Source organism: Lepus europaeus, chromosome 11, assembly GCF_033115175.1.
Source record: "Lepus europaeus isolate LE1 chromosome 11, mLepTim1.pri, whole genome shotgun sequence".
Lineage (NCBI taxonomy): Eukaryota > Metazoa > Chordata > Mammalia > Lagomorpha > Leporidae > Lepus > Lepus europaeus.
The window spans coordinates 13,248,677-13,320,765 of record NC_084837.1 but is presented as its reverse complement, the minus strand read 5'-3'; the positions used below and the strand labels follow the sequence as shown (position 1 = coordinate 13,320,765).

At 41.9% G+C, this 72,089-nt stretch overlaps 2 protein-coding genes and 1 pseudogene across 2 annotated transcripts; 2 read left to right on the top strand and 1 right to left on the bottom strand.

Annotated features, from left to right (window-relative positions):
• The first annotated feature begins 24,186 nt into the window (after positions 1 to 24,186).
• On the top strand, positions 24,187 to 27,738 carry MAGEL2 (MAGE family member L2). Its single transcript, XM_062206567.1, has one exon. The coding sequence runs from the start codon at positions 24,187 to 24,189 to the stop codon at positions 27,736 to 27,738; it is 3,552 nt and encodes a 1,183-aa protein (XP_062062551.1).
• A 1,526-nt stretch (positions 27,739 to 29,264) lies between these two features.
• LOC133770429 (CD302 antigen-like) lies at positions 29,265 to 49,999 on the top strand (annotated as a pseudogene).
• An 18,886-nt stretch (positions 50,000 to 68,885) lies between these two features.
• MKRN3 (makorin ring finger protein 3) lies at positions 68,886 to 71,523 on the bottom strand. The gene has a single exon (XM_062204560.1). It carries the CDS (start codon positions 71,431 to 71,433, stop codon positions 69,886 to 69,888), a length of 1,548 nt encoding a protein of 515 aa, XP_062060544.1. The 5' UTR covers positions 71,434 to 71,523; the 3' UTR covers positions 68,886 to 69,885.
• Positions 71,524 to 72,089: the final 566 nt, after the last annotated feature.

The window sequence follows — 72,089 nt, the reverse complement described above, 5'->3', positions numbered from 1 at the left end:
CATACCCAGTTTTCGCTCCCTGTCAGGGATGGGTGATACAGCCCAATGAATGAGAGGGGGAACAAGACAACTCGAGGAAGGTGTGTGCCTGATGGAGGCATTGTCCATATGTGAGGCGTGAGTAGGGATGGGGGGACGAGGGTTTTAATCGCTTTGTTAGCTGTTGGTGGCGGAGCTGGTCCTGTGGGCCTCCGCCATCAGAGATATGCACGGGTGCCGTAGTGCGCCAGCACGCCCACTGTCCAGGCGTACCAACACAGGGGGCTGAGAGGTAGGGGGATGAATGGACTACCTGTGGCAAATGGTCAGGACTAGAGGACCTGCGAGTACTTTGTAACTGGGTGGCATAGTACGACTGACCGCCAGAAGTGCATTGGAAGTATGAGGAATCGCAAGAGCTGTGCATGGATTCTTGAAAGGTCAAGCAAGGACAGGAGTGGTTTTTGCTATGGGGATCAGAAACGCGGGGTTTGGGCACACATATGTAGCCGCGTGGTAGGCCGGGGATCCCCTGGAGGGGCAGATATGCAGTTTTGTCCCCACAATCAGCTGTGGCGATGTGAGTACGCTGCAGTACGGTGTTGCTGGTCCCCCCCTTGCAGTCGCAAGGGTTGCCTACGTTCTGCAGTAAAGCAGTGGGGTTGGAGTTAAAGCCCGCATAAGAGCCAGGGAGCAAAGCCGCTGCCAGTATGAAGAAGCGGAAGGGGTGCATCTCACGTCTCGTTGTTTTGTTGCAATTTGTCGTCCTGTGAGAGCGTGGTAATCTCGGTTATCTCGGGGGAGATGTCGTCCGTAGGTGATAGAGGTGTATCTTGTGGCGGCGGGGCTGTTTTTCTGACCAATCTTTCCGGTATCCAGAGAGGTTCTCTTCCAGATTCCTGTGGGAAGACACAGACCGCGCCTCGGTTCCAGCATAATACCGGATCCGGGCCGTACCACTTTCCCGTGAGGACATCTTTCCAACGGACATAGCCTCGTGAAGATGGCTCCTTTAACATGTGTCTCTCAGCGGGGGACATAGAATGATCTGTCAAATTCAAAAAGTTTATAGTAAACAGTGCAAGGGAGAGGCGCATTCGAGGGGTTTTGCCCGTGGCAATTCCCTCCTTTTGTTTTAAGAGAAAAGCCTTGAGGGTTCGATGAGCCCTTTCAATTATGGCCTGTCCCTGAGGGTTATAAGGGATTCCAGTTTTATGTTGTACCTGCATACGGGTGCAGAAATCTTGGAATGATTTACTTGTGTATGCAGGACCATTATCTGTTTTTAAAGTTTTTGGTTTGCCCCAGGCTGCCCATGCAGCAAGGCAGTGATTAATGACATGGGTGGTACGCTCACCCGTCTCCAGAGAAGCAAAAATTACTTGGGAACAGGTGTCAACTGACACATGAACATACTTTAAGGTCCCAAACTCGGATATGTGGGTGACATCCATCTGCCAGATATGTCCTGGTAGTAATCCTCGGGGATTAACCCCCACCGAAGGCACAGGGGTTAAAGTAGGGCATGCGGCACAATGGCGAACAATATCGCGAGCGGCAGCACGAGAAAGACCGAATTTGGCGGCAAGGGTTTTTGCGTTTACATGGAACTCTGAATGAAACTGGATAGCCTGCTCTTCTGGGGAAGAAAATTGGAGTATCCAAATGGGGCGTGTGGCTTGATCAGCTATAGCATTGCCTGTGGTCATGGGTCCAGGTAAGGAAGAATGAGCTCTAATATGAGTAATAAAGAAAGGAGCAGACCGATTCCAAATAGATTTTTGCAGGGTGAGGAAAACTGTCGCTACGGAGGATGAAGAATTGACTAGTCCTGCGGCCTCAAGGATAGACACAGAATTAACCACATAGCGTGAATCAGACACAATATTGACAGGTCCGGGGAAATCAGAGAAGACTTGGTTAACTATAAGAAGTTCAGTTACCTGGGGGGAGTTAGTAGCGAATTGGAATGTTTTTGGCACAGATCCTGAAACAACATATGCACCGACTCCTGTTTTAGAACCGTCGGTATACACTACTGGGGCTCCCTGTAAGGGCTTTTGGGATGTGGACTTTGGAAAAATAACTGGGTGAGACTGAACAAAGGTTAGCAAAGGATCAGAGGGTGTTCTGTTTGTAATAGTTGCGGAAGTGGAGCAGACTAAAACCGCCCAAGCATCAGTACAAGCGATTAGCACACGTACCTGTTCCATGGAATAGGGGACAACAATGGTGGATGGTTCGCGTCCAAAATGTTGGATAGCCCTCTGAATGGCTAGGAGAGTTATCTCCGCCACTGCCACGGGATAGTAACTAATAGATCTAGTAGATGACATTGAGGGATGGATCCAGAGGAGAGGCCCATCCTGCCATAGGACCGCGGTGGGCTGTTTAAGGGTGTCGAGGACCCAAAGAGTAAGGTCTCCCGCAGGGTCCCAACGTTTTAGGGCAGCTTTACTAAGGGCATCGTTGACAATTGACAGTGCTTGTTTGGCCTCAGAGGTGAAGGTTCGGGGGGAAGCAAGATCCGGGTCTCCTTTAAGTATATTAAAGAGGGGCTGCAATGCAGCATTAGGAATGTTAAGGTAGTGCCTAATCCAATTGATATCCCCTAAAAGTTTTTGTAAGTCATTTAGAGTGGAGATAGCATTGATTTTTATTTGAATTTTTTGAGGTCTAATTTGAGTAGGGGCGACTATAGCCCCAAGATAAGAAACTACAGACGACAATTGCACCTTATTAGGTGCAATATGCAGCCCTGCCCCTTCCAGCACTTGTTGGAGTGTACTGTATAAGGCCAGGAGCCTCTCTGCTGTGGGGGCTGCACACAGTAGGTCGTCCATATAATGTAGGCACCTGCAGTCGGAATATCGGTCTCTAAGAGGTTTTAGTACTTGGGCTACATAGACTTGACACATGGTGGGGCTATTAGTCATACCCTGAGGCAAGACTGTCCACTCCCAACGCTTGTCCGGTTGTTCCTGGTTCTGGGTGGGGACAGTAAAAGCAAAACGTGGGGTATCCTTTTTGTCCAATGGAATGGAAAAGAAACAATCCTTAAGATCTATTACAATAACAGGCCATTGGTTGGGAAGTGCCGAAAGCAGAGGAAGACCACGTTGCACAGGGCCCATAGGCTGCATCTGTGCGTTGACTGCCCTAAGATCATGTAAGAGTCTCCATTGACCTAATTTTTTGCGGATGGCAAAAATAGGCGTATTCCATGGAGAGGTGGATGGGATCAAATGACCAGCGTTGACCTGCTCCAAGACCAGAGTGTTGACTGCCTCCAGTTTCTCCTGAGATAGGGGCCACTGTGGAACCCAGACGGGTACGTCCGTTAGCCACGAGATGGGTAAAGGCTCCACTGGTTTAGGAGGCGAAACAGTGACCCCTAGGAAAAACCCAGGCCAACTTTACTTGGTCTTTGTTTTGGTTCAATGGGGGAAGGGTGGCCCTGGAGCTGGACACCGAGTCCCTTGCCTGGGACGTAACCCATATTTTGTAGCATAGATCGTACTGCAGGGGAAGTGGTGACCAAAGCAACATCCATTTCGGCCAGGACGTCTCTCCCCCAAAGGGAAATGGGTAGAGGTAAAATGAATGGAGAAAACTGTCCTCTATGACCCTCGCTATCCTGCCATGACAACAAGGCTGCACTGATTTTTGGGAAATGAGCAAAACCAAGTCCTTGCAAGGTTTGTTCCGCCACATTTGTAGGCCATGTACTAGGCCAGTCCTTTGTTGCTATAATGGATTTGTCGGCTCCTGTGTCTAAAAGTCCCTTAATGTCCTTGCCATTAATCTGCAACACTAAAGTGGGACGTTCATTTAAAAGCATATGTAAGCCGGTAAAATTAATGCCAGAGGACCCAAAGTTACCAGCGCCGCGAACGTGGTTTTTAGCTGGGATTAAAGAGTGAAGACTGGGCAGTAATAACATTTGTGCGATACGGTCTCCAGGATTGATTACTAAAGGTCCCTGAGGGGCCTGAACCATGATCTTTACTTTACCAGTGAAATCAGAGTCAACTACCCCGGGGATCACAGCTAGCCCTCGGAGGGCGGCGGAGGACCGACCCAACACTAATCCAACCGAATCCGGGGGCAGAGGACCGGAGCAGTCGCTCTCCACTAATTGTACCCCCATCTCCGGAGTTAAGAGGAGAGGGGAGGTGGCGCGGAGGTCCAGGCCTGCGGACCCGTGAGTGGCACGGGCTGAGGGTGCACTGGGTGTAGCGCAGACACGGGAGGTGGAACCTGAGAGTAGATTTGATTTTGGGGGCTCCTCGCTGGGTTGGGGAGCCCCCTCTGGCCGTTTTTTGGCCCCTGGGCGCTACCTGTAAGTGGGTTGCCATCGATATCGAAAGCAGAACGGCATACCTCTGCCCTATGAGGGCCCTTGCGGCAACGGCGACAAGGCTCTATGCCTGAAGGCTGTGCCGTGGAATACCCATGGCTGAGATTGGGGCAATCGCGTTTTCTGTGACCCGGTTGATGACATTGGAAGCAAAGTCCTGAAGATATGGGGGGTCGGGTCGATTTAGATTTTGGACTGTTTTCTTTGACTTTTGCCAGCATCGCAGCTAGGCCCGCATTAGTAAGTGGCCCACCGGTATCTCTGCAGTATTTTAACCAGGAGTCCAGAGATTTATGTCTATATTGTCGAAGAATGTTTTTGCACTCTTTATTAGCCTGCTCAAAAATAATTTGTTTGACCAGTGGCTGAACGTCAACCTCGGAAGGGAAAATACGCGACGCAGCCTCAAGTATGCGAGCGACAAAATCAGCGAAGGGTTCGGCCGTGCCCTGAACGATCTTGGTGAGGTGGCTAGCTGAGTCACTTGGATTGGACGCCTGCCTCCACGCACGTTGGGCACAGTTGGAAATTTGCCTGTATACTTGTCTAGGGAATTGGGTCTGGTCAGCCTGATAAGGTCCACGCCCTAAAAGCATATCAGCATTCCACGTAGGGTGGCCGTCCTCAGCATTTTCATCTGCCTGGTCATGACAGCACTCTGTATTCATAGATTGCCACAAAAGAAAGCCGCCTGGACTTAAACAGGCCCGAGCCAATTGGGTCCAGTCGCTAGGTGTTAAAATGGACTGGCCGACTGATTCAAGGAGTGACAATGTGAATGGGGCTGTGGGTCCATAGTCATGGACCGCAGCCTTAAGTTGTTTTAATACTGTCATGTCCAATGGTTCGTGCCGGGCCTCTCGCGTGCCCAAAGCCAAAACAGGGTAAGCCTGAGCGGGGGCAGCGGGAGCGCCAGTTCGCAACTGTTTCCAGGCTTGTTGATGAAACTGTCTGCCTGAAAAAGGTGGCACATTTGGGACGTTTAATGGCCATGGCGGCACGGGTGTTAGATGGGGCTGAGGCACGCCTACATGACCGCCAGTAGGAGGCGCTGCGTCTTTAATCTGATGGGCGGGCACGACATCGATAGGAGGAGCCGTAGGCACTAGAGGGCGTAAACAGGCATCTTTTAACTTTTGCCGCAGCTGCGCATACGTAGGAGGCGGGGATTTAGGATCGCCGTCCCCTTCCCCCTCAGACTCAGAGGAGGCGGAGCCACATTCGGAGCCTGAGGCCAGTGAGGAAGTCTGGCATCCCGTGTCCTTAAATTGTATGAGGTCCCGGGCGCCGTCCGAGCTCTGAGAACGAACTTCCTCGAGAGCCTCGCGAACCGCCGTAAGAGTCGGGCGGTCCGCTCCCACCGACCTCTCCTCTTGGAGGCACGCCCGCAGTAGTTCCCATAAGGGGAGAACAACGGGGTCGATATCGGGTTCCTGGGGATCGTTAACTGTGCGCCGGAGATCCTTTCCTAATTTCTCCCAAGACTCAAGAGTTATTTGGCCCTCGTGGGTGAGCCACGGCGCAAAGAAATCAACACTTCCAAGGAACCTGACAAGTGTGGTCTTAGAAACCTTAATCCCTTTGCTACGCAATAATGCTTTTAACGGATTAAGCAACATTGAATGGCTAGATGAATTTCCCATTTTCAGTTTAAAGCGGGAAGACACGTCCGCTATCTTATTTTCAGTTTAAAGCGGGGGAACAAGTCTGCTATTCTTTCAGTTTAAAGCGGGGAAACACGTCCGCTATCTTAGGGTGCGTCCACCCTCCAACCACGAGATATACCTCACTCGCGGGGCCCAGACGGTAAGACTGACCTCGCTTACCTTCTACTTACCGGGCAACGTAGAGGAAGCTCCCCGTACGGGCCACCAGCTGCTCGGCGCCGTCCTCGTCCAGCAAGAGACAGAGACCGAACACTTTGCACGGGGTTCCTTTATTGCTCGGCAAGCAGGAGATCCAGCTTCGATCTCTTCTGGGCAGGAACTTCCCTTACACCCGCGTAGCAAGGGTTTATATGCACAATACACGTCACAAATCAGGTGATAGGCTAGAAGCGCGGGGATAGGACAATCTCGTGGCAAGGCGGGAAGGAGCGAGCTAGAGCGGGAAATCTAAGGCGGGAAGGAGCGAGCAAGAGCGGGAACTCCCTGAGATGAGGAAGAACCCGGAAGCAGGGAGTCGGCGCCATCTTAGGGGCACGGTTCCTCCGGTCTGGTTCCCTACAGTACAGTGTCTTGTGGGACACATTAGAATTCTGGAAAGTTTGAACAAGTCTAAATCCACCTGTCATGTCTCTCCTTTGGGACCTTAACTAACTACATGGGATAGCACATCAACGAGTGAGAACAGAGCTAAAAGATGAACACTTATGGACTCTTCCCTGAGTCTGGTGATGGTCAGGGAAAGTCTGGTATGGGACAGGAGAGCTGAGAAAGATCCCATAGAGTGTAAGAGAGATCCTTTGTGAGTACAAAGCAGCAGCCTGCAAAGACTGCAGGGAAAAAGAAAACTGTCAGCAATACCCCCTCAGGTTCACAACAGCTTCACAGAGCATGCTGCAGCTGTTTGACAAAGACTAGAGGCAGGGAGTCAGGAAGAAGAGCCTTCCCCAGAGACTTGTAGATCGAGGGTCAGAGAAGGAGAGTAAAGAACATGCTCAACTGAACCAAAACCTGGCAGAAGGTTTAAAGAAATGAGAGAAGGAAGACAAGGCAAAGAAGAGAGGAAGCAGGCAGGAAGATTTTCCCAATTTATAAAACAAACTACTGGGTCTAATGTATAGCAAGATAAAGTCCTTTGGTCTTGGATTTGAAGCTCTGTTTAAAAGAGCACACACTCAAAATATATGGAGCCATCATCATCTACCTGAATCTCAGTACAGTTGTAAAAAATTCTAGATCTAAGCCGGCGCCGCGGCTCACTTGGCTAATCCTCTGCCTTGCGGCGCTGGCACACCGGGTTCTAGTCCCGGTTGGGGTGCCGGATTCTGTCCCGGTTGCCCCTCTTCCAGGCCAGCTCTCTGCTGTGGCCCAGGAAGGCAGTGGAGGATGGCCCAAGTCCTAGGGCCCTGTACCCGCATGGGAGACCAGGAGAAGCACCTGGCTCCTGCCATCGGATCAGCGCGGTGCGCCAGCCGCAGCGCGTCAGCCGCGGTGGCCATTGGAGGGTGAACCAACGGCAAAAAGGAAGACCTTTCTCTCTGTCTCTCTCTCTCACTATCCACTCTGCCTGTCAAAAAAAAAAATTCTAGATCTACAGAACCACATTTTGGATTGAGTCTCATATTAGTAGTCTGACAGAAGAAGTGCTCCTTTTTATGGTAGTAAATATCATTACTTCTGTCTCTATATTTTTGCAATCATTATTTCCCCTACAATTTTAATATAGCAAACATAAAAGAAGCAGAAACATTTTACCCATGTACAAGCAAAGAAAAAACTACCAAAAGAAGACTTAGACATAATCTACATGTTTGAATAAGGAAAGACTTAACATAACTATAATCAACATGCTTACATATATGGTGGAAGGGGTGAATAAGATACATTAAAAATGAGTAATTTCAACAAAAATGAAGTTACCAAATGAAGACATGGAAATGTAATAATGGAAAAATACAATATCAAAATGAATAATTCATTAAATGGGCCTAATAGCTGGCTGGAGACAGCAGAACAAAGGGTCAGTGAACATGAGGTAGATCAGTGAAAATTATCTAAACTGAAACACAACAAGAGAAAAACAGGGGCAGGGTTAAAGAACATTCAAAATCCATGAGTCAATTTTAAAAAATATATGCATAGTATATGAGTATGTGCAAGTAGAGACACAGGATAATAGGAAAGAGATTGAGACCAGTGAATTATTTGAAGAGATAATGGCCAAAAATTTAGTAAAGGTGGTGAAATGTATTAACCTCCGTATGCAATAAGCTCGGTGAATCACAATCGGGATAAATACAAAGAATCCCACACAATGCTTTATTATCAGCAAATTGCTAAAAAACAGAGATAAAAAAATCTTAAAAGTAGCTGAGTAGAAAACAGAATTATCTACAGCAGGACAACAGTAAGAAGAATGTCTTATTGCCAGAAGACAGATGAATAATATATTTCAAGCTCTGAAAAGAAAATAAAATTGTTTCTTATTCAATATATAGCAAATTATCTTTCAAAAATGAAGGTGAAATAAAGTCATGGTCAGATACACAAAAGCTGAGCTCTGTGTCTTGCAGATCTGCACTATGAGAATGCTAAAGAAAGACTTTCAGGCTGAATGGAATTATAACTCGCTGTAAGTCTGTATATGTAGGAAGGGCTGAAGTGAACTAGGAAAATGTTTAATATATATGTTTAATATATATGTTTAAACATATATATTCACATATGTATGCATGTATGACCCCTTTTGTATGAATTTTGTAAGGAGTTTAAATGAAATTGTATGGTTGCAAAGTTCTTATTCATAAAGTGGCTAGTAGGCAGTACCTAATTAAATATGCACACTAAAAATACACATAGAACTATTAGAAAACAAAGAAGGTACATCAAAAGCCAATATAGGCAATATATTGTAATATAAAATAATTGATTAATCCTAAATTTCAAAAATGACAATATACCAAAAACAAACAAGGAAAACACAATATATCCCATGTACACCCCACACTATTAGTAATTACAGTAAATATTAATCAACTACCTATTGAAAAGGTCACAATCACTAGAATGGATAAAAAACAACAACCTGAGTGTGATAATTAATTTTATTGGAAAAAATTTCTGAAAGATTTATTTTATTTATTTGAAAGGTAGAAATACAAAAAGAGTGAGAGAGAGAAAGAGGAGAGAGAGAGATCTTCCATCTGTTGATTCACTTCCCAAATGGTCACAGCAGCCAGGGCTGTGTCAGACGGAAGCCAGGAGTCAGGATCTTCTTCCAGGTTCCACGTGGATACAGGGTCCAGAGGACTTGGGCCATCCTCTGCATTAGCAGGAAGCTTGTTTGGAAGCAGAGCAGCCAGGACTCAAACTGACATCTGTATGGTATGCCGGCATTGCAGTCAGCAGCTTAACCCATTTTGCCACAATACCGACCCCTTTTGTATGAATTTGACTGGGCCACGAATGCCCAGATATTTAATTCTAAGTTATCCTGTGAATATGTTTTTGATGAGATCAGCATTTAAATTGGTAGACTGATTTATTTTACTTTTTATCTCTGTGTAGTATTCCATAGTGTATATATACCATAATTTCTTTATCCATTCTTCAGCTGATAGATTTCTGGGTTAATCCAGTATCTTAGATATTGTAAACTGAGCTGCAATAAACATGGGTGAACAAATCACTCTTTCACATGCCGATTTCTTTAAGTTTGGGTAAATTCCCAGGAGTGGATTGACTGGGTCATATGGTAGCTCTATATTTAGATTTCTGAGGTGTTCCCATACTATTTTCCACAGTGCCTGCACCAGTTTACATTCCCAGCAGCAAGGCAGATGCAACTGGAAATCATTATACTTAGTGAAATAAGCCATTCCCAAAAAGACAAATACCATATGTTCTCACTGACTGATCTGTGGTAATGAATAGAATAACTAAAAGGTAATCTATAGAAATAAAATTGATACTTAGAGATGTGATGATTCTGAACAGTCCTTGACTCAAATATTAAGGAACAGTGTTTTTTTTTTAATTCTTCATACTATTTGTTTACTCTTTACTTAGTGTAGGATTAACTTTATGAGTATGAAGTTAACTGAAAACAGATCTTTCTAAAAAGGGAGCGAGGAAAGGATGAAAAGAATCACTATCTTCCTAAATTTGTATATAGGAAATACATGAAGTCTGTATTCTTTAAATAAAATTTTTAAAAGATGAATTCCTAAAAAAAAAAAAAAGTTGATAGACTGAGTAACCTAAATTTCCTTCAATAAAAGTGGTAGACCTCATTCACCCAGAGGAAGGCATTTCCATCCTATTCAGAATGAAAAGGGCAACCTTCCTTCCAGTTAGAGAGAATTCCTTCTGCCTATTGATCTCTGAGACTTCACCTGTTTCCCTGCCTTTGGACTTGAACTGAGCAATCAGCTCTCACTGTGTCTTGAGCTTACCACCCTTTAACCTGGAACTCTAACCATCAGAGTTTCAGATATTTTAGGTCTTTTGACTCATAATAGAACTAAACACTGGGCTGTCTTGGGTTTCCAGTTTTCAACATTCCCTTTGTACCCTCCATAACCACACAAAATATTTCCTTATAGTAAATATGTCTCTGACACTGTTTCTCTCCTCTCTCTTGTAGGTGAGTGTATGTGTCTGTGTATAAATGATCCTCATCTTATGATGGAATTACAACCTGATAAACACATTGAAAAGTGAAAATACAATAAATTCAAAACGTATTTTAGATACGTCTAACCTACTGAACATCATAGCCTAGCCTATCCTACCTTAAATGTGCTAATAACACTTGACAAAGCCTACAGGGGCCGGCGCTGTGGCTTAGTGGGTAAAGCCTCACCTGCAGTCCCGGCATCTCTCTCTCTGTCTGTCTGTCTGTCTCTCTCTCTCTCCCTTTCCTTCTCTCTCTGTATAACTCTGACTTTCAAATAAAATAAATAAATATTTAAAAAAAACAAAGCCTACAGTTGGGCAAAATCATCTGAAGTAAGCCCGTTTATAATTAAGTGTTGAATATAGCATATACACACACAAGTGGGTGTTTTGTAGACATGATATGCAAAAAACAAAGCATAGTATCTACAACTACACCAATACATTTCTATACTGTAGAGCAGCATCCAAGAATGATGCTAACAGAGCACACTGTATGGTGTCCGTTGTTTCTCCTGTGATCCTGGGGCTGACTGAAAGCTGAGGCTGCTGCTGCTGCCGCTGCCCAGCATTACAAGAGAAGATCATACAGCTCGTTACAAAACTGGAAAATGATTTCAATTCAAAGTACAGTTTCTACAGAAAGTGCATCACTAATGTAACATTATGAAGCCAAAATTACAATCACTATGATAATGAAAAAACACCTATATATGTAAATGATTTGGGCAGTTTGAATAATGCAAGGATACAAGCAAACAGAGTATATAATCACCAAGCTTAAGAAAGCTGGTATGGTTCTGTTATTAGTAGATAGAATAGACTTTGAAACAAGGAGTATTGACAAACCTAAGGAGGATATTTCATCAAAATTAAGGTTATATCATTAAAAAAACATAGTCATACACAAAATATGTGCAATCTTATAAAAGAGTCAATAATATATTAAGTTAAATACCCAAACTATGAGAAGAAATAGACAAATCCACAACCATATTTATAGATTTTAACATTTTTTCTGAAGAACAAATAAAATAATCACATTAAAACTCCTGAAGGATATTTAAGACATGAACAATATGTTCAACCATTTAGGCACAAGTGACAATTATAAAACAATATCTCACAAAAATAGAATACATTATCTTTTCAAGCTTGCATATAATGATTTTCAAAATAGAACCAATGCTGGGCACTAGACCAAGACTTAACATATTTAAATGACTCAGGTCATATTGAGCAAATCTTTGATCATAATGGAATTAAATTAGTGATTAATACTATTAAAATTTGTGTAAAATATACAAATGTTTTATAGTTAAAAAACAAAATTAAAAATAATTCATGAGTCAGAGGAGAAAGCATGAAGAAATTTATAAAACATTCTGAAATAAACAATAAAAATTTAACAAACTAAATTTATCAGATGATGCTCTAGTGGAGCTTAAAGAAAAATTTATAGTTTTATATACTAGAAAACAGACATATTTAAAATAAATGACTTAATATTGCACATCAAGAATACAAAAACAGAGAATACATTGAATTCAAAGTTAACAAAAAATGAAGAGAAATAACAGGTGAGATGATTGAAATAAGAACTAGATAAATACTAGAGAAAAATTACACAGATCAATATTTGATTCTTTAAAAAGAATAAAAGAAAAAACTGGCAATCCCTAGAATTACTACTTTAAAAATGAAACAAAGGAAAGTGAGGGGGGAAAATCACTCATCAAAGGACTGAAAGGGAACAACTCTAAATGTTATGCAGACATTCAAAGAATAATGAAGGAGATTTTGTTATCCTCTCACTAATAAAGGAAAATTGATAACTTTAGTTTATTTAACAATTAACAGATGTGAACTGTTAATAAAGAGAGACTGATAATTTTAGTTAATAAACTTGACAATTCAGATGCAGTGGAAAAACTCATAAAAGTAGAATTAATCTTAATTGGCAAATGAGGAAACAAAGAATTTAAATAATGTTATTTCTGATAAAATTAATAAAAAGATACACTAAATTCTGACAATACACAACAAGAGGAACTCTCATCCATCCAGTGAGAATGCAAAACAGCCCAGCCATTTTGAAAGACATTTTTGTCAGTTTCTTACAAAACTGAATATATTCCTACCATATGATCACAATTGTCTGCCATTAGATTTAGACACTTTTCCACAAAAAAAAAAAATCTTTGTATAAATGTGTATAATAGTTTTCTCCATAGTTATCAACACTTGGAAGCAACAAAGATACCCTTTGGTAGCTGAATGGAAAAATAAAATGTGGTTCATCAAGACAACAGAATATGGCGGAAATCCAAGATGGCGGAATAGGAAGGGAGCACATTGATATTCTTCGGCAAGACACAGGTTAATAAAAGTGGAGATACTGCAGGGTCAAGGAAGAGTAGGGGAAGAAACAGCAGAGGAAACTCTTCCGGAACTAGTGATTCACAGTGGACCTGCGTGGAGAGCGTGGGAGCCCAAGTTCGGGACACCAGCAGCAGACTCAATGCACCAGCGCTGGAACGCGAGGTGAGCCGAACCTCCATAGCCCGAGACACCAGCGGGCAAGCAGAAAGAGGAGGCTAGAGGGAACGAGGCTTGAAACTCCGTGGGGAAAAGTTCACCAGGCTAACTAGAAGAGAGAGAGGGAAAAAAAAAAAGTGACCGAAACGGACACGAGTTTCTCTCTCTCCACTCACCCCTCAAGGGCGAGCAAGACAAAGAGCAGGCACCAATTTGGACATACGTCATAAGCAGGGCGACCTCAGGTCTGCACCGGCCCTGAGCCTAGCAGAAAAACCTGACTCTGGGGGGAGGGGTGAAATAACTGGAGATTAGCATCTAACTTGGCAACCCAGTGGGAGACTGCAGGAGAATTGGAGCCCACACTGAGGGCAGCAGAGATTCCCTGTGTGGTCCTTGGGAAAGAGCTTCCAATCTCTGGCTCCTGTGGGTATATCATTTGCCTGCTAACTACCTCCAATTACATTCAGCTGTGCGGAATTACTTCCCTTTTGAATGAACAAAAGAAAGAGACATTTACCACACCTAACCTGGGAGTGTCATCTTGACACACCCTCAACCCTGAGGAACCAAACACAGCTCTCAGTCCACACCCATCTCAAGCCTCTAAGGCTCCACCAAAAGCAGACAGTCCACTTAATCTAGAGTCATAGTATAACAAGAAAAAAAAAAACCACAGTGAAGAAACCAAATATCTCCAACATGCCATACAACAAACGCAAAAACCGAGGTAACAAGAACAAGGAAGACACTATGACGCCCCCAAATGAAAAAGACACCCCAACTCAAGATTATGAAGATGATGAGATAGAAGAAATGCAAGAAGCGGATCTCAAAAAATTGATAAGAACATTAAGAAGTTCTCAAAAACAAATTCTTGAACTACAGAAATCCTTTAAGGACAAGATAGAAAATCTCTCTCGTGAAAGTGAAATATTAACGAGGAATCAAAATGAAATGAAACAACTAGTGGAACAAGAAATGGTGATTGTGACGAGAAATCATAATGAAATGAAGAATTCAATAGATCAAATGACAAACACATTAGAGAGCCTTAAAAACAGAATGGGCGAAGCAGAAGAGAGAATATCAGACTTAGAAGACAGAGAACAGGAAAGGAAACAGGCAAACCAAAGAAAAGAAGAAGAAATTAGAAATCTAAAAAATATTGTCGGGAATCTACAGGATACTATTAAAAAATCTAACATTCGGGTTCTAGGAGTTCCTGAAGGCATGGAGAGGGAGAAAGGATTAGAAGGCATTTTCAGTGAGATACTAGCAGAAAATTTCCCAGGTTTGGAGAAGGACAGAGGTATCTTAGTACAGGAAGCTTATAGAACCCCTAATAAACATGACCAAAAGAGATCCTCACCACGACACGTCATAATCAAACTCACCACAGTGAAACATAAAGAAAAGATTCTAAAATGTGCAAGAGAGAATCGTCAGATTACTCTCAGAGGATCTCCAATTAGACTCACAGCAGACTTCTCATCAGAAACCCTACAAACTAGAAGGGAATGGCGAGACATAGCCCAGGTACTAAGAGAGAAAAACTGCCAGCCCAGAATATTATATCCTGCAAAGCTCTCATTTGTGAATGAAGGTGAAATTAAGACTTTTCATAGCAAACAGAAACTGAAAGAATTTGTTGCCACTCATCCTGCCCTGCAAAAGATGCTTAAAGATGTGTTACACACAGAAACACAGAAACATGGTCACCAATATGAAAGAAGGTAAAGGAAGGAAACCTCACAGCAAAAGATCACAGGAAGCTCAATTTCTCTTTGACATAGAATTAAAATCTGATGCACTGTTAAAGCAATGTGTTAAAGTAATCTATTATGTTCTCTTGATGTCTGTTAAATTCTAATTGTTCAAAAACAGCTGAATTTTTATTAAGAGCTATGGGTTATTTAACTATGTGCTTATTTTCAAAAACTTGAATAATCACCTTGTAACAATGATCAAATTTGGTCTATGTTATGTCATGATTTTAAGGAATCTTAGTTCAACCAGATATTTTGGATTTTGATATTGGTCTATTATGCTATGTTATATGTGCGTACATATTGTATGTCCACATGGGGAAATTTTATTAAGAGTTTTATTTTAAATGGCTTTTAGATAAGATTGTCCATAAATTTAAGCTGCTAAAATCAATCAAAGATACATTTTAATTTGTGTGACCTGAATCTGTGTATCATATGTTTTAAACTTGTTGGTAGAAAGAAACTAAAAACATTTTATATGGTTGTGCTTAAGTTTACTGGTTAAACAAACTACACCATGTTAGATATTTAAGAGGTGTTTTCAAATACATGATTCTTAAAATTTATAGAAGGCATTGGACCTTCTGGTAAATGTTTTATTAAGTTCTTATCTAAGGGTTGAAACGGTTTGCTAAGTATTCATGTAATATTGCTATTGTCAGCAAGTGATCTAGGACTTGCTCCCTCATTTCTCTATTCTAAGCCCAACTTGTTCTTTCATTTCTCTATTCTCTTCAAGGTAGGGAACTAATTATATTATGAAGGAATCTGTAGGATGCACAATTTAATCTTTAGACCTTATAAGAGATGGCTAACATTTTTCTGTAATAGCATAGCCAAAATAAGAGCTTAAATAATAATCTCATAGCTAGATTCACATCGCCATCAGCGAAGTATACAGTAAGTAGAAAAAAAAAAAACCTCCCTTTCAGACCAAAGGGAAAGAAAGTTTTAAAGTGAGAATATAATTTTCCTCATGGGCATTGTATACCTTAGAAAAACTACTACAGAACATGCCTGTGACTATAGACTTGTAGTTCAGGCCACCGAAGATTAGAGATGGGACACGGGCACTCCCTTGACTTGCATCCTCTGGTCTGCTTTAACACAAACCAGGAGGAAAAGAAAGCTAGGCATCAGAAGCAATGGGTGGCAGGCCTATTAATGGCTGATCTGTACGGTGATCTGCCCTCAAGGAGACCCAACAGGCCAGTCCACTGCAGTGGCTTTCAATGTGGTAAGTCTGGGCTTCAGCAGAAGTCAGCTTGTGAAGAGCCCTGGCAGCTCTGCCAAGAGTTGGGTCACTGGAAATGGACCTGCCCTGGAGTCGAAGGATGCCCAGGTCAGAGCCACAGATCTTATTGGCTCCAAGCTGAAAAGCCCTTCACTCAGCCCAACTTCCAAAGTGACCACTGCAGCTGAGGGTATGGTCAAGTAGGGTCAGCAACATTGCAGGCAGAACTGTAAATTTCTTGTTAGAGATGCCACCTGCCTTTACCTGGCCAGCTCTCCTCCCAGCCCAGCCAAGTAATGAAAGTCAACAGAGTGCCTTCCCCTAGGAGGTTCACACCTCCCTTAGGATATACCCCATGTGAAGAGATAGATAGGTCTGGGCCTCTTAACTTACAAGGCCTAAAGCCCACCAGATTATTATCAAGCCCCTTCTATCAGGTTCTATTTGCCTCTCAATCAGAAAACTTAATTGTAGCTTAGACAGCACCTTTCTTAGCTCCTCTAATAATGACTCTGTCCTTTGTTCTAGACCCTGTCTAGTGCACTTGGGCCTCATTCCTTTGTAATCATAACCTCTACTCTACCACCAATGGCTCTACTCCCAACCTGTGTGTACTGATGGTCCTCTTCCCCACTTAATGCTGTATAATTGTTCAGACCTGGTAAATGCCACTCTTAGGATCATTGGTTACTATCCTCACCCTGTCTTTTATGACCTTGTCTAAATATGATCAGAGTCGGGGAACTTGGAAGGCTTCCATAGCCTTGGCAACTCATGACGACAGCCTAGGGTGGTTACTGGTGCCATAAACTAGAGTGTCAATTTGTTGGGTCAACAACAGGAGCCACTGTGCGCTTGCTCCTGATGTGGGATCTCTGTCCTTAATGTACTGTACATTTTGATTTAATGCTATAACTAGTACTCAAACAGTATGTTTCACTTTGTGTTTCTATGTGGGTGCAAACTGTTGAAATCTTTACTTAATGTATACTAAATTGATCTTCTGTATATAAAGAGAATTGAAAATGAATCTTAATGTGAATGGAAGGGGAGAGGGAGCGGGAGAGGGGAGGGTTGCGGGTGGGAGGGAAATTATGGGAAGGGGAAGCCATTGTAATCCATAAGCTGTATACTGGAAATTTATATTCATTAAATAAAAGTTAAAAAAAAAGACAACAGAATATTATTCAGCACTGAAAAATGAGCTATTAAGCCATTAAATGACACAGAGGAATCAAACATGTATTAGGGGCTGGCGCTATGGCATAGCGGGTAAAAGCTGCAGCCTGCACTGCTGGCATCCCACATGGGCGCCAGTTTGAGACCTAGCTGCTCCACTTCCATTCCAGCTCTCTGCTATGGCCTGGGAAAGCAGTAGAAGATGGCCTAAGTCTTTGGGCCCCTGCACCCACATGGGAAACCCAGAAGAAGCTCCTGGCTTCTAGCTTCGGGTCGGCCCAGCCCATGCCGTCGTGGCCAATTGGGGAGTGAACCAGTGGATGGAAGACCTTTCTTTCTCTCTCTCTCTCTCTCTCTCTCTCTCTCTCTAATGATAACTTTCAAATAAATAAATAGTATTTATAAGAAGCACCTATTACTAAGTGAAAGAAGCCAATTTAGAAGGAATACATACTTTATTATTCAAATCAGAAAAGGCTTCATTACCCATGGTAGATATTTTCTACAACTCCCAGTGGATGCCTGAAACCATGGTTAGATATTCTGGTTTCTCCTCTATATACATGAGTATGATCAGGTTGAATTTACAAATTAGGCACAGTAAGAAATTAACAACATTTAAAAACAAAATAGGAAAATTATGACATCTTACAGTACTAAAATTTCCAGTATCACCACACCTGTGTTTGGGGGTTGTTATAAGGAAAATAAAGGTTATTTGAACACAGCACTGCAATCCCAAGACAATCAATCTGATAACCAAGGAGGTTACCAAGTGGCTAACAGCACATATCGCATGCATATGCTGTTCAAAGGGATGATTCATATCCTGGGCAGAAAGCAGCGGAATGGCATGAGATTTCATGGTGTCACTCAAAATAACACACAATCTTGAACTTATGAACTGTTTGTTTCTAGAATTTCCCATTTAATATTTTCAGCATGAGTAACTTTAAACATAGGAAGTGAGAACTCAGATAACATGGCAATAAAGTAGGTGACATTTACTGAAAAGTCAAAACTATGGAGACAGGAAACAGTTCAGATATTGAGAGGGGTTGGGAGGAGGAGAGTGAACAGGCGGAGCACAGAGGACTGTTGAGCACAGTGAAAATGTTCTACATAGTACTAACACGGTAAGCACAGAATATCATAATATTTGTCAAAACCCGTAAAATGTGCAAAACCAAGAGGAATCCCAAGTGTAAACCATGGGCTTTCAGTGACAACAATCTGTCAATCTGTACAACAAATGAACCACACTAATACAAGATGTTAATAACAGGGAATCCTGTATGGGAGGTAGATGAGGAAAGATGAGGACTTGGATGGGAAGTCTTTGTAATTTCCCCTCAATTTTTCTCTTAATCTACACATTCATAAAAATATCCTGTTAATTAAAAAAAAATAAATAAATTTTAAAAACCCCACAATAATATACCATTTCTCATCTTTTAGAGCACCTAAAATAAAAATGATTGATTAGATCAATATTAGCAATTGTATGAATATTGGCAATATTGGAATAACTAGTCTTCTCATACTAATTGGTGTGGAAGATTGTAAAATGATCATGTTATGTCTACTAGAATGGCTAAAACCAAAAAGATTGATTCTACACAATGTTTCGATGTTGGTGAGTACCTGAAATTCTACATATTCTGGCACAGTGGATAATAGTCTAACACAACTATGGAGAATGGTTGCAATTTCTAAGGAATACCCATCTAAACTATAACCCAGTCATTCAAAACTTATGCATTTACCCTAAATAAATGAAAGCATATGCTGAAGAAAAGACTTGTATAAGAAATTTCAAAGTAGTTGTTTTTCATAATAGCACCAATTTTTAAATAATCCAAATGTCATCAAATAATAGATAAATTGTAGAGTTATAAATAGGGTGGGCCGGCGCCGTGGCTTAACAGGCTAATCCTCCACCTTGCGGTGCCGGCACACCGGGTTCTAGTCCCAGTCGGGGCGCCGGATTCTATCCTGGTTGCCCCTCTTCCAGGCCAGCTCTCTGCTATGGCCTGGGAAGGCAGTGGAGGATGGCCCAAGTCCTTGAGCCCTGCACCCGCATGGGAGACCAGGAGAAGCACCTGGCTCGTGGCTTCGGATCAGCAAGTTGCGCCGGCCGCAGCGGCCATTGGAGGGTGAACCAACAGCAAAAATGAAGACCTTCCTCTCTGTCTCTCTCTCTCTCACTATCCACTCTGCCTGTCAAAAAACAAAAACAAACCAAAAAAAAAAAAACAAACAAACAAACAAAAAAATAGAGTGGAATAATTTTTATCATTAAAAAATAAGACTTCCAACCCATGCAACATGCTTATATCTCAAAAAAAATGTTGAATAAAGAAACCTAGAGACAAAATGTACTGTGTATCACACTGATTTTATTTTATGAAATTCAAGAAACAGAAAAATGAATATACATGAGAGAAACCAGAAAATATTTGCATTTGAAGGTAGAAAACTCAACTGGAAAGAGGCACATGGAGACTGTCTTGATGAAGAAAATGTTATTTATCTTGTTTTGAGAGTCGGATGCTTGGTGGAAAAATTCATTAAACACAGCAGTTCAAATCTGTGCATTTCATTGTGTATGAGTCATATCTAACATTTTAAAAGGCTTCGGCAGCACACCTGTAATGGTTAAGAACATTGGCTTTGTCAACAGATAGATCAGGCTTTAAATCTGGATTCTGCTACACATTGCCAGGCACAAATAAGTTAATTAACCTTCTGAGCCTTAGCATTTGATGTGCACACTGAGGCCAAACACTGATGGATTTTGTGAGGAATTAGAAAATAGTGCACATAAAACTCTTAAGGTATAATTTTACCAGATGAGTATTTTTAATAAATACTGCCATTTAGTAAACTCTTTGCAACTGTTTGAAACACATTGTACTTTAGATACATTTTTTTGGATAGGCAGAGTGGATAGTGAGAGACAGAGACAGAGAGAAAGGTCTTCCTTTGCCGTTGGTTCACCCTCCAATGGCCGCTGCAGCCAGCACGCTGTGGCCAGCGCACTGCGCTGATCCGAAGCCAGGAGCCAGGTGCTTCTCCTGGTCTCCCATGCGGGCTCAGGGCCCAAGGACTTGGGTCATCCTCCACGGCACTCCCAGGCCATAGCAGAGAGTTGGACTGGAAGAGGGGCAACCGGGACAGAATCCGGCACCCCGACCGGGACTAGAACCCGGTTTGCCAGCGCCGCAGATAGAGGATTAGCCTATTGAGCTGCAGCGACAGCTGAAATACATTTTTAAAAAATTACTCTTGCTCATTCTATTTGAAAAATACTCATGAACTTTTCTCAGCTTTGGATTTTGTTTTCATTGCCACAGTTAGCATCACAACTTTCCACTGCAATGTTTCAAGCAGAAGCAGGTACTTAGTTATTTGCAAATATATGAGTTTTAAATAATGAAACAATAACATCTCATTGTACTAAAAATACTATATTGATACACCTATGTGACTAACAATTTATATCAAATCATCATGTTTTTCTCAGTAGTTTTATATATAGCACAGGGCTGGGCATTTAGTAAATGCTTAATAAAAGGCATTTCATTTAAAAAAATGGAGTTTGTGAAAACTGTAACTAACTATTTTACTGATTTAGGAACATTTACACCAAGTCTAGCACTTTTAGATGAGTGAAATATAGGCAGTTTTGATGCTAATTTCACACGCTCATTCACCAAACCCTTACTGAGCTCTCTGTGTGAGCCAGGGATCCAAGAGTGGGCAAAACCAGCCTCCAGAATGCTCCTCGTTCAACAGTTTTCCTACTCTAGTTACTATCTCCTTAGTTCTGCTTCCCACATATTGTTTTACACTTCTGTTACGGATTTACGTAGGTCCCCAAAAGTCCTTTCTAATTAGACAGACACATGCCAACATTCCACAGATGTTTTGTATTTATTTCCCTTTGTTTTCTGCTTTGAATTTTCAAGCTGTTTCACGGAGAAGTAAGAGAAAGAAAACTGGATCATACTTGGTTCACTGGTGTTGAGGAAGAACATAGACAGGTGATGGGAGCCTCCAGAGAACAGGGACTTGAGGAGAATAATTCAGGATGTGTGAATTAAGTATTTTGCTAGTCTCAGGGAAATACTGAGTAGTGCTGTTTTTAAAATGGCCAGTTTTTACAAAAGGGCTGTAAATTCTTGGATTCCTCAGGTGTTGGATTATTTTTTAAGTAGCTCATTTGAGACCCCCAACCCTGCAAATGAAACCACCGATTGTTTAAATTAGGCAAATGTGTCTTCCAATGGTTATAAACTTGTTTACCCACTTGTACTGGTCCTTTCTAAGACCAGAGACTGAGTATTCCATTGGATGCTTAATCCTCAATTGTTTTCTATCAGCTTGAGAATGTTACTAAAAGGCAAAAGACAAATTGTTAATGTATTTATCTTTCATTCTAATTACACCTACATGTTTTGTCCTTTGTGCATAATTCTTAATCCTTTCTTTCTGACTTCTGTAATGCCTGTTGACATAAAATGGCATTCCTTTCACAGAATGGATTTGGTGGGAGTTGACACTGCACCACACTGCTATTCACAGGACTCCTACACCAGGGTGAACCATCAGGTCCTACTGGTAGCCATTTATTGTGTGGGATGTCCTACAGCATGGTAGATTGAAAGTTAAGCCAGCCATAACTCTGAAAAATAAATGCCTAGTGAGAGAACTTAATCTCCGATGTGTTTACACATTTGAATTAGAGTAAGGAAAATTATGCTTTAGAGAAGGTAGAGCTATGACAAGCTCAAAGTTGAACCAACTTTCCCAAAGCTATCCACAGCTAGTAACTACCACTTAGCAGAGTGGATATTAGGAAAGCATTAGGGTTGTTTACCTTAGAGTCAGCCCCTCTGAAGTGTTTCTAAACTTCCATGAATCAGGGAAATCCTATAAGGATCTGGGCTATGTGCCCAATGGAGGGACTGAAAACTATGGAGCATGGTGGTTTCCATTCTGTAGAAAAAAGCTTTTCTGTGCCCCAAAGTGGACAGCCTTCCATAGGTACACACAGGAGGGACACAGCATCAGGCACCCTGAAAAATCTACTTACCTGTGAGAAGAGACTCTTAGAAAAACAACATCCATGTAATGGCCAGAAAGATCACAAAAACCACACCCTGAAATTCTGCTCTCATGACACACTCTCATTGGGAGTGTGTACGTGCCTTCACTTGGGTCTACAAGATAACCAAGTTTTAGGAACACAGTCTAAGGGTACCCTAGGAGGAGTGGGGTACAGCCTTCATCATCCTCTTCTGCCCCCTTGTGGCATCTTTTTCCTCACTCTAGACTCTTGCCCTCCGCTACAAATAGCCTCTGCTAAACTAAACATCCCTGATATTTACTTCTTGGTATATTTCCAGAAAACTGTCAAATGGTTACTTCACATTGCCATAAAGGAGCATGATGTTAATTTTTATGTGTTCATAAAATCATTCTAATACATGTTCTAATACATCAGTTATCTCGTTTTAAACTAATTTTTGTCCAGGTTTAGATTTCCCAGGTATTTTCTATTTTTCTCTTCATCTGCTTTTCATATAGATTGACTTTGGACCTATGCGTTTGCTCACACATTTTATCACTGTTTATTTCATTTTTACCCTTTGGTTTTCATTTTTAAAACTTGTTTCTTGCTCTGCAAATGACAGGCACCACAAGGAAACCCATCCGTTCTTTGATTCAAGCCATTCCCTAGGCAGTCTCTCCCATAACGCAGTGCTGTGTTCCAGTAATTTCTGGTACATCTTAATTCCCAGAGTTTATTTCCTTCTCTGTCTACTCTATCGTCCTTTTTTTCTTCTGCCTCTGAAATCCTTGTGTTCTTTAAGATGCGTGGCTGGAGTTTTACTCTGAACACTCTTTTGCAACCACATTCACTCCTACAGCTCTGTGTCAGAGAGGCAAAAGGCAAACCCCACATCCAGCTCAAATGTCTTTTGAACCCCCAGCCGCTACAGGAGAATGCCTTAGGGCATCTGTCCTGGGCTGTCACACATCACTGCAAATGCCCTGTGTCCAGGTCAATACTCATCAATCACTCTTTACCGTTAGCCACCTTAGGCGAGAAAACTATCCCACAACTTCTCACTTTCCCAGGACAGAGAAACCTGCACGCCTTCCCCTTTGCTTTTACTCTTGCGTTAAACTACAGCAACTGTCTAGTGCGAGCGGCTTCAGAAAATTCATGGAAAAAGGCAATAAAAGAGAATTCAAATCTTCCGTGAACTTACTGAAGCCCCCTCCTAGAGCTCCCGATTCTCTTACGTCAATGTGCTCGTATCCGAGCTCAGACCACACCATCTCCCCCCTCTTGGATCTCTCCCATGTTGCCAGTGGTCTGCTCCCACTCCGTGCTGCAGCACCCTGATTTTTTCTAAAACATAGCTGCCCCCCTGTCACTCCCCTGCGAAAACACACGCATGTGGAGTCTGACCAGGCTGTATCTGGGGACTGGACAGAGCGAGAAGGGATCCTGTGTCAGCCAGGAGTTTGGTAGACGCCCCTCTGCACTATCCACTTGTGGTGGTCGGGGGCGGGGAAGGGGCGGGATTGAGCCCCCCTCTCCCCCTCCTTCTTACTGCGGAAAGCTGCAGAGCGAGCAGCACTCACTTCCTATTCAGCATTCAGCAGGGAGGGAGCCTCTGAACAGCCACGTAGGCATTCTCGTCTCTCTGGAGGAAAAGGCCCAGCAGCTGTCGGAGGAGAAGACGCACCAGCTGTCAGCACAGGGACATGTCGCAGCTAAGTAAGAACCTGGGTGATTCGAGTCCTCCAGCGGAGGCCCCGAAGCCGCCTGTCTATAGCCGCCCCACGGTTCTGATGCGGGCCCCGCCTGCTTCCTCCCGGGCTCCACCGGTCCCTTGGGATCCACCTCCAATTGACTTGCAGGCTTCACTGGCCACTTGGCAGGCACCTCAACCTGCCTGGGAAGCCCCGCAAGGCCAGCTGCCGGCCCCGGTGCCTCCGGTGGCTCCGATGGCCCAACCTCCGACCCTGGGGGGCCCGCTGGTCCAGGCTCCCCCACTGGGGGCCCCGATGGGCAAGCCTCCGACTCCCGGAGTGCTGATGGTGCATCCGCCCCCTCCGGGAGCTCCCATGCCCCAGCCTCCAACTCCGGGAGTCCTGATGGTGCATCCTTCTGCTCCCGGAGCCCCTATAGCCCATCCTCCGCCTCCAGGGACCCCAATGTCCCACCCTCCCCCTCCGGGAACCCCGATGGCCCATCCTCCCCCTCCGGGGACCCCGATGGCCCATCCGCCGCCTCCGGTGACCCCGATGGTGCATCCTCCCCCGCCGGGGACCCCGATGGCTCATCCTCCTCCACCGGGAACACCGATGGCTCATCCTCCTCCTCCTCCTCCGGCGACGCCGATGGCCCAGCCTCCAGCTCCAGGTGTCCTGATGGCCCAGCCTCTGACTCCGGGAGTCCTGATGATGGCCCAGCCGCCGCCTCCAGCAGCCTTGATGACCCAGCCTCCACCTTCAGGAGCTCCAATGGCCAAGCCTCCAGGTCCTGGCGTCCTGATGCTCCATCCTCCAGGTGCGAGAGCTCCAATCACCCAGCCTGCAGCCTCAGGAGCACCAATGGTGCAACCGGTGGCTCCCCCTGCACAGCCTGTGGCTACTTGGGCCCCACAGGCTCAGCCTTTGATCCTGCAAATCCAATCTCAGGTTATAAGGGCCCCTCCACAGGTTCCCCAGGGCCCACAGGCTCCACCGGCACAGCTGGCCACACCCCCCGGCTGGCAAGCCACCTCGCCAGGATGGCAGGCTGCTCCACAGGGCTGGCAGGCCACACCCTTGACCTGGCAGGCCACACAGGTCACCTGGCAGGCCCCGGCGATTGCCTGGCAGGCACCACCACCTGTTCGCCAGGGGCCCCAACCCATCCGCCCAGGTCCTCCACCTATCCGTCCTGGCCCACCACCTGTGCGTCAGGCCCCTCCCGTAGTACGCCAGGCACCACCTGTGATCCGCCAGGCCCCGCCTGTGATACGTCAGGCACCACCGTTGATCCGTCAGGCACCGCCGCCCATTCGACCTGCCCCCCAGGTCCTGGCCACCCAGCCACAGCTCTGGCAAGCCCTGCCACCTCCACCTCCACTGCGGCAGGCCCCGCAGGCTAGGCTGCCGGCCCCACAGGTGCAGGCGGCCCCGCAGGTGCCTACGGCCCCACCAGCTGGGCAGGTACCCGCGGTGCCGCCCGCTGGCCTGCAGGTGCCCCAGCCAGTGCTGCCGGCCCCGCTGTCTGTCCCACCATCTGCCCCACAGGCTGTGCACTGCCCATCCATCATCTGGCAGGCACCCAAGGGCCAACCTCCAGTGCCACAGGAGCTGCCGACGTCGATGGAGTTCCAAGAGGTACAGCAGGCCCAGGCAGTGGCCTGGCAGGCGCCAAAGGCACCCACCCACTTCTGGCAGCCCCTGCCCACCCAGGAAGCCCAGGGGCAGCCCCCCCGGATCGTCCAGTTGGAGCAGCCCTTTCAGGGAGCCCCGGCCTCCCAGAAAGCACTCCAAATCCAGCTACCCCCCCAGCAGGCCCAGCCCTCGGGCTCGCAGGCAGAGCTGCCTGCAGTGCAACTCCAGCCATCCTGGCAAGCCCCACCAGCAGCCTTGCAGGCCCAGCCAGGAGCCCCAGTAGCAGGGGCAAATTTTCACAGGGGCTCCACTAAATCACTGATGACTCCTTCAGGAGAATGCAGGGCCTCTTCTATAGAACAGAGGGGCTCTTCTAAGGAACGTAGGACTTCTTCAAAGGAGAAGAGAGCCCCCTCCAAGGATCGCATGATCTTTGCTGCCACCTTCTGTGCTCCCAAGGCAATGTCAGCTGCCCGAGCACACCTGCCAACAGCCTGGAAAGCCTTTCCTGCCACATCAGAGACCTTCACTGCCACCTCAAGGGTCTTTCCATCTACCTCCCAGTTCCAGCCTGCCTCATCTAATGCCTTCAAGAGCCCATCTGCCACCTCAGAGACCCTAAAGTCACTGCCATTTGCTCTGCAGGATCCATATACCTGTGTAGAGGCCCTGCCTGCAGTCTCTTGGGTTTTGCAACCCAATGTGAGTGCCTCAAAGGCATCCACGGCAGTGCCCACCATCCTGATGGCAACTGCAGCTGCCCCCCAGACAACTGCCACTACTCAAGAGGCCACAAAGACTGCTGAGCAGCCTCATCGCCCATGCAAAGCCACCCAGAAGAAGAAGCATCTGGAGACTGAAGAGGATAATGGTGGCCATGTGTTAGCCTTGCGTGACTGGCAGGGTCTCAGGCCCTGGGAGAATCTGAATCTGAGTGGCTGGGAGGTACAAAGCCCTGTCCAGGTCCCGGGTGACTGGGAGTACCCAAACACTCCCTGTGGCCTGAATGGCTGGGAGTGTCCTAGTACCTCCCGGATCCTGAGTGGCTGGGAAGGTCCCAGCACATCCTGGGCTCTGAGTGCCTGGGAGGGCCCAAGCACCTCACAGGCCCTGGGTCTCTGTGAAGCTCCAGGTAGCCCCCAGCCCTTCATTATCTCTGAGGTTTTATGTCTCTCTCAGGGGTCCAGTGTCATGCAGGATGCAGCCATTGTGGAGACTCGGCCATTGTATCCCTTCGATGAGAGAGCAAATGCATTGGTGCAGTTCCTCTTGGTCAAGGACCAAGCCAAGGTGCCCATCCAGCACTCGGAGATGGTGAAAGTCATCATCCGAGAATACAAAAACGAGTGCTTAGATATCATCAACTGTGCCAACAATAAGCTAGAGTGTGCCTTTGGCTATCACTTGAAGGAAGTTGATACCAAAATTCACTCCTATATTGTCATCAACAAGTTGGAGTGCCCTCAAGGTGATGCAATGGCATGCTATTTAGACAGGCCCCAGTTAGGCCTGCTGATGGTTGTCCTGAGCCTCATTTTCATGAAGGGCAATTGTGTCAGGGAGGATCTGATTTTTAATTTTCTGTTCAGGTTGGGGCTGGATGTCCGGGAGACAAATGGTCTCTTCGGAAATATGAGGAAGCTCATCACTGAAGTGTTTGTCAGGCACAAGTACCTAGAGTACAGGAGAATCCCTTGCACTGAGCCAGCAGAGTATGAGTTCCTCTGGGGCCCCCGGGCATTTCTCGAAACCAGCAAGATGCTTATCCTGAGGTTTTTGGCCAAGCTCCACAGGAAGGAGCCTCAATGCTGGCCTTTCCATTACCTTGAAGCACTGGCCGAATGTGAGTCTGAAGATGCAGACGATGACGAGCCTGATGCCAGTGACAATGGTGACGACCCCACCAGCAGCCCCCCTCCCAGCTAAGAGGTGTAGCAGAAATCTCATTCCTTTGGGTACCTGGCCAGTGGCCACTGACTCGGGGGAGGGGGACGTTTTATTTCAGGTGTTTACATTCTAGTTGCGTGTGTGTAAGTTTGAATTTTCCATCTGGTTTTGTATCTGCCAAAGCTTTGTACATTTTCATGTGGTGTTGATTTCAAATAGCTACTGTTCTATTTGGTATTTTGGCATCTGTATTTTTAACTGAGATCTGTGATTCTCTGTTTTGTGTTGTAATTGTTATGTTTTGGTATCAGAGTTGTGCTGGCTTTGTGAAATTTACTGAGAAGCTGTCCATCCCATTCTGGTACAAATTCTGTAGCATTGTATTTGGTTGTTTGAATGTCAAAATGACTCATCGGTAAAATCTGTCTGGAGAAAAGTAAATATCTATCTATATCTATACCTATATCTATATCTATATATATAAATATTCTTTCAGCATAATGTGGAAGTGTCTGTCTTTATTCTAATTTTTACCCTAGGTTGTGGGAGCCAAGCTTACTATCATGTCCGAATACACTTGAATGCCAAGATTACTAGCAGTGATAGTAAAATCCATAGTGATATGACTGCTTTCCAGAGAGAGTGCTCCATTCATCCTTAGAATGATACAGGAACTGTGGTGGGTGGTGAAACATAAAATTTCCATTAAAACTAAAATAATGCTTAACAAGTCAGTGAGGCTGAAACAAGAAGGAGCTGTATAGTGCATCTTAGGTAGTCCTTACAATAATCCTTCAAAATAGGCATGATTATTTCCATTTTGTGGGTGAGAATATACAGTGTAAGTAGATTAATTAAATTATACATGTTAGTGCCAAACCAGCAAAGTTGTGATAGGAGGCAGCACATTTCCTTTAAGAAGAGTAGGTAGGGAAGGAAGACCCTCTAACAGCAGGACCACACATACCCAAGGTTGCTAGCAGGGTAGCCTGGGGAGTAGAGGGAGATGGTGGGGGGGTGTCCAGTGGTTTATATTAGCACAGGGACAGAAGCATTCTCACAAAAAAAGGGCCTTAGCTTGTGACAAGGAAAAGGGAGAACTGGGAAACCTGTTGGGATAGGGTGAGTCAATGGAATCAAATTTCCTAGGGACATGGAGGCCGAGGGGAAGCTTCTGGTGGGAGCAAGGCAGGGGAGGGAGAGGGTCAATTCTAATACTCAGGATAAGAGCAGTGGCTATGTCTGTAATTGCTGAAGAACAGCCCAGACCTTGGGTGAAAGGACTTGGTGTGGGAAGGCAGGAGAAAGGGGCTGCTTGGGGAAAACACACATAAAGCTGGTGGGCACATAGGACTTTTCTAGGGTCACTACTCTCTTCCTGTGGATGGCGGGCAGCAGCCCTACATGCCACCCCTACTGTCTTTGCAAAAAAGAAAAAAAAAAAAACAGAAAGAAAGAAAAAGAAAAAGAACCCCAACCCCACGTCCCATTCTGGAGATGAACCTGAGGTCCCAGGTGAGGTAAGGAGTGATGGTGGAATTATGCTGCCACCTAGCGTCCGTACCATGGTGCTACCGCTGCTGCAGGGGCAGCAACCTGTCCCACTTAAACCTCACACTTCGGATATGTGGGTGGCGGCTGCTATTTGCTTCACAATCTTTGGCCGTAATTCTACCAATGCCTGTGCCAAAATGTTCCGTCTTTGCTTTTTAAATAAAAGGCCCAGGAAATCCCTCTTCAAAGCGCAATCCAAACCTCACTGGTGATTTTGCTCGTTTCGCCAGCACTACCTAGAGGAGTTCACAAGACACACCTGCGATGCTGAGCCTCCACGATGAGCCTCACTCCAGGAACTGCTTGGTTACAGGTGCTCTTTGGCAAGCTGTCCAAATGACCAGGGCTTCTAGAATCTTGGAAGAAGTTCCCGGTGTGCCTCTTGGGTTAGAGTGCCATGCATTGTTTGCCCAGGATGAATATTTAGCTATTCTGACAGCAAGAAGCATCCATTCATGGCAATAGCCATGTCCTGGCTGAAAACTAGCTTCCAAAGAGGTGTAGCTGGACTAGTCAAGAGGAACAGGGGTCCAATATTTCTTGTTTGCTTTTAGTTTGTTTACAATTGTCTCCATAGTTTTCTCCAAACTATGTACTAAGTACTCACAGGGTACTTAAATACGTTGCTCTTTGTGAAAAGCTCTTTGGCAAGTAGCAGCATGTGACGCTGCTGCCACAGCTCAGGTGTTTCTGGCTCTACTTCATGGTTGAAAGGCTTTTTCCCATTTATAATCCTCTATCTCCCTGATCTCATATCTGGTATGCATAGAATACCCTTTTGAAAGCAATGCCAAGGGCCGAAGACCTGAATTTGATTACCTTGTATTGAGATGTAGGCTAAGAATTATAAAACATACTTTGTGACAAATGAAAAACTAAATTAGCCAAGTATTATTCATCTGAAAAGTTTAAGTAACAGCTAACATAAAAATAGGAGGTTGGAAACAAAGATCATTAGTATCTGAAAATACAGGATAAAATGCAGTGGGAATAAATTCAAGAAATTTTTAAATGTATATAAATGTACTAGAAAGCTTTTTTGCACTATAAAATGGAGAAAAATCAATCCCCTGTAAATGAGTAAAAACTTATCAAAGTGAGGAAAAAAGAAATGCAAATGGCATATGACCATTGAGCTGGTTATATTTCACTATTATATATTATATAAAGTCAGCAATATTAGATCCTAGGAACCATTTTCATTTGCTAAGTTGGTATCGAATAAAATAAAACCCCATGGGGTAGTGGCAGTTATTAAAGTTGGTTGGAAAGTAGCACCTTATCACAAGTGATGAAAGTATAAATGGCTGCAATTTGCCCTGCCATTAATTCGGCCAACTGTATCTTCAAGGAGTTACAGTCTATTAATGCTTTTTCACCTTGGGATCCCTAATGTGGGGTTCTGTTAATAGAAATCATCTGTAGTGTAGGCAATGACTTCTCCATAGAAAGCTGCTTAGGAAAGTGGAGGAGACAAATCAGAACATGCTCGAAAGGAGAGAAGTCTTCCATGAAACCACACTAGTGTCAGGGTGGTCTGGTGGGTCTCTGCAAAAAGATGACAGCGTTTCTCAGGAAACAGCTCATGCTTTGTTCCAACACATAGAACATGGAAGACCAGTCATCCACAATCATGCTGGACAGCAGAACATTGCAATCCATGCCCAAAATGCTTGCAAGTGAGTGCTAGTAGACTCCCACTCAAGGCATGCAGTGTTCTCAGTAAAAACTGCTTCACAGAGCCAGCACTGTGGCATAGAAGGTAAAGCTGCACCCGTAGTGCCAGAATCCCATATGGTTGCCTTTTCAATCCTGGATGCTCTATTTCTGATCCAGCTCCCCACTAATGTGCCTGGGAAAGCAGCAGAAGATGGCCTGAGTGCTTGAGCCCCTGCACTCATGTGGAAAACCTGGAAGAAGCTCCAGACTCCTGGCTTTGGGTCAGCCCAGTTCCATCCATTGCAGTCATTTGGGGAGTGAACCAGCAGATGGAAGATTCCCCACCCCTGCCTCTTTATCACTCTGCCTATCAAATAAATAATCTTTTAAAAACATGTTTCACTTGAATCCTTAAGACTCCTAATGAAGAGAAACTGCTAAGTAGTTCTCCAAGTGTATGAATCCAGTGTACTGCAGCAAATAATGTTAAGTGATAAGCAAGTTCATACCTCTGAGTATTAACCTGAAAAAAGACGAGAATTTTAGAATAATTTTATCCTAAGGCATTCCTTCTGAGGCCGACAGAGAAAAGAGCCACTTGCTTGTCAAGCATAAAGCAAACCAAGCTTGTAAGCAAACAAGAGTTAACGATTGATCATGGCAGTGATTGGTGGAGCGTTTTGTTTCTAGGTAAAGGTTCTAGGTCTCTGTAACCTCAGCAATACACACTCCATGTCATTAGTTTACCCTCAGAGTGATGGGCACACCCACAACTAATGGTGGCTTCTCCCTGATGACGTAATAGCAGAAAGGATATAAATCCCTCCTCCACCTCTGCATCTGGTTGCCGAAGCTGAAACTCTGGGAATTTCCTTGTTCATCTGGTCCACTGTCAGATTATGCCAGATGTACCATCTTGTACAGTCAGTGTTTTCCCTCTCACCTCGTTTTCCACATTGCTTCCTGCCTGCATACAGAAGCTTCTTTTTCCACTGATCTTGGGTCAAACTTCCTTGTTTTTTACCCAGTGTTCTCTGTCCTGCTGTGGCACAGAAGTGAAGACTTCATAATGCCTAGCCCTGTTTAAAGCATTTGATGTCTCCCAGATTTTCCCAGTTTCGCAGAGCAAAATGTGCCCCTTCTCAGCTCACCCTCCTCATTCTGAGGGTCAAGGGGCAGTGGGTTAGAGATAGGATATCCTACATAGGCATTCACAGGTGAAGCCAGGGGTCCCTCTGCTGGTTGGTTGGAAGAAGTGAGCAGATTCCAAATTGAAAACCTGAGCCAGACAAGAGGACTCCTAATGCTGACATTTAGAGATCACGGACTCTGCTTTCTCTGTCCCCAACCTAGAAGGGTACAAGGAAGAAGTGAATTGTTAGTATAAAAGGTCTGACTTATTTGGAGATAATTTCTAGGAAAAGAAGCCTAGAGTCGATCCACCTCCAGGGCTGAAGCTACCATTTCTTGAGTGAAAGCAATTTATTTCTACAAATTTTAATTTCCATGGTACTCTCTATGAAGGGATCCATGCAACACTTCCATCCCATTGGTCCCATTCTCTAATCCTTTGATATTCTGAAATTAGACCTGCCCATTTCTGTTTAAGAGTGATGTTTTGGAGGTGCCTCTTGTGCTGCTAGTTTCTTCCTCATTTGCTTAATGGCACTAAACCAATCATACTGGATGTCTTAATGAGATTTGTTTCTCCACGAAGCCAAGTTACCTCTCAGTGAGACTCATTTTCTGTGCTGTCACTTGGTTAGAGTGAATTCAGCTTGAGAATCACTGTGCCAAAGGAATTGGTGGTGTCCAGTTCACCAACAAAAACCACAGTAGCATAGCCTAGGTCTAGGAAGCTCCCTGGAGTACACTCTGTAATGGCTCAGAATCTTCCTCATGTTGCTCTAATGTTACTCTGCCCTTTGCTGTCACATTATCAATTTCCCAAGTGACCCTGACCCCTGGCAGTCACTGCTATTTTCTCCACATCTGTAGCTTTGCCATTTTGAGAATGAAACGTAATTTGAGTCATACCTCTTGGACCAGCACCTTTTCACTCAACATAGTGCCTTAGACATCCATCCACACTGTGGCATGGTGTCAGTAGTTCATTCCTTTTTAACACTCATTAAACAGTTACCCATGAAATAATCTTGGTTATTTCTGAGTTTGAGGTACTACAAAGCCACTAGGAATATTCACGCATAGATTTTTCTGTGGACATGCATTTTCATGTTTCTATGGGAAATGTGTGAGTTGTATAATTGCTGCATCGTAGCATAGATGTATGATTACTTATTTAAAGGGCCAGCCAAGCCATTTTCCTGAGTGGCTGTAACGTCTCACGTTCTCACAATCAACGTATGAAATACCCAGTTTCTCACACTCTTACTAGCAATTGGTATAATCAGTGTTATCAAATAATTTCACTATTTAAGTAGCTGAGAAGTAACATCTCATTGTAGTCTTATTTTGCATTCTCCTAATGGCTAAAACTGTTGAACATCTTTGCATGTGCTTCTTTGCCTTTTGTAAGTTGTCCCTTGGTAACTGCAGGGTGTTGGCTCCAAGATCCTCGTAGAGGCCAAAATCTGCAGATGGTTAAGTAATTTATAGAAAATGGTATAGTATTTGCATATAATCTGTACATATTCTGTTATATATTTTAAAGAACCTCTAAATGGCTTAAAATAACCAATACCATGTAAATGCTATGAAAATGGCTGTGCTATACTGTGTAGGGTATGACAAGAAGTAAAAGCTTTTACATGTCAGTACAGGAGGAGTTTCATTTGTTTATTTATTTATTTATTTGACAGATAGAGTTAGACAGTGAGAGAGACATAGAGAAAGGTCTTCCTTCTGTTGATTCACCCCCAAATGGCCGCTACAATTGGCACTGTGCTGATCCAAAGCCAGGAGAAGGTGTTTCCTCCTGGTCTCCCATGTGGGTGCAGGGGCCCAAGCACTTGGGACATCCTCCAAGGCCTTCCCGGGCAACAGCAGAGAGCTGGACTGGAAGAGGAGCAATCGGGACTAGAACCAGCACCCATATAGGGTGCCTGTGCCACAGGCAGAAGATTAATAACCAAGTGAGCCATGGCGCCGGCACCCTGGGCAGAGTTTCTTTAAATCACATCCTCAATTTGTAATTGGTTTCATCTTCGGTTTTAAAAACGAATCTGCTCAACTCCTTTGCCACTTTCTATTTTTAATTTTAAAATTTACTTTTATTTAAAATGCAGAGAGCCAGAGAGATATCTTCCATCTGCTGGCTCAATCCCACATGCCCACAACAGCCAAGATTGGGCAAAACTGAAGCCAGGAGCCAAGAAGTCATTCTGAGACTGCCACATGGGTGTCATGGATCCAAGTACTTTTCATCTCAGGATGTGTATTATCAGGAAGCTCGATAGGATGGAGAGCAACCTAGATTCAGCCAGACACTCTGATACAGAATATGGGCATCCTAAGCAGTGATTTAATTTTTATTTTAAATTTCAATTTTTACACATTCAATCCTAGTATGTAGAAATACAGTTGGTTTCATATGATGATCTTGTATACTGAGATATTGCTGAATTCACCAATTAGCTGTGTAAGTTTTCATATAGATTCCTTGGAGTTTTCTGTGTATTTTATCATCTTCAAATATAGACAATTTTTTGCTTCCTTTCCTATACTTATTTTTTAAATTTTTCTCCTTTCATCTTCTTGAGCTGGACTTCCAGCAATGTGTTGGATAGGAGTGGTGAGAGCACACATCACTCACTACCTTGTTCCTGATGTTAGGAACAGAGTATCCAGTCTTTTCCTGTTAAGTACATTAATTATAGGTTCTGTACTGATACCCTATCAAAATTGAGGAAATTCCCTTTTATTCTTATTTTTCTTAGAATTGCTACCATGAATGGGTGTCAAAATATATCCAATAGTTTTTCTGCATTGATTGCCATGAACATGTGATGCTTTTCATTCTTTGCCTGTAACTACAGAAAGTCACAATTTTTTAAATATTGAAACAGCTTTATGTTCCTACAACAAATCCAACTTGTTCATCACATAAACATATGTGTGTGTGCATATGTGTATTCATGCACACATACATGTGTGTTGAATTTACTAATATACTCTTGGCACTTTTGTGCCCATATTCATGAGGGATGCTAGTCTGTAGATTCCCATTACTTCATTTTTGGTGCCATCTTTGATTTTGGTATCAGGGCATTATTAACTTCATAAAGTGAATTGTTCCATCCTCTTCTATTTTCTAGAATAGATTGTGTAAAATTAGTGTTACGTCCTCTTTAAACATTTGGTAGACTCCTACAGTGAAACCATCTGGACTTGGAAATTTCTTTTCTTCAGCAAGTATAGTTATAATTTCTTAGCAAATCATTTTATGGTGGCTGTGTTTAAATCATCATCAAACAACTCCCTCTTTTGCATCATCTCAGTGTTAGTGTCTGTTGACTTCCTTTTCTTATTTAGGTTGAGTTCTCTTGATTTTTAATATTAAGTTTGACTTTTTATAACCCCCTCATCATATTATGAGACTCTGGGTTTAATTAAAATCATCTCTTTCAAAAGACTACCTTATTAACTGTACCTGGTGGGAGTGGATGGAATCTTCACCCTAGTACTTCCTGTGGATGACACAAGCACAAATTCCACACCCAACTTGATGGGTGCCACAGCAGGTGGGGGCAGAATGGCTCTGCATTGCCAAGCTGGGACACAGGGTCTATTATGCCTTTCTTTATACACCTTGGCTCAAAGGGAAAGGATGTCTCTTTTTATTGACCCACACACAACTTCCAGCGACACAGCAAACAGGGAGGGGAGAAGTCACTAGCATTGGAAGGGCGTGAGTCCTGGCAGAGCCTGGGTATCCTTTCCTACCTCCCCAGCAGAAGGGGTACCTTGTTCCTGCAGGACTGGGGTCAGAGTTTAGACCTCCCAGATTATTTCCATTGATACCACAGTATGAGGGCTTCTAGTTACCTTGTAATGGTGAAAGCCTCAGATAATCACTTCTGTGAACTGGCCTAGGTGGAGGCACATTTCATGCTCTACATGCAATGGTAGGGGTCTGAGCTCCCTACTCTGCCTTGATGACTGGAGGGAGGGTGGGGCCACAAGATTTTCTATTGTGTTTGGCTGGAATAGGTCAGTTATTTGTGAGTTTTCTGTCTTTCCAGTTTTTCTGGTACTCTAAGTAAGGAAAGTGGAATTTTATGGGGCTTTTTGTTTCTGTTCATATCACTTTGTGTTTCTAGATTACAATTTTTTTCAACTCTAAGTCAAAAAGTAAATCTAGGTGAATAGTGTCTTCTCCAACACCCTGCCAAAATACATGTAGGATCCCTAGTCCTAAATGTGACTGTTTATGGAAATAGGCCTTTAAAGAAGTAATTGCAGTTTGATGAAGTCATAAATATAGGGCATGGATCCATTAAAACTGATATTCTTATTAGAAGAAGAGATTGACAGGGAAGTGCAAGCAGAGAGAAAAATGAAATTGAAGGTACAGTAAAAAAAATGGTGTTCACAAGTCAAGGATGGAAACCTCAAGAGAAAATGAAACTGCCAGGCCGGCGCCATCGCTCTCGAAGCTAATCCTCCACCTGCAGTGCCAGCACTTCGCGTTCTAGTTCTGGTTGGGGCGCCGGATTCTATCCCGGTTGCCCCTCTTCCAGTCCAGCTCTCTGCTGTGGCCTGGAAAGGCAGTGGAGGATGGCCCAAGTGCTTGGGCCCTGCACCCGCATGGGAGACCAGGAGGAAGCACCTGGCTCCTGGCTTCAGATCAGTACAGCGCGCCGGCTATAGCAGCCAACTTGGGGGTGAACCAATAGAAGGAAGACCTTTCTCTGTCTCTCTCTCTCTCTCTCTCTCTCTCTCTCTCTCTTACTGTCTAACTCTGCCTGTCAAAAAAAAAAATGAATCCTCCAAATCCTTGATCGCAGAATTCTCAGTCTCAAGAACTAAAAGAATAAATTTCAGTTGCTGAAGGCATCAACTCTGGGGCATTTACTATGGCAGTTCTCACAAACCACGGTTCTGCTGTACAGTTTATTGGTTCCCAAAGTCCTGAGTGTCACCTTAGGAATCTTTTCCACCTTTAGGAATCTTCTTTGCTTTTATATGTACAATATGCAGGGTTTAAAAAGTATTCATTTATTTGTGTGAAGGGGAGGGGAAAGCGAGCCAAGTTTGGGCCTGGCTGAAACCCAGAGCCAGGAACTCCACCCTAGTCTTTGGCAGGCGCCAAAGTATTCAGGCCATCTTCTGACAACTTCCAGGGTTCATTAGCAAGAAGCTGGATTGCAAGCAGAGCAACCAGGACTTGCCATGTTCCAAGTGGCAGCTTAACCCACATTATACCATAATGCCAGCCCCAGTGATCAGGATTTTTAGCTGCACTTAAGGGAGAAACAGGGAGGAGTATTAAGTGCATTTTTGACTTACAATATTTTCAACTCCCAATGGGCCTATCAGGCCATAAACCTGCTGTGAATCAAGGAGCACATTCATAGACAGTAAAAGGGCTCTGCGGATTGTGTGATCAAGAGAACACTCCCACATGGGAGGGAGAACATGCAGCATTTTTCTTCCTGTCTGTCTATTTCACTTAAAATAATGATTCCCAATTCTATTCATTTTGCTGCAAATATCAGAGTTTGATTTTTTATGGCATTATAATATTGCAGCACATAAATACCATATTCACTTTATTCATTAATCTACCAAGGACACCTAGGTTGAGTCTAAATCTCAGCCACTGAGAAGTGCAGCAATGAACATGGCGACACAGGTGTGTTTTTCATATGCATTGTTTCTTTAGCTAGTCTTTGGCACTAAGTTGATTAATAAGCAAGTGAGTGTATGCACTCACATACAGTGATTCCTTCCATCTCTAGCCGGCATGGCACCTTACCTGGGAGCAAATCAGACATGCTCCTTTGAAACTCTTCACAGCTTCATCTTCTGCAGGCAGTATTAATACAGGAGGAGAGTGACAGTCGTCGTATTTCCCTACTGCCAAAGCAATTCTTCTTTCCTACTACTGATTAGCTATGTCCAGGTTGTGCCATTACATGCTGAGTTAAGAAGTTAAATCTAACTTTAAGATACCTCATCTATCTGGTTATCACAGGGTGTGAGAGTGGGAGTCCACCATACCTATGGGCCACCCGACTGCCAACATCAGCCATATAACTTGGGAGATTCCCACAGGCAGACAGTGGTGACTCTGAAAACCTGAAGATTGTAAAGAATAGAAGAAAATAATTTTTCTATTACAGATGTCAAATAATTTACAAATATCCTGAATTGTGTGATTCTTACATTCATTTTCTAAAGGTAGATTAACTGCATTAATATTACATGGAAATACATAGTCAATATTTTTAATTAGTTACCATATTCAATTATCTCAACAAATCCTAGAAGTTAGGTAAACTACTTGTTCCCATTTACAAATACATTGAAGATTTTAAGAGTTCAGTAAAGATTTTAAGGTCACCTAACAGGTGATGTTGGGCTCTAAAGACAGTTTGAACAACCTGAGAGCCAGTGTTAGGAAGTTGGCTGCTGTTTTTCCCTCTGCCATCATAGGTGTTCTGTATGAACATGTATTTGGGTGTGGCAGTGGCTTCCCTGACAGTCATCCCACAAAATATGGCATTGTCTCTTGAGATTGCTCCTTTGTGATTCTCTCCACTGGGGTGTAACACTCATTGCTTAGCTTCCTGGAGCAAGTGGATTTTCATTTGTACTTGAAGCCTTGTCAAGCATGAATGGTTGCCTTGATAAGGGAGACCAATTTGGGACAAATGGGCAGAGTAATGAGTAGACTAATTTAGGTCTATTACCCAAGTCCATGTAACTGGTCTTAAGATGAAATTTGCCACTTACTCTTTGCCATAAGGAAAAAAAAAAGAAGTAACAATCACTCATCTCTAAGATGTTATATATTTCTTATAAGTTTTTGGCTCTCATAGAAGGTTTTCTTTAAAGCCATTGAGAGAAATCATTAGCAGTTTTAGAAATGGCTACCTCACCATAAGGGGAGAAATCTCTGAATATTTTTGCATAACTCTGGAAAAACAGATGAACTACCCCTCTTTTCAGAGTCTGTGTGGGTTGAATCTATTCCCAAAAAGGCTTACGTGGTGTTTTATGAAAGGTACCTAGTGCTAGTGCCATTCCCAGGCCTGGGAAGAATGTATGGACCATGGTACTTATTGGAATAAATTCTCATTCTCTAGGCTGGTAGGACCCACCATATGTGTGTTGATGCCTAGAAAGATGAAGCTTATCAGACACAGGTTCAATTACCACTGGATACTTTAAACCTTGAGATAATACTCCTGGACTCCACTGATAGTTAAAGCTTTCAAACTTTGATTATGGGATTACTGATGTCCAGAAAATAGAATTATAAACTATAAAAGAAATCTAATGTCTATAGAAAGAAAAGGAAAAAGCACTGCATTCAAAGATAACATCCCATGAGAAGAGGGGTGAATCCTGATCTTTTCAGAAAGTCATGGGACAGCACACAAGGCTTCTGGACATTGGTATGTGGTTTGAATTCTGTTTTTAACCATCCTTGTCTTGATACTTAAAGACAACTGTTTGCTTTTTCTATGAAATATAAAGAGCATGGGATTATCATTTCTGCTCTGAAATGAATAAAAAATCTGGTTGAATAGAAAACAGTATGCTTTCTTGGATTCATCTGAAAAACAAGGTCATGGGGAAGTTCAATGGCTACAGCCTCATTGCAGCCCTTTTGTGTCAACAAATTTGATGCCATAGAAGAAACGGAGTACTTCTATAAAATTAATCAACTACCAAAACTCATTCAGGAGCAAATTCCCAACATAAAAATCAGGGACATATGCTTCCTTCTGCTGAATAATTATACCAAACGATTAAGAAAGAAATAGTAAAAACCTGGGGGTAGTATGTGACACAGTAGGCTAAGCAGAGGATGACCCAAGTTTTTGGGCCCCTGCCGCCCACAATGGAAACCTGGATGGAGGTCTTGGCTCCTGACTTTGGCCTACCCTAGCCCCAGCCATTGTAGAAATTTGGGGAATGAACCAGCAGATGAAATCTCTCTCTCTCTCTCTCTCTCTCTCTCTCTCTCTCTCTCTCTTTCTCCCATCTCCCAATCTCCCTATCTCCCTATTTCCCTCTCTCCCTCTCTCTCTTCATTTCAAATACATTAAGAATCATATTTTGAAAGTAAATAGTACAAATTATATGCATTTTTCCCAGAAAACATGAGAGGGTGGAATAATACTCAATTAATTTAACGAAGCTATCATTTTCCTAGTACAAAACCATATAAAATATTGTAATAAAAGGGGACTAAATAACAATATCTCAATGAATTTGAAACAAAACAAATTTTGCAAATGAAATCCAAAAGAATATTAAAATGATAATATAAAAGGGCCAAATGGGGTTGCTTTCATAAATGTAATGCTAATTCAGCATTTTTAATGTGGTACAAATATTAACAAACTAAAATAAAACACGATCATGGTAACAGATGGAGAAGATGCACTGAAAAAAATCCAACACCTACCTTTGATACCCACACTCAAAGTACTAGAAATAGAAAGGATCTTTCTTAGCCTAATAAAGGGTTTATTTGAAAAAATGTATAGCTAACATAATCCAAAAGGAAAAACAACTAGCTAATAAATAAACAAAAGACACTCAATAAAAGATGCTCCAGACACTTGTAGACACTTTAAGTAAACTCCAGTTTTAGACTTTGAATTCATTAGATCCTTCACTCCATACAGTTTCCAAATACGAACATCTAGGAGTCAGTTTCTCTATGAAAATGAGGACAATGAGACCTGTGTAACTATCTAGTTGAAGCACAAGGACAAGATAACACCTTTTGCATACATGCACATCACAATACTTTATCGTGAAAACAGGCTTTCCTATCTCAGATCTTATTTAAATCCAATTTTTTAGGGCCCTCATACAGAGCATTTTGGGCTCTGAACTCGTTCAATTTGCATAATTCAGTTAAAATTATATTCCATTCTTACTAAACAATGGCAAAGGCTTTTCTATAATATACAGGTTTTACCTGCAAACTGCACCTCTTTTATTACATCTGTAGTTCTACTATTGTAGTAGAATCTGTTAGGCCCTCTGGTGGCCACTAAGCAGACCTACACCTTTTTGTGTTTTCTATTACTGTGAAGAACTTCAGCACCACTAAAGCTATATTATTAGACCATCTAGTGGCCACTGTGCCAACCAACAACTGTTTGTATTTTCTATTATTGTAAAGGACTTTAATGTCACTACAATTGCACTTAGAAATCTTAATAAATGTACACTAATACATTCTTCAGACTATCTACAAGTTCCTCAAACAAAAAACAGAACTCATGACTCATATATTTTGTTAATGTAATGAATGCATTACAGATCAAACACCTTGTCTAAAATGCTTGGGACCAGAACTGTTTCAGACTTCTTTTTTCAGTCTTTGGAATTTGTATATACATATATGCATATACATAATAAGATGTCTTTGGGTTTGGGATTCAAGTCTAAACATGAAATTCCTTTATTTCACATACATGTTATACACATATATGGTAATTTTTTAAAAAAACATTTTAATACATTTTTGTATGAAACAAAATTTTATGATGTGGAATTGTCCATGTGTGAGTCATGTCAGCACTCAAAATATTTGGGTTTTAGGATATTTGAATTTTGGACTTTCAGATTAGGGATGCTCAACCTATCATATGTACATTTGTTACATAAATGTATAATCTATATGATTTCCCTAGACTTGCTTCATTGAGTGACTCAGAATATATTCACTTTCTTCTTGCCATTACAACAATCTTGTCTCTAAGTCACAAACATCTCTTTCTTGGAAAATGGCTATTATCATTTTGTGTTTTTTAAAAAATATTTTATTTGAGAGAAAGAGTTACAGAGAGGCAGAGAGAGAGAGAAAGTGTCTTCCATCTATTGGCTCACTCCCCATATGCCTGCAATGGCCAGAGCGGGGCTGATCCAAAACCAGGAGCCAGGAGCTTCCTCTGGATCTCCCACATGGGCGCAGGATCCAAGGACTTTGGCCATCTTCCACTGCCTTCCTAGGGCATAACAGAGAGCTGGATCAGAAATGGAGCAGCTAGGACTTGAACCTGTGCCCATATGACACTGCAGGTGGTGGGTTTACCTGTTATGCCTCAGCACTGGCCCCAGCTATTATCTTCTAACCAGTCTCATTTTATTCTCTGGAGCCTTATAATTCATTCTCACACTACTAAACCAATTTATCTCTTAAAATCATATAAATCATAATGAGATCATGTATTTTCCCCCATTTAAAATATTCCTTCAATGCTCAATCACAATTAGAATGAAATGCAAATTCTTCACCAGTGTTTACATGATTCTATGGTACCTAATCTTCTCTGATCTCTTAAACTTCATTTCGTTCTTTTAAGATTTATTTATTTGAAGGTCAGACTAGAGAGAGAGAGAGAGAATCTTCCCTCTGCTGGTTCATTCCCTAGATGACTGCAATGGCTAGGGCTGGGCCAGGCAAAAGTCAGGAGCCAGGAGCTTCATCCAAGTCTCCCACATGGCTGGCATGGGCTGAAACACTTCAGCCATCTTCTGCTTCCTTTCCCAGGCCATTAATAGGCAGCTGGATTGGAAGTGCAGCAGCAGGGACTTGAACTAGTGCCCATATGGAACTCCAGCATTACAGGTGGCAGTTTTACCTGCTACACAACAACACTGACTCCTAAACCTTATTTGTTATCACTGCATTGCTCATTCACTAGAAACCAGGGACAGTACCCACAACCCATTTATGGGATATATGTTCTAATCTCTCCAGTGGATTCCTGAAAGTGGATTCCAGAAGGTAGTACAAAATTCTATAAATACTGTTTCTTCCTATACATGTTATGATAAAATTTAATATATAAATTTGGCACATAAAGTGGTTAACAACAACCTATAATGAAATGGAATAATTATCATCGGTATACACCGGCAGATAGGATAAAATTGATTAGATTTGTAAGCTGGAGACAATGCCCTCCACCTCTCACACCCTGTGATCTCATGCCGATAGCTGACCCCCACCTGTACGCCCACCTGCCAATCAGACTATGTAACCACTCCCCCTTGGGAGTAAATAAAAGGCCTGGAACATGGTGGGCCCTTCCCTTGTTGCCCTGCACCTTTCCGGGTTCGTGATCTATTGGCCTGCTCTCTGCCTTTGTTTTGCTGCAGTGCTAAGCTACCTGTGCCTGCTGATAACCATATGCTTGCTCCGTGGGGCTTGCTCCTGGCCTGCTCTTTGCTTGGTGTGGACCCAACTTAGCTTCTAGATCTCTCCCCTAAATAAAGCCCTCCCTGTGCATTCCTCTCACTGAATAAAAATCTTTAAAACTTACCATGTTGCTTGGTCTATTTGAGCCAGTATTCAGAATTCTCTGAATACATGGCAAGAACCCACAAGATTATTTTATTTTTATTTATTTTTATTTTTTTATTTTTTTTTTATTTTTGTCAGGCAGAGTGGACAGTGAGAGAGAGAGACAGAGAGAAAGGTCTTCCTTTGCGTTGGTTCACCCTACAATCGCCACCGCGGCTGGCGCACTGTGGCCGGCGCACCGCACTGATCCAAAGGCAGGAGCCAGGTGCTTCTCCTGGTCTCCCATGCGGGCGCAGGGTCCAAGCACTTGGAGGGTGAACCAACGGCAAAGGAAGCACACCGCGCTGATCCGAAGGCAGGAGCCAAGTGCTTATCCTGGTCTCCCATGGGGTGCAGGGCCCAAGCACTTGGGCCATCCTCCACTGCACTCCCGGGCCATAGCAGAGAGCTGGCCTGGAAGAGGGGCAACCGGGACAGAATCCGGCGCCCCGACCGGGACTAGAACCCGATGTGCCAGCGCCGCAAGGCGGAGGATTAGCCTGTTGAGCCATGGCGCCGGCCCCCACAAGATTATTAATATTGAAAATTATTAATATGCTGGCTGATATCATAATGCCATTCTGTAATGATGGTTAGTACTTTGCAGCCATTATTCAGTCACATAAGGTTATTTGCACACAAACATGGCAACACCACAGCTGTCAATCAAGGTCAATGAGTGTATAGTATAGATATGCTGGACAAAGAGGTGATGCATGTTGAGGGTGGGATAAGAGAGAAGAAATTTAAGTTTTCATCATGCTACTCAGGATGGTGCTCAATTTAAAATTTAAGAATTGTTTAATTTTGGAATTTTCCATTTAATATTGTTGACCTATGATTAACTGCAGAGAACTGACACTACAAAAAGTGAAAGCAAGGATAATGGAGTATAGTGTATACTATTTTAGTTCTTTTTCTTAAACGCATTTTCCCAGAATTTGGTCATTGTGTGTTGTCCCCTGTGACTGGAATGATTGGTTCCCAGATATCTGCATGGACAGACTTCTCTTCAACCATCAGAGGTCTTAGATCAAATACCAAGTCTTCAGCAATATATTACTTTTGGGTTACTAAGAGAAATTAGCTCTATATGCAAACAAAAACCATAGATCCATGGTCTGGTTATAGTTTGTATTATTATTAATGACAGAAAGTTGAATATAGGGGGCTGGCGCTGTGGCATAGTAGGCTAAGCCTCCACCTAAAGTCCCAGCATCCCATAGGGGTGCTGGTTTGTGTCCTAGCTGCACTTCTTCCAGTCCAGCTCTCTTCTGTGGCCTGGGAAAGCAGTGGAAGATGGCCCAAGTGCTTGGGCCCCTGCATCCACGTGGGAGACCAGGAAGAAGCACCTGGTTGCTGGTTTCAGATTGGCGTAGCTCTTGCCATTGCAGACATTTGGGGAGTGAACCAACGGAAGGAAGACATTTCTCTCTGTCTCTCTCTCTCACTGTCTGTAACTTTACCTGTCAAATAAATAAATAAATAAAACTTTTAAAAAATTTGATCTCATTTAAATTGGGAGTAGAATAGCACTTACCAGAAGTTAGGGAGAGTATCAGGGAGGAGAAATGGATAGACATTGGTCAATGGCACAATACTACAGTTAGATAAAAACAATAAGTTCTAGTGTTCTATTATACAGTAGGGTGACTTTAGTTAAAAATATTACATTGGATATTTCAAGGTAGCTAGATGAGAGGATTATGAATGCTTTTACCACAATGAAATGCTGGTGGTGGGAAGCCATTTACTCTGGATTTGATCATTACACTATATATATATATATATATATATATATATATATATATATATTCCAGGGAACTGGATTGGAGGTGGAGCAGCCAGGACTAGAACAAGCACCCATACAGGATGCAAATGTGGCAAGTAGAGACTTAACTTACCATGCTACAGTGCCAACCTCCAATTCCATTTTTCATGAACTTTCTGAAGTCCCCTTCTATTTGAGCTCCTAGAAACTTTTTTAGTAATAATGGGCTATGTTAAATGACATATACCTAAACACTTCAGTGTTGACCAGATAAATGACAGTGTCTAAAAACAAGCCCACTTCTTCATCTAGAATACATCAATGGGCTATAGCATGGTTATTGTTTATTAGGAATTAAAGCCTAAAGCTTCAACTGAGCTATGGTGGAACAAATCACATTGTATAGACTTTCTTGCTATGGCCCACTACTTTGAATGGGCAGCAATTCTTTATTTTTCAAGATTTATTTATTTATTTATTTGAATGTCAGAGTTACAGAGAGACTCAGATAGAGAGATCTTCCCTCCTTGATTCACTTCCCAGATGGCCACATCTGCCAGGGCTGGGCCAGGCTGAAGCCAGGAGCCACCAGCTTTAACAAGATAGAGGCCATTAGCAAGGAGCTGTATCAGAGTGGAACAGCCAGGGCTCAAAGCAGCACCCATATGGGATGCTGGCATCATGGGCAGTGGCTCTACCTGCTATGTCACAACTTCAACCATGATAGCAACTCTTAGACAAGGGGAATGGCTCTTAGATATCAGGAAGAGGTCACCTAATATATCTATGGTATACAGTACATGATGAGATAAATAGACATAATCTGTGTATTTTGAAGTTCTTAGACCAAGTGGGCAGGGAAATAGAGTAACCAGGGGTGGCGGAGGGGTGCACACATTAGAGAAGTAGCCAAAATATGATGTAAGTTCAATGCCAGTGGAAGTAAGTACAGTGGATTATAGAACCACAAATAAGGAATATTTAACCAAATTTATGATATTAATGAATGCTTTCCAACAGACAAGTCCTTAAAATTGAAACTCCGAGTCTAGATAAGTGGGAAAACATCGTGGGACAGAAATTCTAAATGGTGGGAAAGATATAATGAAGATCCAGGGAATAAAAGGAAGATAGTGCATTTGAGGAAAGGTAGAACTAATCCTTTTAAAGCATAGTACATCCAAAACTGAGTTCATTGCTATTAAAGCTTCAGGTGTATTTCGGTATGCATATATCTGTGAGCTTGCATGTCCATGTGTGGATGGTTTGGAGAAGGGATGGGGAGTGGAGAGTATTGAATCTGACAATATCAGAAGAAATAACACAATGAAAGATCTTGTATATTCCACTACTAGTCTGGGCCTTTATTTATTCTAATAGCAACAGGAAGCCTCTGACAGAACAATGTGATCAGATTTACTCGGGGAGAGTAAATGGCACCATTTCACTGTCTTCTCAATTCCCCCATTGGAACTAGAGGTCCTTTTATCTGGCTTAAAGAAAATTGATTTGAGCAAGCCACCAATCACTTCCAGTGTTGGGGGGGGGGGCGGTTTACACGTAACCAATGGATCAGAGGGAGTACATGCACTCTAACAGAAGACCATTCTCTTGAAGCTGGCTTGTTTTGATGCCTTTGTATAGGTTTGGATTCTTACAAAGAAAGCCCACTGTGAGTCTGAAAGCAAATCTTTCCTCTACTACCCCTGGAGTGAGTGAATTCTCCCCTTCCCCTATAGGGTCAACAGACAATAAGAACAAGCACACAATCCTTCTCAGCTCCACTCACCCCTGAATTAGCATAAACTGAACCAAAGCGCTGGACATTTGTGGTCATGTAAAAGGCGGCTTGGTAGTCAGCACCCCATTATTCTACAAGGGGAGGAGGCAGAGAGAATGAGAGGTCATGCTCCCTCAGGAGGGCAGAGTTTCAAGGATGACTGTGGCAAGGGACATGGAGGAAATGGGTGTTAAGAGATAATGGAACTTCCTTCATTTAAGACCTCCTTTCAAAACTGGGACAGAATGTGTTCATGATATTGATAGAACAAGGCAGAATCTATATCTCTGTCCCAGATTCTAAACTCTAGGGCACCTTGAGGTAATAAGAGGAATTATGCAGGAAAGAACATTTTGAGCATTCTTTGTTGTTTTAGTATATATTTGATTTGGGTGAGGAAGGTAAGAAGTAATCAGTGTCTGCAATGGGAAGGATGATTCCCACTCCAAAGCTGTCATATAATACCAGGCTGCACCTAAATCATGAATTTCTGGGTAGTGATAAGTATCAACTGGTTAATTTCCCACCAGAAAACCTGCAAGATTACCTAAACTTTTCTCTCACCATCAATAAAACAGATACAGACACTCAAGGAACAACAGAGCTTAGAGAAAGCCATCCTGGTTATATAAATAGAATGGATTGAGTAAGGATAATTAAGAAGCCAGAGAAGCCAACAGGAAACTATGGCAGTCATCAAATAGTTAAAATGACCACACTAACACAATGGCAGTGAGATAATGGGAAACAATAGGCTTGGAGATTTAGGAATCAGAACTTGCTAATTACCCTGCACACAAAGAAACAGGAGTGAGGAGTTGAAGATGGCAGGAAGTTTTCTGGCATAACTGACTGGATGCTGCTGCTGATGTCCTTAATGGGAACAGATCACAGAAGATATACATCGTGGTGAACAAACCAGTTATATGTGCAGTCTGCATCATATACATTACATGTACAGGAAATATCACACAGGTAGGTATATCTGCTTGTTATCACTTCATTACACAAATAATTGTGGGTAATACAGAATACATTCAAACGTGTGGTTGTGGGTTTAGTTTTAGATGCTATTGGAGGTAAAAATTCTCATATGGGAGTCATTTTACAGGCCATGGTTGAAAGCTGGGGTGAAACTGAGGTGGTGAAGACTAAGCATACAGCCTTAGAAGAGAGCCTGGTATAAGTACCTCAGAGAGCAGCCACAGCAGGTGCAGGCACTGGGAGAAGGATCTACCACAGGAAAAGAAAAAAAAATGCTCCAAGGATCAAAAAGGCCCTAGGAACAAGTGATGATAAATAATCTAAAAAATGGGAGAACCAAATAGTGACAGAAAATTATCAGTTGAGTGTAGCAGGAATAAGGTAATAAGAAGGGAAATTCTGAAAATAATGGCTTAAGAAACAATTGAATATAAAAGTTAGTTTCCAGAACTGATTTACAAGGGGAAGGAATGGTGGAGAGAAACATGTGAAAGGCATTGTGTAAGAGACGATGTGGCTGTGTTTGCAGCTTGTTGTCCTTTAACATGTGTTGTGAACTTGTTGTTTCTGTCTGCATTTTGTATGTTCGTGTGTGCATCTGTGAAAAAGTATGTTTCTGTTAGTGTGTGTATGGATGTGCTTGAGTATGAGCATGTTTGTGTGTGAGAGAATGTGGGTGTTTACGCAATGGTGTGTATTTCGGTGTATATTTTTGTGTGTTCAAGTGCATGTTTTGTGCTTGAACATAAGAAATCGCTTTTAACTCTGTGAAACTGTTTACATGCACTTGCGTGTTTCTGTGTGTGACTATGTGACTGTGAAAGTTTGTGTGTACACATTTGTGAATGTGTGTCTGTTTGATGGTATGACTTCTGTGCTTGTGTGCGAGTATCTGTGTAAGTGTGCACATATATGTGAATGTGAATGTGTGTATGAATATGTGTGTGTAAGAAAAAGACTGGTGGCTTGTGTATCTTTGTGTCAATGAGTTGTGTGAGGGTATTAGGGATCCTCAAGAGAACCAATGGGAGATACACGAACACAGAGAAACACAGAAGTATTTAGGAAAGAGCATAAAATGGAATTGAAAGATAAGTTGTATGGTGTAAACAATTCGTGAAATCCATGCATATGAAAGGTCTTCAAAAAGTTCACAAAAATGTGTGTTAAGATAAACTATGTGCCCGCTGCTGTTGCCCGCCGCCCGCTCTCGGCGCTGTCGCAGCCCTCGGTGTCCCCGCCTTGTTGTCCACACTTCTGCTGCCGCTGCTGGGCCTCGCCGCACGCGCCGCGGACTGTCCTCTCATCTGGGTTCGGTTCCGAGACAACTGTTACATCGTTCTTCAAGAAGCCAATCAAGTAGAAAGCACAGAGGATGCCAGAAACCAGTGTACTCACCGTGTTTTATTTATTCGAGAAGCAAAGAGAGAAAGAGTCAGAGAGAAAGAGAAGTCTCCTATCTGCTGGTCTACCCCTAAAATTCCTGGAATAGCCACTCACTGGGTTTGAAGCCAGATACTAGGAACTCAATCCACGTCCCCAGGAGCAGATCTGATGAGCATATGTAATGGAGAAGAAAATGCTTATATACTAGACACTTTGAAAAAGCAATGGTAAAGCCCAGATGATATCCTGCTAGGCATGTTTTATGACACAGCTGATGTGAGTTCCAAGTGGTTTGACGATTCAGATACGACATTTGATAAATAGGCAGCCAAAGATGATGGCGAGGATCTAGTTGACACCTGTGGTTTTCTACACACCAAGACAGGTGAATGGAAAAAAAGGAAATTTTGAAGTTTCTTCTGTGGAAGGAACACTTTATAAAGCAGCTGTACCATATGAAAAGAAGTATTTATCAGATGACTACATTTTAATATCAGCTTTGGTGACTGCTAGCACAGTAATTTTGACAGTTTTTGGAGCAATCATTTGTTTCCTGGACAAAAGAAGTTCTGCCTCTGGTGTCACCAGCTTTTTCAATGGCACCCCAGTCGACAACAGTGTTTTAGTAGTTGCAGAAGATGAGTGTGCTGTTGAGTTTCACTAACTTTTTGGTGATCTCGAACTAAAACAACGAATGCCTTGCAAGTGATTCCTGTGCAACATCTTTTAATATGAAACTTGGACATCAAAAATTATAGGTTTTATGGTATTCCTTACCCCAGTAATGGTATTTTCATGTACTCATTGTGAAAAAAAAACTAATCTTTTGATTTATTATAAAAACAGGTTTTAGCAAAGGAATTATCAGACCTAATTTAGTGGTTTTGACCACCTCTTCAAATGCAGCACCATTCATAGAAGGAAAGCTAAAAGCAAAGTACGATACATAAAAATCCAGCCTACTCCTCTTACCTGCTATATTTTTCCTTCCAAGTAGTTTAACTACTTATTCCCCGTGAAAGAAGAATAAGCTTGTTCTGTAAGTAAATACTAAATGTTTAAATATCCTAGAAACTGGTTATTTTGGCAGATAACAATTCCTCTCCTATTTGTATTTTCCTTTATGATTTAGATGAAAATTTTACAGATTTTTAACAGCCTGTACTATATTAATTTCACAGTCTCACTATTTTGATACTCCATTTTGGATTACACATGGTATTTAGCACTGATCAAAAATGGTTAAAATTTTAATAACATTTTGTAAATTTTTTGAAATAAAAAATAAAGTATCCAAGAAGGCAGAAGACTGTCCAGAAAGTTAACACCTATTAACGTCCCTATAAGAACTTGTTCTCTTGCCACCAGACTTTTTCTGTACAACCTGTCTTAGGCTCCTAAAGCATTTGTAAGTTTTATACCTAAAGACATGAGATCTGTGTAGGCAAAGACTGAAGAAAACCAATAGGTATGACTACAGTAATGATGCTCAAAATTTTCAGTGTGTTTACACTATAAATCGTGGTGAGAATAATCATTAAAGGAGCAAAGAAAGCAAACTGAAACAAGTGATTTCTTTTCCATCTTTCATAGATCATAAACAGTATTTTTAAGAGTTAAAGAACGTATAGAAATTACCAAAATTTTATTTACTATGCCTGAATGCTCAAGTAATCTGTAATATGCACCATATCAATTACATTATGAGGAATTTTCTTTCCAGGAGATGGAACTCTAGATTGACAAATGGTAGCAAAAATCACAGTTTTTTGCCATCAGTTTTCACTGATGAATCAAAAGTATCTCTTCAAAATTAATGGCATTATTAAAGAAACAAATAATTATAAAATGGTGGCAAAAAACTAAGCAATATGGCTACGTTGCATTAAATAAACACAATCATGTTTTCTAAGAGTTTTAAATTTGAGAATTTGTATATAACTGATATGTCGACATGTCTACTTTACTGTTTATGGGCTATTACAATGATAACTGTGGACTTTAGCCTGAAATCCCTATTGATTTTCCTACTCAGATTCTACCACTACTTTAAGAACTTACCTCTTCCCTAAAACCAGTTATCTCAAATCTCCAGAATTACAATATCCAGTTAACTACTAGCTACATGTAGATACTCTAAGTTAAATATAGTTTAAGATTCAGTTCCTCAGTTATATTAGCTACATTTCAAACACTCAAGTCACAAATGGTTAGTGGTTACCATACCAGACAGTGTACCATGCATGCATTACAGAAAATATTACTGGATATTGCTGCTCCAGACTATCCCTTTACACACAACTAATTTTCTTCTGTGTCTCTTGGACACTTTCTTACCTGACAACCCTCTCAGAAAAGCTGTTTTAAAGTTATTTAACTTTAAATGTTCCATTTCATTTTCAACAGGACTAAAGACCATGGTCACCAAGTGCTAAATCACATTTACATATTAGATTGTCTTACTGTATTTAGAATATAGAAATTGTTTTCCTCAGCATTTTCATTCTAGGTAATGATTACAATATAATTCTTATGTGTGGCAGGTACCTTGGGAAGTCAACATTTTAAGGTAGATTTTATTGGGAATTTGTAATCATTGTAGTAGCATATGGTGTCTTATTTGGCATTTAAGTGATAACCAATGTTCCTCTTACTCCTCTGGTGCCATACTTACGTGAAATCACAAGCTAATGATAAGATGTAAATGCTAAGTGTTTCCATGAAACTACAAAAATTCTCTAACTACAAAAATTACCTGTCATGTAGCATTTAATGACACAACTAAATATAAATAAATCATTTGCACAAGTTTTCTACCATTTAGTCAACATTTTTAAGGTTTAAAAAAATTTTGGTTAGGCAGAAGACTTTTAATATTGAATTCTAAGTAATTCAGAGCAACCCTAAAGACCCACAGAAATATATTGCAATTTTGTATTTGCTTTAAGTCAGGAAATGCAAAGACAAGGATTGAAAATGTTTAGAAGTATTTATATTCCTGTATGAAACAATTTGCAATTTTAATAAAATTCTTGACTATGAAACAAAGATAAACTAGGCATACCCTTCAAAAATTTTTGTACCAGAATGAAAACCTTTCATTTCCATTTCCACAAAATTTTTGAAGAGCCCTCATGTGTGTGTGTGTGTGTGTCCCAAGATCAACTGGGAAAATTGGCTATTCCAATTATGAAGACTTAGAAATTACACAACAGGCTACCTGCCAGTTTGCATGCACTTGGCTCCTGATAGTGTGGTCCATTCCAAGTCTGATGGTGTGAGAACCAGAGAGGCTGATTCCAATTGTATATGGAAAATAGGACATATCAAATATTCTTAAATACTTAGGTATCAGGCATCTATTAAATATACAAATGCAGATGCTGAAATGGACATATGCAAGAAAATTCAGAAGAAAGAAACATGTATGCTTTAATAATTTATTTATGTACTTATTTGAAAGGCAGAACAACATATAGGGAGGGAGGCAGAGAGAGAGAGAGAGAACAGTTCCAACTGCTGGTTCACTCCCCAAATGGCTGAAACAGCCAGGTCTCAGCACACTGAAGACAGCATCCAGGAGTCAGGAACTCCATCCAGATCTCCTACGTGGGTAATGCCTTCCCAGGTGCATTAGCAGGAAGCTGGATTGAAAACAGAGCCAGGAGGACTTGAACTGGCACTCCAAATTGGGATACCAGTGTTGCAAATGGTAGCTTAACCCAATGTGCCACAATGCTGGCCTGGAGTATAAATTTCTGATTCACTGACATATTAGTGACATTTAAAGCCACATAAATTAATGCTATCACCTGGAGTGTGTGTAGATGAAACAGAGGAAAAGGACTGACCCTTGCATGAACTTTACACCAAGAAATCCATTTAAAGAGGATAAATATTCAAGGAAGGAAGAAACAATCAGAGAAGTAGAAGCAAGAAGGTAATGGGAGGTTCTGGCAGTCCAATGAAGAAACCACATCATCAAGGAGGGTGTGACCAGATGTATCACATGATGTGAGCAATAAGGTCAGATGAAGACTGAGAACTGACCACTGGATTTAGCAATATGGAGGTCAATGAACTTCGTAAGAGCAGTTACAATAACCCTAAAGGCTTCCATAGCCCTGGCAACTCATGACTAGAGCCTAGGGAGATTACTGACGCCATGAACAGGAGTGTCAAATTGTTAAGTCAGCAACAGGAGTCACTGTGTACTTACATCCCATGTGGGATCTGTCCCTAATGTGTTTTCTAATGTGCAGTGATGCTATAACTAGTACTGAAACAGTATTTTTACACTTTGTGTTTCTGCGTGGGTACAAACTGATGAGATCTTTACTAATTATATACTGAATCGATCTTCTGTATATAAAGATAATTGGAAATGAAAAAAAAAACCTGGTGTTAAATTGGAAACAGCATAGAAAATTAATTAATTTTTAAAAATATTATGTAGGATCTCTGCCTTTAATGTGCTGTACACTCTTATTTAATGCTATAACTAGTATTCCAACAGTTTTTTTTTTCACTTTGTGTTGCTATATGGGGGCAAACTGTTGAAATCGTTACCTAATATATACTAAACTGATCTTTTGTATATAAAGAGAATTGAAAATGAATCATGATGTGATTGGAAGGGGAGAGGGAGCGGGAAGGGGAGGGTTGTGGGTGGGAGGGAAGTTTTGGGAGGGGGAAGCCATTGTAACCCATAAGCTGTACTTTGGAAATTTATATTCATTAAATAAAAGTTTAATTAAAAAAAAAAGAGAGTCACAAAATCCAGAATGGAATACATTTAAGAGAAAACAGAAATAGTCAAATTGGAGATACTAAGTACACACAACTTTTTAAAAGAGTTTTATTTCAAACTGAATCAAAGAGAAGGAAGGCTGGTAACACAAGTATAATTAAGATCATCTTTGTTTACTAGATAAGAAATAGCAATAAGGGCTGGCGCTGTGGCGCAGTGGGTTAACGCCCTGGCCTGAAGCGCCAGCATCCCATATGGGTGCCAGTTCTAGTCCCAGAGGCTCCTCTTCTGATCCAGCTCTCTCTATGGCCTCGGATTGCAATAGAAGATGGCCCAAGTGCTTGGGCCCCTGCACCCATGTTGGAGACCTGGTGGAAGCTCCTGGCTCCTGGCTTCGGAGCGGCGCAGCTCCAGCTGTTGTGGCCGTCTAGGGAGTGAACCAGTGGATAGAAGACCTCTCTCTCTGTCTCTACATCTCTCTCTAACTCTTTCAAATAAATAAAATAAATCTTTAAAAAAATAGCAACATGATGTTGTGTTCATGGGTGCTTCAATTGAGTCATAAATTTAGAATATGTTGAAAAGTAGGGAATTAGTGATGGATGTGTAATAAAGGTTGGGACCTAACACACCAGTGAAGATGCTGGCATTAAATAAGAATGTTTACATTTTCTCTAAGCCTCAGTATGTGGCCTTGTAATCCTTGATGTCACTGAAACCTTCCCTCCAATTAAACTGCTGATAAAGAAAGTATGAATCATGCTTCATAAAGTTTCTGAATGTTATTTTGCTATAGTAGATCTCATTTAGTTTTTGCCTTACTCAGTTTGGACAGCTATAACAGAATACTATAGACAGCTTATAAGCAACAGAAATTTCTTTCCCACAGTTCCATAGGCTGGGAAATCCAAGATCAAGGCACAAAACCCATTTGGAGAAGGCTTCCTAGTTCATGGATAGCTGTCTTTCTGTGGATGTCTGGGTTCCCTAATATTGCTCTTGTTCTGGCTAATGGTTCACATATTTTATATCTAAATTGGGGCTTTTCTCAGGGAAGTTTGTGCTAACCTGTCTAATGAAGATGAGTCACATTTTGTTTACTTTTCATTGTTGATGTAATGATATATTTTTATTTTTAACCTGGGCTGACACATTGTAACTATATAAACTTATAGGTTACAAAGTGATGTGATACATGTATGCAATATGGACTAAATAAATCAAGCTGATTAGCAATAATACCATGCAGGAAATTTCCACCCTCATGACTTAAGCACTTCCCACCTCCTAACACCATCAACTTGGGCTTAAATTTCAACATACGTGTTTGGGGAGATACAAACACAGAAGTTCATAAACATATCTATGACAAACATATACATACTTGGTTCCTCTGTGTATATGTAAATATATTTGAATCTCAGCTTTATTTTATCCCCTACACAGGCTCCATTCACTTAGGAGACACTGGTTACGAAGGTGATACTTATTATTTATCATTACGGCTTCAATTTGCTCCCTTATTCCCGCTCACCCTTTTCTCTGTGCATCAGTCCTCTCACATTACTATAATTTCTCAAAATTGGCATTCTTCTTTTAGGGACTTGTTAATATTGCTCTTGTTCTGACTAATGTCTTCACATATTTCATAGCTGAATTGAGGCCTTTCTCAGAGAAGTTTTTACTGATCTGTATAATGAAGATGGGTCACACTTTGTTTACCTTTCATTGTTGATGTAATGATTTATTTTTAACCTGGGCAGACACACTGTAACTGTATAAACTTACAGGTTACAAAATTATGTGATACATGTATGCAATTTGGAATAAATAAATCAAGCTGATTAGCATATCTAACCAATCACCTCAAATACTGGTCTTTGTTTTGTGGGTAGAACAACTGAAACTTAGTAATTTTGAAATGCACAATTTATTTTTACTCACTATATTCACTATAGTGTGAAATACATCACAAAGAAAAAAATGTATTCCTCCTAATTAAGGCTGTATAACCTTTGAGCATCATTTTCCCATTCTCCCATACCCCACCCCCTTTTGTCACCATTTTACTCTTTTTTAAAAGATTTACTTATTTATTTGAGAGACAGAGTTACAGAGAGAGGGACAGAGAGGTCTTCCATCTGCCTGGTTCACTCCCCAAATAGCTCACAACTGCTGTAGCTGGGTCAGTCTGGAGCCAGGAGCCAGGAACCTCTTCTGAGTCCCCAACGTGGGTGCAGGGGACCAAGCATTTGAGCTATCTTACGCTGCTTTCCCAGGCCATTAGCAAAGAGCTGTATCAGAAGAGGAGCAGCCTGGACACAAACCTCTGCCCACACTGGAAGCCAGCTCCACAGGCAGAGGCTTAACCTACTACACAACAGTGCCAAACCCCCAGTTTACTCTTTTTAAAAAGATTGATTGGGGGCTGGCACTGCGGTGTAGCAGGTAAAGCCGCCGCCTGCAGTGCTGGCATCCCATTTGGGCGCTGGTTCAAGTCCCAGCTGTTCACTTCCTATCCAGCTCTGCTATAGCCTGGGAAAGCAGTGGAAGATGGCCCAAGTCCTTGGGCCCCTGCACATGCATGGGAAGACCCAGAGGAATCTCCTGGCTCCTGGCTTCATATCAGCACAGCTCCGGCCATTGCGGGCAACTGGGGAGTGAATCAGTGGATGGAAGACCTTTCTCTTTCTCTGCCTATCCTTTTCTCTTTGTGTAACTCTGATTTTAAATAAATAAATAAATAAATATTTTTAAAAAGAAGATTGATTGATTTGAAAGAGAGAAGGATAGAGATCTTCCATCTTATGGTTTACTCTCTACATAATTGCAAAAGCTGGGGCTGAGCCAAGACAAAGTTGGGGGCCTGGAACTCCATCCTGGTCTTTCACAAGGGTGGCAGGTGCCCAAATACTTGGGATATCTTCTGCTGCCTTACGAAATTATCATGGGGCTGGATTGAAAGGCGGCAACTAAGACTCAAATCAGCACTCCAATGTAGGGTATGTGTTGACACAGGTGGTGGCTTAACCCTCTATGCCACACCACCAGTCCCATCATTTTACTCTGTACTTCTTTGGGTTCAATTGCTTCAGATTCTATATAAAAGGGAGAATGTGTGGTATTTGTTCTGTGCCTATCTTATTTCAATTAGCATAATGTTCTCAAGTTACATCTATGTTTTTTCAAGTGACAGAATCTCCTTATTTGTAAAGGCTTAATAGTATTCCATTGTGTATATGCCAAAGTTTCATTACCCATTCATTGGTTTACAGAAACTTAGATTAAATCCACATCTTTATTATTGTGAATAGTTTTGCAATGAACATGGGAGTGCAGATATCTTGTGAACATACTGATTTCACATATTTGGGTAAATATGAAAAAGTAGGCTGGTGCCATGGCTCAATAGGCTAATCCTCTGCCTGCAGCGCCAGCACACTGGGTTCTAGTCCCACTCGGGGTGCCAGATTCTGTCCAAGTTGCTCTTCTTCCAGTCCAGCTCTCTGCTGTGGCCCGGGAGTGCAGTGGAGGATGGCCCAAGTGCTTGGGCCCTGCACCTGCATGGGAGACCAGGAGAAGCACCTAGCTCCTGGCTTCGGATCAGCACAGTGCGTTGGCCACAGTGCACTGGACTCAGCAGCCATTGGGGAGTGAACCAACAGAAAAGGAAGACCTTTCTCTCTGTCTCTCTCACTGTCCACTCTGCCTGTCAAAAAAAAAGTAGGCATTATGATTGGATTATAGTTTGGATGGCACCTGAAGGCCCATGTATTGATGACTTGGTCCCAAAGTATTACATTAATTGTTAAAAGATTAATGTTAATGATCAGTGGACTAGGGGTTGTGGCTTGATCTAATTATGGTGGCATGGAGATGAGCCTAGAGGGAGTTCTTAATATAATTCAGGCTTACTCTCAGAAGGTAGTTGTCATTAGAGGCTTATATATATACGCAGAGCAGGCTTCCTCTATCTACATGCCAGCTCCCTATGTCATCCTCTTTCTGCATGCATTCCACATACAATGCCCTCATTAGATGCCAGAACAAGGGGGTCACTTAAGCTGTGAACCTATGAAGTTGTAAGTTGAAACAAAACTTCTGCCTTTGTAAGTGGTTCTTCTTAGGTATTTTTAAATTTATTTTATTTGAAAGTCAGATGGAGAAAGAGGGAGAGAGGGGGAGGAGGAGAGGGTGAGGGGGGAGAGACAAAGAGAGAGTTAGAGTGAGGTCACACCTGCTGGATAACTCCACAAATGCCTACAACTGCTTTGCCTGGGCCAGGGCAAATACAGGAGCTGGGTAGTCTATCTGGGCCTCCCATGTGGGTGGCATGGAACCAACCACTTGGGCTATTACCTGCTGCCTTCCAAGGTGCAAATTCACAGGAAGCTGGAAAAAACAGTAGATCTGACTCAAACACAGGAACTCCAATATGGGATATGGGCATCCCAAGCAGCATCTTAGACATTATCACAACCATCTAAAGACAACTACTAAAGTGCGATTTCTAGAACATATGGTAATTCTACTTTTAATCTTTTTAAGGAATCTCCATAAAGTTTTCTACAACAGGTGTACTAATTTGCATGCTCACCAACATTGTTTAAATGTTATCTTTGCTGTACTGCCTTTGCTACCATTTTTTATCTTTTGTCTTTTTAATAATAGCCATTCTGAAAGCTGTGATGTGAAATCTCATTTTGGTTTTAATTTTCATTTCTCTTATGATTAGCAAAGTTGGGCATTATTAAACACATCTTGGGCACCTTCACATTGTCTTTTGAGAAATATCTATTCAGGTCCCTAGTCTAATATTTTTAATGAAATGACAGTAGTAACTGCACATCTTTATGGAGTTCAGTGTGGTATTTTGGAATGTGATCAATCAGGATATTAAAGTTATACAGTATCACAAAAGTTCACAATTTCTCTAAGATGACAACATTCAAAATACTATTTTCTTCTAGTTATTTTGAGTTATATGGCAAAATAGTGTTGACTCTAATCACCATTTAGGATAACAGAATATCAGAAACTGATTACTCCTATTTGGCTTTAACTTAATACCTGTTAAATCAATTTCTCCTCATTTCTACTTGCTTAACTACCCTGACTCTGGTAACCACAATTCATCTCTCTACTTCTGTAAATTGTTCAGTTTCCATATATGAATGAAATCCTGGTATTTGTCTTTCTGCACAAGGCTTGTTTCACTGAATATTATCATCTGCAAGTACATCCATGTTGCTTCAAATGACAGGATCTCATTCTTTTTTTGTGGCTGAATAGTACTCTATTAATATACATAAATAAATAATTCGTATGTGTGTGTGACATCTTATTAATCTACTGGCGGTCTCTTAGGTTGATTCCACATCTTAACTATTATGAATGGTGCTATGATAAACTTGGGAGTGCTGACATCTTTTTGACATACTGATTTCATAGCTTTTAGATATATACTTTTTCCAACATGTACCCTTGATAATTCTGTTGAAAATGATTTGACCATCTCTACATGAGTCAATTTCTGGGTTCCTATTCTGTTGTATTGAAACATGAGTCTATTAAAGACAGAGATAACTCCAGTGATGACACTCTGTGGCCTAGAAAAACAATGGCCTTGTTGAACCTACAACAGATTGCACAGAAGGCTACAATGCTTCTATCTTGCCTGTTTCCTCTCTCCTTCACTTGCAGTCCGACTTACATTGTGGTCTTAAGTATCCCCAAGCTTCTCTGGCCCTCTCCCCACTACCTCTCATGTCAATACTCCTGAACAAATTCCCTGCACATTTCATCTTATTTTCATATCTTCTCAGAGGGCCCAAACTACTAACCCTGTTGATCTTTTGGGTGATATCATGTTAAGAGATGATGCGGGAGGAAATAAGCAAAATAGTAATTAAGGATTCTGAACCACTGGCTCAGGTAACAAGAAGGCATAGCACAGTAAGAAGGGTACTACTGTACAAGTCTGAAGGACTAAGCATAGTTCAGACAGAAGTTGTCCATGTTTAGAAGTAGATACGATAGATACATAACACCCAGAGGGTTTTGCTTGCTTTTCCCCAGCACCTCAACAATTCTCAGCCATTACTCTACTGTTGGCCCAGTGACAATGAAAGGATGTGCACTCTTCTTCCAGCAGCTCTTTGTAGGAGACGCAATACACCCCAGATTGAAGTGGAAGCAGGATAGAAGGAGGCAGTCAATTGAAGTGTTCTGAAACTAGACAACCCAGGTTCAAACCCCGGATTCACAACTTCCTGGATGTGGATGTGGCCTTGGTCACATCTCCCCGTCTCATTCTCTGATCTGGATAGTCAGAGTAATAATGCACTGCACATTGCTCTGAGAATTCCAAGAATGAAATAAGATTGTCTTGATAGATCCTGCTGCAATTGCCTAGTGTATGCTAAACATAATTGTTTGTATCTGTATCAGAGGGGAAGTTCATCCAGTACTCAGGACTTTGAGCTAGGTCTCCTTCTTCTTGCTTTAATTCCTGCTATGTAAACCAATGAGAAGCAATGAGTGTAAAATTCTAAGCATAACAATTAAGTTCATAGGGTTCGTTGCGTTATTTAAATTACTCTATACTTACTTTTTAAAAATAAGCAACTGTGTAAGGTGTAGTAAAAAACCTGTTCAGTTTGTATTATTATGGATTCCCCCATTGGTTCTATTATTTCTTCTTCATATCTTCTGAGGCTGTGTAAATATGTGAATATAAATTTAAAATACTTTTAACTTCTTGAGATATTTGAGATGATCTCTGATACCTCTGCCTTAAAATAAACTTTGTCCAACATAAGTAAACCTAGACTATCTCCCTTGGATAACTTGTGTTTATGTTTTACTCACTATTTGTCATGCTTGTTCTATGTCCATTTAATCTCCTTACAGATTTCTTATTTTATACTCCTTTAGCAAGCTCTTGGTTATTATCTGAATAGCTAAAAACAGTTTACTTAGAGATGCCCTTGAGAATATATACTATTGAGTATAATGATCTGTTCATCTGAGTAACAGGTTTTATTATGTTTTTCAAAATATGTTTATTCGATCAACACATACAGAGAGCAAGGGGAGAGAGAGAGAGAGAGAGAGAGAGAGAGAGAGAGAGAGAGAGAGAGAGAGAGAAAGAAAGAAATATCTTTCATCTGCTCATTTACTCCCCAAATGGTCACTATTGTGACCACTGTTGTGGGCCAGGCTGAAGCTAGGAGCCAGGAACTTCTGAATTTCCAATGTGGGTGCAGGGGCCCAAATACATTGTCCATCTTCAGCTGCTTTTCTCATGTGCTTCATCAGGGAGCTGGATCTGAAATGGAGCAGCCAGGATTCAAACTGGCTCTCTTATGGAATGCTGGCATTGCAGACAGAGGTATAACCTTCAATACCACAGTGCTGTCCCCAGATTTTATATTAAGGCAGTATCAGGTAGTCCCAAGCCTTAACAGGAGAACCCTGTTTCCATCCATGGGGGACCTGAGAGTCAACTTTGTCAACACAGTGATAAGCACCAATGAATAACTGCTGTAACCTCACAGTGAGTTTTAGTTTAAACCACTGTAAATCAATTTTTTCCACTGGAGTCTAATCAACCACACTTTCTGTATTTCTTCAAAAAGTACACATTCATTGAAGGGCCCAGATATATTTAAAGCTGACATGCAGTATTCACTCTGTTCTCTTATTTTATTTTACACACACATATAAACCAAGGTGCTTCAAAAAGTTCATGTAAAATTAATATTATGGAAAAACTATGCATGAATTTCACTTTTTCATCAAAATAAACTTATGCTTTAGTTCCATTTTTCCATCACTTTTGTAATACTCTCATGTGTGTATGTGTATTTATACTTCCACATATAAGTGATCTGTCAAAAGGCACATATAAGCATAGACACCATACTATCACTGCCTTTATATACAAGTGATATCATTCTACAAACCTCAAAACATTCACTTGCCACTTACCATAATGTGTTTTAAGGTCAGCTCATATAGAATTCCTCATTTTGGGGGCCAGCTATTGTGGCTTAGCAGGTAAATCCATGGCCTGAGACATGAGCATCCCATATTTGTGCCATTTTGAGTCCTGGTTGCTGTACTAATGATCCAGATCCCTGCTCATGGCCAGGGAAAAACAGCGGAAGATGGTCCGAGTACTTGGCCCTTGCCACCCACATGGGAGATCAAGATGAAGTCCTGGCTCCTGGCTTTGGCCTGACCCAACCCTGGTTGTTACGGCCATCTTGGGTAGTGAACCAAGAGATGGAAGTGTTTTCTCTTTCCCTCTCTCTGTAATTCCAACTTTCAAATAAATAAATTTTTTAAAAAAGAAAAAAACAATTCCCAATTTCTTTGGTTTACTTTTTAAATCTACCTCCACGTATTATTCTTCCTGTATGGCTGTATTAGTTTTTAACCAGCTAATTTTGGATTGTTTTGATCATTTAGAATATTTTATTGTTGTAAAGAAAGCTGCAATTACAATGCTTGTGCTTGAATGATTTTATACATATAAAATCTACCTATATCACACATTTATCTAAACATAATGACTTGGGTCAAGGGATATATATATATATATATATATATATAACACATATATGTATTCATACAATACATATATGATTTTATCAAAGTTTCCTAAAGGACTATATATATATATATATATATATATATAACAAATATATAGTCAATGCCTATTTTCCCATTCTTCATCGTACTTTCAAGCATTTGGGTCTTTAAGAAGTTGAAGCCGCTGGTATTCCATTACAGTAAAACAGAATACTGCAAGATTATGCAAGGTGATATATCTTAGAATAGAGCCTGGGACACAATAAGATCCTTGCAGTTATTGGCTGTCAGTAGCCTCAAGTGCTTCTTTAAGCTTACTGTCAAACATGTCATAGAAAAGCATTCTTTATTACAAGACATTAAAAAAATACATGTAGTTTCTGTACATTTTTGGTTTCATATTAACATTTGAAATTTTGGTGTAACTGGCATTTATACTATTGTAAAATATAGTGTGTCTAGATGGCTTTTGAGCTCATCCAACAAATTTTATTGAAAAAAATTTATCAAATTTATCATAAACTAAATTTTAATATTTGTTTATTTCCACTTATGAACTTTTTTATTATACATTTTTAGGCTATCATTTCAAGTGGCACTATGCCCTTCTTTACACTGTTGGCATACTCTACTGTGTTTTAAGATGTTGGGGTCCACTTTTATAATATTCAGATTAAATTTTCCCTCAACATGTGAACTTTTTTTTTTTGACAGGCAGAGTGGACAGTGAGAGAGAAAGAGAGACAGAGAGGAAGGTCTTCCTTTACCGTTGGTTCACCCTCCAATGGCCACTGTGGCTGGCGTGCTGTAGCCGGCGCACTGCGCTGATCCGAAGCCAGGAGCCAGGTGCTCCTCCTGGTCTCCCATGCGGGTGCAGGGCCCAAGCACTTGGGCCATCCTCCACTGCACTCCCAGGCCACAGCAGAGAGCTGGACTGGAAGAGGGGCAACCGGGACAGAGTCCGGCGCCCTGACCAAGGCTAGAACCTGGTGTGCCGGCACCGCAGGCGGAAGATTAGCCTATTGAGTCACGGCACCAGCCATGAACTTTCACAATACTTTCTTTCTTAAGTTATAAATGTCCTGCATGTAATTCATTGGATTTTTAATGCATTAAGTATTGATGCATTAGTGATATTGAATTTTCCTATAAAATCCAGGGTATACATTTTCATTTCTTCATAAATCTGTAAGATTTCTTGGAGGTGCTTAAATATTTTTTTGGAGCTCTAATGTATTATATTTGAAGTGTATTCCTACACATTTAAAATTGTCAACAACATAGGTATCTCATTACAAAAATTCCACATATTTTTCTAACATCAAATGCATTATTATGTTATTTTTTCTGAATACTAATGATTTTTGAAGTTTCCAAGATAGTTTTGGATTTTCACCATATTATACATCATCTGCTGAGAGAAAATAATTTGCATTTTTCTTTGAGATTTGTCTCATTTTTTGGTATTGTCAATCACTGCACTGATTAATACATCAAAACAATGTTAACTAATGCTTTTGCCTGATCAAACAACATGATCAGATGACACTTCTCTTAGCTTGCTAAAGGATAAAAATACTGAAATATTTTATTATATTTTTATTTTTTGCATTATTATTCATATATGCATATGATCATGTGTTTGTGTGAACCAGCAAGGTTACACAGTGTTATAAAGGTATGTGTTATTCATAATTAATCATGTAAGTGGTCTTGCTTTCCATTTTGAAATGTCTGGATTGTGTTAAATATTGCTGAAATAATTCCTTTCTAGATTTTATGAAAATCCCTATTTTTAGGTAAAATGTGGTAACTTTTTTCTTGACTTTGTTAACTTGTAGCTTATCTTTTCATATATATTTTAGTCTATAGACTTTGAATTATTGCCAACTCTAAAAATTATCCATTTCTTTCAGATATTTCAACAGACTGTCATCTGGTAAGTATTTTTTTAATTATATTTGCTTAAGAGGATTTGTGCTTATTCATTGTATTGGATATGTGTATGTGTGTGTTTTCATGTCATTCATTTTATTGATTAAACTATATAGCTGTCTATTTTATAAACATTGCTCAGACTCAGGTTTTATATTTAATATTTTAATTCTTCTCTGTAATTTATGCTTCATCTATTTTTCTTGCTTTCCATATGTGTGTTTTTATAAATGTGTGCGCTAGAAACTTAGTCTTGAATAATGTGTTTTTGTGTGTATGCATATGTTATCCAAGTCTATGGTTATTACTTAGTCCAAGATCTGTATTCAAGGTGCCAAATGTCTCATGTCCTTTTTCTTGGTTCTTGTAATAAAATAAGAGAAATTATTTAAATACCAAAGTTAAATTAAAAGGTAAGCAGAAATCAATATTTTGAAAATGTGCAGCCTGGTCACATGAAGAATGAGGAAACCTATTTAGGAAAGCAAACTAAGCTATGCAAAGTAAGAACCAAGTAATTCTTTGCTAACAAAATTATCATGGATACAAGGCTGTTAGCAGAAAGTTATCAAGATGAGAGAAAGATTCAGAAGATATTTTTTAAATCATGGTGACTGCTCTTATCACAGGCCCAGAACAGGTTTTCCTAAAAGGGATCAGGTAGAATTTCAGCAATCAGCATCCTGCGTTTCCTACCGTGCATCCTGATGCCATGTTCCTTACCCAGTGCAGCTCTGGCTCAAAGTGTGGACTTAGCAGGCCTTGGGCTGCCACTCTGGGCGATACAAATGGTGGGCCTTGGTAACATCCGTATCCTGCTAATTCTGTAGGTGCACCGTTCTCGGCCTGTGTGGCTGTGATGACCTCCATCTGGGTTTCAAAGGATTTAAAGTCACTTTCACGTTTTCAAGTTTATTTATCTCAGGTATAAGACAAACATAAGGATTTGCCTATTCCGTGTGTGTGTGTGTGTGTGTGTGTGTTTTAGAGAGAGAGAGAGAGAGATCTTCCATCTGTTAGTTCACTCCCTAAACACAGATGGCAAGGACACACTTATTTGACTCATCACCTGCTGCTTCCTGGGACACACACTGGCAGAAAACTAGAATTGGGATCAGAGCTAGGACTTGAACCAGACACTCCAATATGTTATCTAGGCATCCCGAGCAGCATCTTAATCATTAAGGCAAATGACAGCCCAGAATCCTTTAATTATTTTTTATCTCTGAAGCCTTCTGATTTACTTCAATTGAATTGTCTTCCTTGTTTTTGACAGTTAGTGATCTGTTTATGTTTTTCCTGAAGAAGCAGGATTTATATTTCTATTTTCTGATCTTTTCTGACCCACTTTTAATTGTTCTTAATTTCTCCCATTTACTTTAGTTGTTTGTTTACCTGTATGTGTGTGTATTGTGTGCACTCATGTTGTGATCTCTTTAAATATGTACACTTGGATATCTATATGAGTATGCTGTCTTTCTAGACAATGTATTAGTATAATGGTATTTAAACATGTTATCCTGAGTACAGAAGAAAATTACCCTCTAGATTACAATTTTCAATATCATGTTTTATCTTTTTAAATGATTTAGTATTTACTCTTTCATCATATAAGTTGTAAGAGATAACTTTTTAAAAATTCAGGTTGTGGTGACTTATTTTCTTATATTAACACCAGAGAATGGTGCCTTTACTGCTTCTGATTTCTCAATTTAATTGATGACATCACTGTGATTATTACATAATTATTTGTTTTGTTAATGTTCCATCAATACTGAAAAATGTGACATACAATGTATATTCCCATGGCATAGTTTCTGACACATATCAATTTACCTTTTTGTACGGTGCTGGATTATTTCCCAAATAATCCTTTCCCCAGCCCCACTCCAACTCCAATCCACATTCAAGCTGTAGTTTAGCATCCACTGAGGTAATAGAAACTGCACCCCCAGGACGGTTACAGAAGTGCAAAATGAAAGAGCACATGGACATTGACTGTGGGCTGGAATTGTTTTGCTTTAAATCAATGAAAATCAGCAAATGCATTTAATGACATCTGAGCTGTAAGACAAGTTGTTTGAGAGGAGGGAGTACCAGGTAAATTTCCTTTAACACATCTCTGCATTTAGGCTCATAAAGCATAAACAAATCAGATTGGCTTTATCAGGCTTTGTCTGCTGCAGTTGGAATAGTACCGTATGTATGGACCTCAGGGTCCTTGTAGGGGCAGGGGCTGGCTCGCGCTCTGAATCACTCCCAGAGCAAACCTTTGTGTGGCGCGGCTTCCTTTGTTCCTGATTGCAGCAGCAGTCGCCCAGCTGCTTTCATGGGAAAGTGCAAGGGAACACTGCAGTCTGGATGGCTTTAACTTTTTTTTTCTGACCTCTTTCTGAGTGAGCTAATGAGAGAACAAAACATTTCCTGATTTTTTTTTTGTTTTCCTCATACAGACATCTGCCACTAATAACACATTTCTTTATTGGTTTGCTATATTTTAATTAACTGGATAGCATATTTTAAATTTTAACTGAATGATTTTTGCTGAAGAAAATACTTAGTCTTCTTGCTATTATGAATATGAGGTTACTATGTCTCTTGCATATGCAAATAACACAAAATGATGTTTCCTTTACACGTGTTCCAATGATTCACCCAAAGAAAAAACTTGGGAGTATTAATCCTGCACATCACTTCTTTGGACCACAGTACACAAACCTGCCACTTTCATGCACGCCATTTTAAACATATCTATATTTCAAGCTCTTTGATCCAACTGCATTTAATCTCACAAAAGTCCTGCAAAAATAATTGGCATTGTACCCATTTCTTGTATGATGAAACTGAGGTATAGAAAATTTAATTAACTTGCTTACACTGAATGGTCATTAAGAAGTAGAGTCAAGATTCTAATTATCCTTAGTCTCCTGAGCCACTTTTATGATTTACTAATCCTTACCAGATTGTATCTCCTGAAATTTATTATGATTGGTGCAAGATATTATTCAGTAAAAACATATTTTATAATGTTGGGCAGCATATACTATGATAAAATTTCCAGAGCTCTCCAGACTGCTTTAAAACCCCCTCTCTTGACAGCTTAGCCACTAGACAAACTGTTTTTATAATCTGATTTTCTTTTATATTCTGTGAGGGGTTTACACATTTTTACGCAATGTAATAATTGCATGTATTTATGAGATATTGTATGATATTTCAAGACATTTGTATAACCTATACAGATGAAATAATTAAAATTTACATTGCACAGCTTACTTTCAACAGTTGGAAAATGCCCCATCTGTCCTATTCTTTGGTCATTTGAGATATACTCTTCCTGCATGAACAGGGGAACAGGCAGACATTCAGGGTATTCTGACTTGAGGGATTCTTTGGCTAAAAGGAATCAAGAGGGAAGAAATATAGGGGGGAAAATTGAATCAGGCTGAGGCACTTACTCGAGAGAAGCAGTATCATTAACAAAAGGAGAGACTGTAAAAATATCAGAGGTTGAGGCACATTCTGAGAAATGGATTAAGAAACACTGAATCTGACAGCCTGTTGATGAAGGAGCCAAAGCTCTCAACTCTCAACTCTGTAGCAGTTATTTTCCTGCCCTGGCTGAATCAACCATGCAAAGGCCACACTTCAGTAAGTGCTTCTGGTCATGCATGTGGGGGTAAAGAGAGCAGGGTAAGTACAACTGTTCTCAAATATATTATTTTAGCTCCATTCTGTTTGGATTTTGGATTTCTTTATCAATTATGTGTCTGGTGAAATACTGTCAAGTAAAAAAAATGAATAGTTTTCTATTCCTGGTGAATTCTAATTTAATGGTTATGTATCATTTCTCTTTTATCTCCAGCAACGTGTGCACCCTTAACTGGCATTCTGTACATGACAGAGTCATAGCACCTCTGCTTCGTTTTTTCCCCATTCTATTACTTTAATGTTTCTGCATGTTCACAGTTTATTTTAAATATATATATAATATACATATACAGTTTAATTTTAATCAAATCTGATAACTTTGGACTTTTACTTTTTGAACTACTTTCATTTAATCTAATTTTGATGTGTTTGCATTATAACTCTTCCATATTACTGTATTTAATTTTGGTGTCCTTGATATCTCTTATTCTCTTATCTTTCCAATCTTATATCCTAACTAGTTTTAGTATTTTATTCTATTTTACATGTTGTACGCTTATTACCTTTATTTTGATAAATTTTATGATAAGCCCCTTGTTTTCAAAATGTAGAGATAATATTTTTTAAAAAATGAAAACGAACAACTATGTCTGAGCTCAGGATTTGATGTTATAATGAATGAGCTGTTGGCTCTGCTGCATGGAAGTACACATTTCTGTATTTATAACAGCACAGTGAGGTCATAGGAATTACCAATGTCATGTTTCATATATCCTTTAAGACTTGTGCCTGTTACACTTGGCCATAACACTTGAACAACAGTTTTCATTAGATGTTAAAAAGTGACATCTGTGCAAGGGAAAGATTATTCACACAGCAGCCAATCCTGCTATCCCTTGACCTCAGGCTTTCATCTCTGCATTTATTTTATTATGCAAACATATACATCACGATGTATACTTTATATAAATTTTCCAATACAGAGTTAATATACACAAATATGCATATATATCACTTTTAAGCACATACTTCCAAATATAAATAAAATAACTTCACGTCAAGTTTAACAGGATAAAAACATGTAAACATTTGCACCTGGTTTTGTTCAAGTAAAACACGAAATCACAAAGTAACCACAAGTTAACAAGTGCACTTGAAAAGATGCCAGAAGGAGCAGAGATGTAAACAAACAAAAACAAGCAAGGCCCTGCAAGTGTCCACTTCTTAAGGCTACTGTAGCAAAAAGCTTGTAGTTAAGACCTTCCCTTTCACCCTGTCACATTTATTCTTGAGGGACTTCGAAATGAGTGTAGAAATTCTGTAAACACTAGACTAGAACTGAGTGAACTTTGTTGAAAGACATGACAAAAACCCCACAAAGCAACAGTCATATTAACTCCACCAAACAATAACTTTAAGGATTCTTTACTATTTTTTAACACATGAAACCACCATTACCCTAGGGGAAAGATTAGGGGCATAGACAAGAAAACAGAGAAACACTGCATAAAAGTCGCCACCACAGGCCCTGAAAGTGACAGGCATGTCAGTAAAGGGAAAACAGCCAACAGCAGACGACAAAGCCTCAGCAGACTTGATCAGAGTGTGGCAGGATACTACAGATTCAAGTTGAAATACTCTTCCAGCTGATAATGAAGCAAGTCCCACTGCTCCTCAGAGAAGGGGAACTCGTTTCTCAGTGAAAGAAATCGCTTAAACAACAGACTGGCCAGCCGAAGCGTGACAAGCTCCTTTTTACTGCTTTTAAAGAGCAGGCTGCCCTCTCCCATCTGCACAGGCTGCAAAAGTTGATGCCAGTATGCGGCGGACGGTCCACCACCCCGCCCCTGAGGCTCCTCTCCCTGGCCCTCAGGGTATGAATGCTTGTAAAAGCAGTGCTCTCCAAACGGGCAGTGGCCCCTGCCTTCGGCAAAATATCTGCAAGGCTTGTTGCTCAATGCCTCCTTGTACTGCTGAATAAGTTTCTGCTTCTCTTCCTCCTCCTCCACCCAGAACTCACTGGGAATGACAAAGTTGGAGGTGACTCTGCACTGTGGGCAGGACTTGACGATCCTGTTCTCAAAGTGTCTGGCACGTCTCCACCTACGGATACACTTAAGACAGAAGGGGTGGTTGCAGTTGGAAAGGATGCCAAAGCGGCGGTCGCTGGGGTTGACTTTGTCATAGACAACCTCCATGCAGATGCCACACACCTTATCCATACTGCGCTGCACGGCAAACGAGAGCTCCATATCTTTCTCGTGTGCTTCGACGCAGGCCTTTCTATGGTCTGCCCTCTGAGCGGCATCCAAGGGGTGCAAGGCCTGTAGCCCACACATGTCACATATCTCTCCGTGGAGGTACATACAGCTCTCCCCACGAAAGCACTGTCCCCTGGCAGCGTGAGGGCAAAGTTGCATCCCCATGCCCACAGCCATCTGCTGCCCCATGCCCACAGCCATCTGCTCTCTCTCAGTCGCCGAGCTCTGTAGAGGAGCCTCGGGGACAGAAGCGACCCTGCGGCCCCGGTAGGGCTGCCCGGGAACAAACTCAACGGCATCTTCCCAGCCTTCTACACCTGCTCCTCCAACAGCCCCTTGACCAGCACTTTCTGCCTCGGCTTCGAAGCGACCCCTTTCAGCAGCCGAGCCAATCAGAGGCAAGGGGCTTGAGGATGCAGCAGGGGGGGCTTCCGCCACTTCCTGAGTCGGGGGCTGGCTGTGCGCAGCCATGCTGGGGCCTCTGTCTGCAGAGGCCCGAGGCGGTGCGCCATGGCCCTCTCGGGCCACCTGCCTGCCAGACAGGTCGTGAGAGTAGCGACAGTTCTCCCCCTCCTTGCACAGCCCATGCAGATAATACCTGCAGACGACTTGCTTTGTCCAGCTGCCAGTGCTCCGGCTCGGCAGGTGACTGGGCCTGGCCCCTCCCCTTGCGGCCGGGACGTGCCTCAGGCCCACGGTACGCAGATGGGCTGGGCTGGGAGCCACACGGAGAGGGACGAGGCCCAAGGCCGCGCGAGCAGGGGCTGTGTCTGGAGCCGCAGATTCCCCCGAGGTCTCACCCTCAGGGAGGCTGGGCCCAGATGCACCCTCCCCTGCTGCCTCAGCCCCTGCCTGGGCCCCAGATGCCCCCTGGGCACCAGAGGGAGCTGCAGGCTCTTCCATGGCAGCTTCTTCCCCCAGAAACGATTCCAGAACTTCCCCGGTGCTGTCTCCTTTTGGGCTTGAGCCCTGGAGCTCGGGACGGTCACGGAGGTGTCTTTGGGGGAAGTGTGCACCTTTTTTTCCTTTCCCCCACTTTCTGTTCCCTGTGACTGTGAGTTCCTACCTCCTTTCCCTTCCAGGCAGCGTGGCGGACACTTCCTGTGGTGGCACCGGCAGCGCTGCGCCGGGTCTCCACGGCAGACCAATCTGACAGCTGCTTTGTTCGCACAGGCAAAGGCGGGCTCCGCGCCCCCTCCTCTGGCGTCTCTCCCTGCTCTGCTGCTTTCCCGCAGACCCTAAGCCCCCCCTCCCACACTGTCCCCTCCGGCGGACAAGGGTTTAATCTCCCGTCTTTAGTTTCTGTCATGCACTCGTGATTGTCAAACGTGTAAAGAAAATCCGCGACCCCCGCTGTTCCGCACGTGCGGAAAGGCTAATCCTGGGCGGGCTCTGCCGCCTTTGTCCGCACTCTGCCTCGTCCCCCCTGCGGCATCCGCCCCCGGCGGCCCTGCGCGGCTCCAGCCGCCGTTTCTGGGGTCTTTGTCCGCCTGGGCGGGAAGCGCTGCTGGCCTTTGTGGCGCTGGGGCGGCTGCCTGCCCCCGGCGGCCCGGCCTTTC

Bases quoted from the DNA above. Each gene is read 5' to 3' on its own strand.
- MAGEL2 (XM_062206567.1), top strand. From the start codon at position 24,187: ATGTCGCAGCTAAGTAAGAACCTGGGTGATTCGAGTCCTCCAGCGGAG.
- MKRN3 (XM_062204560.1), bottom strand. From the start codon at position 71,433: ATGGAAGAGCCTGCAGCTCCCTCTGGTGCCCAGGGGGCATCTGGGGCC.